The following is a 71,138-nucleotide window of genomic DNA, read 5'->3' as shown; positions in this document are numbered from 1 at the left end:
CATTTTTTTCACATCCCACTTGTAGGTTGCTATTTTCCATTAAAACATAAGAAAAGCCCTGCTGGAGCAGTTCAAAAGCCCTTCTAGTCCAGCCTTCTGTTCCCCACGGTGGCCAACCAGCTACCTCTGAGAAGTCCCACAAGCAGGAGAGATATTTCTCTCTTGCCATTGCTCCCTTGCAACTGGAATTCAGAAGCATACTGCCTCTAGGTCTGAAGATAGCACATTGCCATAATGATTATCAGCTATTGAAAGACCTGTCTTCCATGAACTTGTCTATTTCCTCTTTAAAGACATGCAGTTATCACCACATCTTGTGGCAACGAATTCCACAAACTAGTTATGCGCTGTGTGCAATTCCTCTGTTTGTTGGTCCTAAAGCTCCCACCAATCATTTCAATGAACAACCCCTGGTTCTTATATTGAGGTGGGAGGAAGCTTCCATCTACCTGCTCTCTCTACATCATGCATAATTGTATAAGTCTCAGTCATGTCCCCAAGCTAAAAAGTCCCAAATGCTGTAGCCTTGCCTTATAAGGAAAGTATTCCAGTTCTCTGATCATTTTGGTTGCCCCCTTTTGCACTCTTTCTAACTCTGCAATATCCTTCTATAGGTGTGAAAACCAGAACAGTATTCCAATTGTGGCTGCAGCATACATTTATATAGGGGCAATATAATATCAGTTTTATTCTTGATCCTGTTCCTAACAACTGCTAGCTGGAATTTGCTTTCTTCACTGCTGCTGCATGCTTGGTCAACATTTTCACTGAGATATCCACCATGACCCCAAGATCTTTTTCTTGGTTTGTCACTGACAGCTCAGATCTCCATCAGTATTCTGAGAAGTTGGGATTTTTTTGCCTGAGTGTGCATCACGTTACACTTATAAGTGCATAAAAACCAAACTTCTGAGACTGCTAATTTTATGCAAAATCCTCCCAAGCAGTAGCTGACCTGATTTAAAAAAAAAATCCCCAAATATCCCAACCCTGCAATCCTATCCACACTTACCTGGGAGTAAGCCTCATTGACTATCATTGTTAAAGCATATGCATAGTAGCCTGTTAAAATTATAGCACTGTAACATCTCCCAGATGGAGTCACATAACATGGTAGCATCAAGTCTAATACATTAAAAATAAAATGCATATTGAAATGAATGAGGCCTCATCCACAGTTTGAGGAACACTGCAGTACTGTTGGCATCCTTCAGTCTCGGAAGACCACGGTATCGCGCTCTGAATGATGGTTCTGGAACAGAGTGTCCTCTCCAGTGCGTGAAGCCTGGGTAATGTAGATATGGAGGATAGACTGTTACCCATGCAGCAAATCCTCCCTCTCCACGTTGCTGAAATGGTCCAATGGAAAGGCAGAAGCCAATACGGTTGGTTCCAGCGGCGTCGCAGGAGTTGCCAGAGCGTGACTATATACAGCCGTGAACTGCCTTAGGGACTCCGGCTCCGGATTTTGCCTCGAGGTTGTCTCCTGAAGCCTTTTCCATAACTGGATATAGCCACAAGGCAGTGGAGGTTTGGGATCAGAGTTTTCCTTCTCTCAGATGAGCTGCCTTCCCAGGCTAATGAGTCCCATCTACCCGGTGGCTGTTTAGTCGCCTCTTACAACAAGTACAGCCAAACTGAGGGCCTATTCTTGTCCCCAGCCCCCAGGGGAATACTGCAGTATTCTGCAGTATTTGTATTGGCAACCTTCAGTCTCGAAAGACTATGGTATCGCGCTCTGAAAGGTGGTTCTGGCACAGCGTCTAGTGTGGCTGAAAAGGCCAATCCGGGAGTGACAATCCCTTCCACACCGGGAGCAAGTGCAGTCTGTCCCTGGTCTGTCTCCCTGGCTATGGGCCTTCCTTCTTTGCCTCTTAGCCTCAGACTGTTGGCAAAGTGTCTCTTCAAACTGGGAAAGGCCATGCTGCACAGCCTGCCTCCAAGCAGGCCGCTCAGAGGCCAGGGTTTCCCACTTGTTGAGGTCCATCCCTAAGGCCTTCAGATCCCTCTTGCAGATGTCCTTGTATCGCAGCTGTGGTCTACCTGTAGGGCGCTTTCCTTGCACGAGTTCTCCATAGAGGAGATCCTTTGGGATCCGGCCATCATCCATTCTCACGACATGACCAAGCCAACGCAGGCGTCTCTGTTTCAGCAGTGAATACATGCTAGGGATTCCAGCACGTTCCAGGACTGTGTTGTTTGGAACTTTGTCCTGCCAGGTGATGCCGAGGATGCGTCGGAGGCAGCACATGTGGAAAGCGCTCAGTTTCCTCTCCTGTTGTGGGCGAAGAGTCCATGACTCGCTGCAGTACAGAAGTGTACTCAGGACGCAAGCTCTGTAGACCTGGATCTTGGTATGTTCCGTCAGCTTCTTGTTGGACCAGACTCTCTTTGTGAGTCTGGAAAACGTGGTAGCTGCTTTACCGATGCGCCTGTTTAGCTCGGCATCGAGAGAATGAGTGTCGGAGATCGTTGAGCCAAGGTACACAAAGTCATGGACAACCTCCAGTTCATGCTCAGAGATTGTAATGCAGGGAGGTGAGTCCACATCCTGAACCATGACCTGTGTTTTCTTCAGGCTGATTGTCAGTCCAAAATCTTGGCAGGCCTTGCTAAAACGATCCATGAGCTGCTGGAGATCTTTGGCAGAGTGGGTAGTGACAGCTGCATCGTCGGCAAAGAGGAAGTCACGCAGACATTTCAGCTGGACTTTGGACCTTGCTCTCAGTCTGGAGAGGTTGAAGAGCTTTCCGTCTGATCTGGTCCGGAGATAGATGCCTTCTGTTGCAGTTCCAAAGGCCTGCTTCAGCAGGACAGCGAAGAAAATCCCAAACAAGGTTGGTGCAAGAACACAGCCCTGCTTCACTCCGCTTCGGATGTCAAAAGGGTCTGCAGTACATAATGCAGTACAGTATGTAGCAAAAGTTAACAGATGTTGATGCTAGAGATAACATATGTGAGATATGCATTATGTGTGCTTGGTGGGAACTGATTCATGGTTAAAAACTAGGGCAGACAAGTCTTCCAGATTGTTAGGACCTTTTTAAGTCCTGCTTGCTCCAGGCAGTTCATTTCCTAGAACTAGTCAGTTGGTTCATAAGAAGCACTTGCAAATCAAGTTCAGCTGAGACAACACAAAAGTTACTTTCTCTTCATACCTGTTCTCTTCTCTTTCTACCTGTTTCTTTTCCAAACAAGTCTCTATCTTTCTTTTTGTGGAACTCAGATCTTGTTTTAGCCATGATGGAGCCCAGGGTGACTTATGTGGCTTGCTTTTCTAGATCGCACACACAATCAAAAAAGTGCACTGTTGCAGCAGACCATGGGCCCACCTAGCCAACACTTCTGTTTCTGGCAGTGGCTAACCAGATACTTCTAGTGTTGCAAGGTTGATAGAGCAACCCAAGAACAACTGGGTATGCAGGAGTGAAGGTTCACAAGCTTTTATTTGAATTGCATGCAGTTGGTCCACGGGACTCATGGGGATTCACCTTAACACTTAGCCAAAATGACACAATTCCCAAAAGTTTTCAAAAACCAGCAGGGTACGCTATATTACCATTTACTCAGTTTTGAACCTTATTCACATCCATCATTTCAATTAAGAGTATTTTGACATGTCCTCTTACTAATCTCATTAAAAGAGGGTACAAAAATACTTAGAGGTGTGAAGACCTCATCTTTGGCAGAACTTCAGACCTGTTTCTTGGCATGCCCATCTCGTTAGTGCACCCTGATAGTCCTCTTATCTTTTACACCTGTTGCTTAACATAACACAGCAAAGTAGCTTTTGGTTCCTTTTATTAAAAGGGGTTTTCAAAAGCTTTACTAAAACTTCTATAATTCTATATAACTATTGTGACCAGTTACCTTGAGTATATTGGTATTAAGGGATCACTTGGTTTCCATATGTCTTTTGCCCTAAAAGCATGAAAGTATAGTTACAGAGTTTTTCTGGGGACACAGGTATGTTTAACTTCTGCCAAGCCTTACATCTCCAGCCATTGCCTGATACTGTTATCTAAGCTAAATTCCAAAATGTATAACACAGCCTTTGAGGCCCCAAAATCAGTCAGACTAACCTTATTGCTTCTAAAATCAAGCAGCCCTTTATCAGTGTATGTATGCTACTGTATGCTATAGTATTACTGGGCTATCCAGTGGCTCTAGGGTCAAAGGTCACCTTGCCTCACTAGGAAGTCCATAAATGGGACATGTGGGCAAACAGTCCTCTCCCAGGGTTACTTCCCAGTAAGTGGTATTCACAGGCACCAGAAGAAATGTAGCAGAGATAATATCAGGAGATGCAGCACATCATGCAAGGGTGAAAAACTGCATCTACTGCATTTCCCTCCTCTGTACATCTGCTACTAGTACAAGAGCTGCATCTTCCTTTGTATGTGGCCATCAGCTGCTAACTGTGGCTTTCACAGGATGATTGAGAAATTTATCAACATGTTCAGGGTGGGAACTTGCCCTGAAGTTTTAAAGTACCTGAGACAGAAAAGCATATAGGACTCTGAAAGTGTACACTTAGTTCCTGCAGCAAATGTATATTCCTTGTTCATAATGAAACAGTTCACTGTGTTCCCTAGAGTCTAATGAGTGGGCATGAAAGCTACCTTCTAATATGGTAGTCAAATGAATTATAAGGACTTTCCTGCAGGGCACTTCTCTCAGGTTTGGATGTGCTTGTACAGCATACTGATCCCTACAGTCTATGTTGCCACTAGTCTGTGGCATCCTACATTTCTGGGTGCAGAGAAGGAGAAAACAGCAAAAACAGCAGCCTTCATGCAAAGGCAGGCAACAAAATGATCAGTTCTGGGCAGCACTGGGTCAGGATCTCTTGCAGTGTTACAGAGAACTGCACACCCAACTTCCTCGATACATTGCAAAAGATCCTGGAGTGCACTTACCAGCAGTAAAAGGTTGGCCATGTTGGCCACTGGCTGAGGGTGCACACTCATCAGGAGGACTGCCTGGCTAGGCCTGTACCCTGGCCTGAACCCTCAGTATTGGTGGCAGCTATAGTACTCAATGCAGCATGGTGGGCAGGCAGGGGGCACCATGGGGGCATGCCAGTGCAAGGCTCAGGGCCCATAGGAACCTGGCACAAGCACAGCTGATCTGATTTGGCATGAATGTCAGTTGAAGCAGTATAATGCTCATCCACACGTCTAGCAACTTGGCTCTTAATTCATGCTGTTGCAATCTGCCTTGCATTTGGGCCTACGATAGAACATCTCTCAAAATTTATAGACTGACCTCTTTGACAGCTTTGGTAGAAGATCTTTACTGCCACTGCAGCACTCAGTTAACTTATACTCAATCGATTTAAAGAATCTTTGTTCTTAAGCACCAGCCCCTTCCATTCTTTTGGTTTCAGTTTCCACATCCAGCTGACTTCAAAACAGTGTTGCTCAGCTATATCAGTTCAGTACAGGAGTGCTCATGTAGTGTTAAAATGTCCCTCTTCTACATATTAAAGTCTGATGAACCCTGTCTTCATTTGCACATGGTCATCCTTGTACTGTGTTACATTCTGTATTTCTCTTTCCTTCTAACCAGGTGGTCAGGACATCTTCAATAATGGTACAAGGTAGTCAGGCTGCACCTGCTTAAACCACCACCTCTACACAACCATTATGGACACAAGAGCCCTGCTGTCCTCTGGTAGGAATCTAGGACTTCCATCTGTTATTTTTACCTAGCCTTGCTCCTACACTTGCAAATTCTGATGAAGTTATTCCTAGAGATTCATGACGTAATGTTGGAAATTCCTGGAGACCCAACTAAAATTTATGCCTGGCATATTTAGCTGGTGAAGCATTTCTCATCATTTCAACTCTGTTTTAGGAAAATTTTAATCTGCTAATGAAGGCACTGATCTTCAGGTAGGCACTATCTTCAGGTAGGGCTGGTAAAAGAATCCTGCCTGAAACCTTGGAGAGCTGAGCTAGATGGATCAAGGAGGATCTGACTCAGTAGTCAGTCTTCATCTAGGTTAAGCCTCTTGGGTTTCAACCCACATCAAGGTGAAGTAGTGAGGAGCCTGATGCAGGCCCCTTGTTTTGGTACTTAAGACCAGAGAATTCCGATTTTCTTTCTGGCCAGATTACCAGTGTTATTAGGGCTTAGTTATTAAAGAATCAGTAGCAGCCAGATTGGGGGTGAGTGTGTGGGTAACATAATCCTGATCTGGAGGGTCTGTAACATGGCTGTTATTTACTCCAGGAAAAGAGGTTTCATGAACTAAACACTAAATAAAAACTAGCCCTGTCAGGACTAATGGCACTTTAAACCTGGGATTAGGCCTCTTTGTCTTTCTAGAAGGACAAACCGATAACCCAGACATAACCTGGGAGAGCTATAATGAGAAACTTCCATGTTGTTGCTGTTTTAAAGAAAAAGTATCCATAGGAGTCCCTAGATCAGGTCAGAGCTGCATAACTCTGTATGTGCTTGTGTAAAAGAAAATATTTCTTTTTCCAGCGTAATTAATCTGTTGGACTCATTGCCACAGATGTGGTGGTGGGGTCTGGCCTAGATGCCTTTAAAAAGGGATAAGATAGATTTATGGAGGAAAAGTCCGTTACAGCTACAAGCCATGATGGGTATATGCAACCTCCTAGTTCTAGATGTAGGCTACCTCAGAATGCAGATGCAAGGGAGTGGCAACAGGATACAAGGATAATGATCTTGTGTGCTCCCTGAGACATCTGGTGGGCCACTCTGAGATAAAGGAAGCTGGCCTAGATGGGCCTGTGGCCTAATCCAGCAGGGCTCTTCTTATGTCCTTATGTAACCCTTTCCCCCTTTTCCATTTCTTCAACTGAAACTGCCCCCCAACTGCTATTTGCCCTTGGGGAAAAATATGCCAGTGCCCATAGAAAGGGTGGAGGACTTAGGCAGAAGGGTTAAACTCCTCTCCTAGTACTGTGACCCTGATATAAAGTACAGCTGCTTTTAACTTGAAGGGGGAAAAAAACTACACCACAGACAATCAGTGATCCTGTGTCTCCTCCTTTGTCACAAAGACTATTAAATATAGAGAACCTGATGAGGACAAAACCTGAACTGAAGTGCCTGCCAGCATAGCTATTTGCAGTAAATAAGAAGCACTTTCATCTTAATTCCATCTTTGAAGAACACCTTTAACTAAAACATTTAGTTTTGCTCTGAGATTCTTGTGAGCAAAGTACTCCACAGAGCACGACAAGCTGCAAAATGATTGGAAACACACACCCTCATCTCTTTTACTACAAGCTTGCCAACTTTTGCAAGGGCCCCTCTAAAAAACTTCACCTGCTGAGCCCTGCATATCAGACTTCAGTTAAAGATGTTGGGCTGTTTTATTTTCTTCTGGTTAGCAGACAACCCTGCCTGCTACTCATATAAGAGAGGCACTTTCTGTGTGAATTAATTTGAAGGAGCTGATCTGAGACAGGTGTGCTGCTGTTTCAGGATATGCTCCTGGGACAGTCAGTACTCAGTAGTAACACCAGTTTCCAAACCTGTAATACAACATGCAACCCAAGTGCCTGGAAAGCCAAGAAAAGCAAGGAAGAAGAGACGTCAGCAGGGAACTTACCTCCTTGGAGCCACTGAATAAAAAATACTAGTAGGTCAGAGGTAGAACTAATACCTTGTTGCTTTCTAGAACTGAGAAAAGAACCCAGTCTGAGGCTTTTTGCAAAAAGTGGTCTTTTCTCCTTGGAGCTTATCAAGAAATCTGATTTAGTTTGTCATAAATACGGGTTTCTTTTACGTTTGTATTGTTTGCTGTTGTATTTCTGTTTGAGGTTGGATGCTACTTGATATAAATCATGTAGAATATGAGCACTATCTGCCTTTATTCTGCATGACCAAGGTCAATGTCTATTTATCACAGCAATTCAATTAGATTTGTTCCCAGGTAATATTTACAGGAGGCTTACAACCACTGAATGCTCATTTTGAATGTGAATTCCTTCTCATTGTAGTGGCTTAAAAAAAAAAGTTTTCTTCTCTGAATAAGCAGCCCACTGGTGATATCTTGCTGCTGTTCTCTACAAAAAATGGTTGGTTTACCCTTTGTAGGACAAGGGAACAGCTGCTATGCTCTTCCCACAGTGGAAACATGCACAATATATGTTGGTCTCCCTTATCCAGAATGCGCAAGGTTTTCTACAGCATTTTGTATCCTGAGGAAGGACAGAACTTAAGCATACATAGAGAAGCTGCCCCAAAGCCTTATAAGAGTTGATTATGAGGTCAGAGTTGATTATGGCTAAATAAATACCTGGACTAATTAAGATCCTATGCCTGTAGAATGACCTGAAAGATCAGGCTCCTTTACCTTTTGTTAATTGAGGAAATTTTGGTAGGTGTTGTTTTTCTAACCCCTGCACATCAGATTGCTCCCACCACAAATCCACTCTTCTCACAGTTGTTAAAGGTATAAGAGTTCAGTCTGTCCCTTGCAGCTAGTATCCCAGTCTGTATACCTCACTAGTTCACACGATCCCCCAAGGCATCCTATGTGTGCTTCCTTAGAAGTACATTCCATGGGAAAAGGCATTTCCAAATACTGTAAGCATTTGTCTACTGTAAGGTAGACTGCAGTCTACCTTGGAAGAAAATTCCTCTGATTTCACTGGCCCTCACTATGAAGTTAGTGTACAATGGTTGTGATTTTGTGTGTGCTTACTTGGGAACAAATGTGATTTAATTCAGTGCGACTGAGTTTGATAAATATACAGTGACCTGCGCTGCACAGTTGTATCCTTGGTCTATAAATCTCAAGCAAGGTATGGGGTACAGTGCAAAAGCCTGGTTAATCAAAAATACAATAGGAGGAGAATAGCAATGCCAGTTCTGGGATGGGGCCTATTTCACTTTTACTTTAGGGTGTGCTAATATCCTAAGGAAGGACAGAACTTACGCATACATAGAGATGCACACATACATAGAGAACTTGTGCATACATTAGATGCACAGCACAGCCAATCTGTGCACTACACACAGACAGGATGCTTCTTCACCTGCTGGTCTCCTGCCAGTTTATCTGGTTGCACAGTCTGTATAGCTGGCTTTCCATCCAAAATGCAGGCGTATCCCAGAGAAAGAGGCATAAATGGCTCTTCTGGAGATACTGTTTGCATGTCTGTGCAACAGGGTTTGGTATCCAGCTGAGATTGTGGGAGACCAATAAACAGGTGTTCCTTAAAGCTGGCAGAGCCCTCCAGTTATCTGTATGTTGGTTCAGTGTATATTCAGAAGATTTAGGCATTGAGCTTGGGGAGATCTGGGGAGCACCTGAGATCTGACTGGCCAAATAATGCTTGTTGAGTTGTTGGTGAGCTCCTTCTACATTGTCTCTCTGTGAAGGGGAAAGATTTTTTTAGATAATGAGTAAAGATTGCTCCATAGTGGACAGAGCTAGATAATAACAAAACAGAGAAGGGCAACAGATCACCCCCCCCCATTTGAGCCTCTTTCACTACTGCACCTTTAACTGCTATCTGTAAGCTGGTAACAATTCAGCCGGTAACACTTTTGCTATCTTTCACCACCCCTTCATTCCTGGGTTAGGAAAGGCTTGACCTGTTGATTTGATTTTTGCTGCTGTTTAAAGGCATGGGTGGCACTGTTAATTTGGCCTTGCAGTGCAGTCAGAGTGACCAGATGCAATGGAAGACAGAGTGCGTAGAAGAGGGGATTTTTGGCAGGTGCTGTTCAACATGAAAGGGTTTAACCTGTCAAAATTCCCCTCTTCTATGTAATGGTCAAGGGTGTAGACACTCTGTCCTCCATTGCATCTGGTCACCCTGAGTGCAGCCCACTCCCCCTGCACATGTTGCTACAGCTGGGAAGAGAAGGGATCCATTGTATCACCAAAATGTGTAGCTGATCCCAGATTTCTCTTGGAGTTTAACTCATGAATGTTGAGCTGGCCCATCCATGAGGCCAATTGCAGCAGTTGATGGGTCAGGTGCCTATCCCTGTCCACCTACTTGCCTCCACTGCTCCTCCTTCCACTCCCTGGATTGGAAAAAGAGGGGGAAAAAGAGGAAGAAGAAATGTGGAGGGGGAGAGTGCTGAGCTAGAACATTGGGGAGTGGAACAGAAGCTGATACATCATTGGGTAGTGGGGGACAGTGTTTGGCATGCTGCCTAAGGCAACAGGAAGTCTTGAGCCAGCCCTACACAAATGTTATTAACTGCTCAGCTGATGGTCTGCTGGAGTTACATGAGCTGGGCTGTGATTATTGACTACTTTGGAAGAAGAATCATTCTAGTATATGGCATAGTTGAAAGTTAACAGTGCAGCAAAGAATATGACTAATGCACAAACCCATCTGGCAGGCTATGTGGTGCTGTTTTTTTCTCCATTGCTGTTGCATCCAGAAAGTGCAGTCTGACTGAGCAGTTTCAGGTAGTGACGTATCGTCTTATATATTTTGGATATTCCCTCCTACAGTGGTGACCCATTGTAGTCCATTGTGACATGTTGGTTAACCATTTTGCGAACAAAGCTACTCATGTTATTCTGACTTGTATACTATAGCCCAGCCCCAAACTGAAGGGTCATTAGCTGTAGTTTGTCACTTTGGTGTGGATGAATTCCAGTCTGCTTTTCCAATGTTGCTGACAGAATGCTTGCAGAGAAGTATGAGAGACTGTACATCCTCAACCAATGTCCACCTTTGGTCAAGGCAAGTTGGGAGAGGTTGGTCCTGTTCTGAAGGGTTCTGAAGGGTTCATCAGTACTACACTGTGGGAGGGCACGAGCCTTACCTCTGTCATTCTAAGGTGCATCATGCATCTTAAGGACAACAATTGTTGTACTGTACATGGATGGCTTCTCTAACATTAACTAGTCTTCTAGCTTTTGTCTGCAGAAGCTGACTGAACAGCTGCTCATTGAACAGCTTCAGGTGTTCTTGATGAAAAACCTTCCTTTGATCTGTTTCAATCTGGCTTTAAGCCAAAGTTTGAAGCGGAGGTTGCTGTGCAGTCTGATCTTATGCATACTTGTGCCTAAGACCAGGGGTGTCAAACATTTTGGCAGGAGGGCCACATCATCAATCTGACACTGTGTCAGGATTAAAAAAAATTAATTTACATGTGAAATTTGAATAAATTTATATAAATTTACATAAATGAATATATTAGAGATGGAATGAATGAATGAAGGTCTCACAATAGCTCAAGGCCTTGCGCAAAGCAAGGTTGGCTTCACTGCCGCTTCACAGATGTGAAACAGCAAGAAGGGAACCCTTGGCCCACAGCTCATGCAAGAGGTCGAACATTTGCCCTCATGCTGAGAACAATCGAATTGGGCCAGTGCAGGCTCCAGCAAGTCTCCAGAGGGCGAGAGGCTCATTGGAGACTGGGGGCTCACTGCGCACCGGATTGGGAGTCCCCAAGGGCTGCAAATGGCCCCCGGGCAGGGGTTTAGGCACCCCTGCCTAAGACCATAGAAATAGAATAACCTCAAACCTTATTTTAAAAACCATAAAACCGTATTTTAAAAACCATAGGCCATAGGCCATAATAAGGTAGGAGACTCAACAATACTGATCTTAGGTCAACTTCAGATGTCAACACAGGACTACTGAGTCAGACCATTGGTCCATCTAGCTCAGAACTGTCGACAATGACAGCAAGTCTTCAGGGTTTTAAGCAGGAGTCTTTATCTGTTCTCCTGGAGATGCCAGAGATTGAACAAGTCCTTTTGTGTGCAAGGCACATGTGCTAATGCTGAGTGACAGCCCCTCCCTGCCCTGAAAGGCTAGTTATCAACAACAGTGTGGCCACACAATATAGAATTTTAGATCTTCATAGCAATAGAATGTATTCAACTTCACAATATTATCTCTAGTTTTTCCAGTTGCTACTGCAATGGTAGGCAATTTATATATAACTGCTGCACTCATAATGCAGCCAGGTGAATGGGTGTAACTTCTGTGAAAGCAGCTACTGTACTAATGATGGACTTGGGCAGCAATTCCCAAACTTATCACAGTCATGGAGCCCTGTTGTGGCAGCCCCATCACCCAGCTGTCCCGGGCATTGGCATCTTGAGCTGCATGATTCAAGATGGTGACGCCAGGGAGAGCTGGTAGGAAGCAGCCACCAGGGATGTCCCACAGCATCCTGTGAGTTCGCTGTGGTGCACAATTTGGAAACCACTGGACTAGGGTAACAACCATAAACATCCTTGTTCTTAGCCTGAAAGAATCTAGGGTTGCTGATGCAATGGATCCATCTGATTGGATGGTGTACAACCACCTGGGCATTTCTTCCTGTCCTCTTATCTGGTCATGTGGCCTTGGATTCCCTATCAGCTGTTGCATGCCAATTCCAGTGGATCTGGCTAGGAGATCTATAGTTTTCATCACACAGGTGCACTGCACATGGGCCACTGATCTAGTATGCTGGGTGCTGCTAGCCACTCAACAGATAAGCACCTGCCTGGTGCTTGAAGTAACAGCACTGGGGCTTCTGCTCTGTCTCTCACCACCCAGTCTTGGATCCCCATCCCAGTGGCCAGTGATGTTGCAAGCTGGCATTCTGTCAAGCGAACTGTTGCCTGAGCTGCTGCTAACTGCATGGTCTTGGATGCTCAATGCAAATTGTATTCTGTCTATGCCATCCTGAACTCCTGTCCAAGCTAGCAGTTCAGTTATTTGGGTTGGGGGAAATAGGTTAATTCTTCTACTACTTATATGCCCCTAAAGCAGTTTCTATACTGTATTCTCTTCAAGGCCCATACTAGGCAGGGTTTGGAATCCAAGTGCAGTAAACTTTATATAATATTTCCATGTCATGAGTCAAGCTGGAAGAAAAAAAAATGCAGGCAAAGGGAACCGTACCCATGTAACTGCCATATCCTGTTGCCCAACCACATGTTCAGTTATAATTTTAATTAGTGGTTCAACTATTTGAAGACTGAGTAAACCTGAAAATAACTGAGAGAATCCCATTCCTCCAGTATTTTCAAACATTCCACTATGGGCTTGGGACCATGTTATTTAAAAGATTGTCTTCTTTAGTATGATCCTGCCAGTTCTTTTAAATAATCTTTGGAGGCCCTACTCCCCACCACTGTTGGAGTTACAATTGATAGGCTCCATCCTACATTCCTTTCTGGTTTAAGTACTGTAAATTATATCCTGCCTTTCCCTCTGAATAATGTACAATCAGTGGTGTGCAATCGGTTGTGACACCCAAAAATGTGACACTCGATTCCTGCTCATTTTGCACCCTTTTTGGTGTGTTTGTGCCTGCTATACCTACTTTACTTTGCTTCCTAATAGGTTCGAATGACACCTTTCCTGTACTAATTTCTACTGCAGTCTGTTGTTGTTTTTTAAAATTAATTTGATGCTGTATTGTATTTGATTGATTTGTTTTTGTTTCTTTTAACCTTAATTTTTAACCATTCTGGGATCTCATCTAGGTCTAAGAGGCAGGATATAAATACAAATTATTATTATTAAGAATATTTATATACCACTTTTCAACAAGAGTAGTTGAAAAAAGCAGATTATGTAGTAAAATAAATCAATAAATGGTTCCCAAAGGGCTCAAAGTTAAAAAAAAATACAGAAGAGACTCCAGCAACAGCCACTGGAGAAGATGCCACACTGCGGTTAAGGACAGTTGCTCTCCCCCTCCTAACTATAAGAGAAAACCACTTTTAAAAGTGCTTCTTTGCTCAGCTAGCAAGTATTTAGAGTGCAAGTTTTTTTAAAAGGAAGGTCTCAACTGTTCTTATGAAGTACTGTATTTTTTTTAATCCTAGAGGCATTTGTTCCCCACAATTTCAGGCAATAATTAATAGCTGCATGGATTCTGGCCAGAAGTGGTTTTGGGTCAGCCAAGTCAGTCACTAGTCAAGGGTCTACCAGGCTGGGCTTCTCTCTGAACTCTCACTGCTATTAGTAGTGATAATACCCAACATCCCTTCTGTAGGCAAGGGTCCCTTTGGGGCCCAATGCAAGACTTTGCTCAAGCAAACTGGTGCTGGCCCTGATTCCAGCAGTAATAGGATTGACTCCTCCTATCCTCAACAGAGATACTAGAGTGCTAGGAGAAAGGACCAAAGGGCTTGTAAAACAAACTTGCTTTGTATATGGTAATTTCCATTTAGCTCAAGTTACCATGACCCCAGGTTTAAGGCCCTATAAACCATGTGTGAGATATCTTCTATCTCAAATGTTTGTATGGCCACATTAGCCGCATTAGTCCAGTTGTTCCATGAGTCTTTCTTCTAACTTTGTTTGCAGCATGTAAAACAACAGAGAATGGATATTGAGCTGCTGGGAATTCAATGACACCTAACTCTGTTTTTCATTATTTTGCTGATCTAGAAATAGCAGTGTCAGTACCTGGGGCAGATTAATTGGATGAGACAGAACAGGTTAAGTACAGGTGGGCAGGTTAAATACAGCTGGGCAAGTGTTCTAGGACATGTGGGGAGGCTGTCATGGTCACTTTCAGAGCTTTAGTGTTGGATGCAGATTTTAATCATTAAATAGAATTGTGGTGGTGGCAGCAGCAATAACATTGCTCCATAGAATCCTGACAGACCAGATCAGCAGCCTCAGGGTGCTGCTGGATCCAGCCCTATTCCTGCAATTCCTGATAATGTCTTCAGTCACAAGTGTGCTTTATCAGTTGCATCAGATACACAGGGTGTACCTCGTTTGAAAAAAACAGGGATATGTCTGCCATTATTCATGTGCTTGTTACTCCAGGGGTTGACTACTGCAATATGAGATTCAGAAGGTTATCCCTCAAGAGTGTTCAGAGGCTTCAATTGGTACACAGTATCATGGTCAGCCTCATTTTGGGAGCAGGTAGATATGACCACATATATCTGGGTAGATGTTGCCACATTCATATACAGCTGATACTGCAGCAATAGCACAGGCTGCTTGTAAGCTTCCAGGCATAATTCAAGATGTTCTTCTTACTATCTTGAATATAAGACTCTCATAGGTTGTATTGTCTAGAACTTTAAAATACTCAAGACCCTCACATGTTCTATATCTCAAGAATGCAACTCTATGTGCATGCATTTGGGTTCAAGCCCTTTGAATGTAGTGGGGTAGGGCTGTTAGAAAGACCCTCTCCCCAGGCATCCAGAAACCCACTTGCCAGTTCATTACTGTTGAGTCCTTTCAGTCCTCTGGTGAGAAGGGCACCTTGGGCCACAGAACTCCTCCTTGAAGGTAACTTCCACTCCTATTTTTAAAATAAACAGTAAGTTCTGAGTGAATAGCAGGAGTAGCTGTTTATTACCTGTCTTCATAGTCCAGTGGATAGGGAAGACCCCACCCCTCTCCATATGGCAGAGGATGTGGAGGTGTATGACTGGCTAGTAAACAAAGCCACAGGTTGTGGACCCCTGTCTTTCCCCATTTGGAGCTGCTCCCTCTTAGATCTTCTGGAGAAGATTTGGAGAATGTCTTGAAGACAGAATGTCTTGAAGGTCTTTCCTCTCCTCTAAGACCTTACCATTACCCTGGGGGCTGGGGGATAAGAATGGGCCCTCAGTTTGGCTATACCTGTCATAAAAGGCGACTAAACAGCCACTGGGTAGATGGGACTCATTAGCCTGGGAAGGCAGCTCATCTGAGAGAAGGAAAACTCTGATCCCAAACCTCCACTGCTTTTTGGCTATGTACATCCAGTTATGGAAAAGGCTTCAGGAGTCAACCTCAAGGCAAAATCCGGAGCCGCAGTCCCTGAGGCAGTTCATGGCTGAACACAGTCACATTCTGGCAACTCTGCGACGCCGCTGGAACCAACCGTATTGGCTTCTGCCTTTCCATTGGACCATTTCAGCGACATGGAGAGGGGGGATTTGCTGCATGGGTAACAGTCTATCCTCCATATCTACTTTACCCAAGCTTCACGCACTGGAGAGGACACTCTGTTCCAGAACCACTATTCAGAGTACAATACCATAGTCTTCAGAGACTGAAGGATGCCAATGATATGGTCTGCTGCTGCCTACTAATAAACCACCACAGCCCAAGTGTGTAGGTTTGGGGAAAGTCGTGTAGAACAGGGGTGTCAAACTTGTTTCATACAGTGGGCTGAATAGCATCCATGGTACCTGCTGAGGGCTGGAAGTGACAACATTAAGCAAGAAGTGATGTTATTAAGCAGATGATAGCCAGAAATAAGCACTTTGTTCTTATGTAAGAATTCATCAGCTGCAAATGACAGAAAATTTTGATCATATTTTCAAGATATGGGAGAGCCCAGTTATCATGTGGGCCTCCCTTTTGGCAGTGTTGCTTCTACCAGGAGGTCTAGTCTAGAGGGTAGAGCCTAGACTAGAAGCTTGAAGATAACATCTGAAGGTTGCCAGTTCGAGGCCACCAGCAGCTCTGTGAATCGCAAGACCTTTAAGCAGCTGACAAGCTGAGCTGAGTTATTCCACCTGCTCTTTGGTGTGAGTGAAGAAGGTCTTGGCTGTCCTTCAAGTGAGAGATGAAGGAGCTGCTTGTAGCCAGCATGGGAGGTAACTGGGGGCCAGAAGTGGTACCAGACCATGAAAGATCCATCTGAAATGTTGTGTGGTTCTTGAAAGATAGAACCTTTCTGTTATTGTAAAAATCCCCTTGGGGGTTTAGAGAGAGCCTGCCTATGTGAACTGCCTTGAATAAAGTCAGAGGAGTAATCTGATGACCAAAAAGGCAGTATATAAATACCAGTGTTATTGTTATTGTTATTGTTATTATTACCAAGGCATCACTCTGCAGCTCAGCAGCTGAAAGGTGCTCTGTGAAGAATTGGTGCTTGGCAGAATTGGTGCTACTAAAAGGGCAGTCTGAGTGATAATTAGGCTTTCCCAGTGCCTCATCAGTGTCCCCTTCACCCATCTCTCTTGATCTGCCTTTTCCCCTGCATTCTGGGGCCTCCTACCTCTCTCCCTCCCAGATCCTCACCATAAGTGGTGAGAGCCCAATTGGGAGAGCCCAATTATCTTATGGGCTGGATAAAGAGCTTCCGCAAGCTGTATCTCACCTGTAGGCCTTATGTTTGACACTAGAACATTCTTTTTGAGAAGGTTTTACAAGAGATTCTGTTGACAATGAATTCTAACAGGGACCATATTTTAATATAGAGGAAGGATGGCATATTGGTTCCACTTGCTAACATACAGCCCAATCCTGAGCTGCCTGGAGCATGGGGCTGCCATGGGGGCAAAAATGGCTGCTGTGGCATACAACATGCCCCAGGTGGCCACCTCCATCACATCAGGAGAAGGGGACATTAGTCCCCGTCCCCTGAGTAAAGCAAGTAGCCCTGCAATAGGGCTACTCAATTCTAAGGTAGCTCTGCTGCTGCTGCAGAATTGGAGAGCTCTGTGTCGGGCCACAGGGCCCAATATGGAACTAAGGATCTGGTAGAGCTGAGCTCCACTGGTCCTGCCCTCCTCCTACTCTGCTCCCTCCCCCAGTACACCTCTTTCCCACCTCCTGCTTTCCCTCACACCCCCACCTACCTCTCTGCTGCCTGGTGGTTTGGGCTACCAGCAAGTGGCAGAGCACCGGCTTTCCACTGGTACTAGCCCAGAGCCAGGTGGCAATGGGCCGGTGCTGAGGGTTTGCAAATGTGCTTTATGGCATATTTGTGACAGTGTGCACCGGTGGTGAGCAAGTGCACACTGTTTCAGATTGGGCTGTGACTCCTGTGTGAGACACAACCACAGGCAATGGGCTTCCTGATCCTTCCCTCTATCCATCATATGATCAACAAGAGAGGCTTTGGCAGAGCCCTCCCCCCTTATTATACATCAACTCCTTGGCTGCATGACTAAACTGAGATATAGGCAAATAGTTATGTGTAGCTAAGCTCCCTTTGTGCCTGTTGCCTATGTCTATTCACATTGCATATGGGCCACTAAAGTGGCAAAACAGTAGATGCACTGAGAATTTGCATAGCACATCAAACACAATGATTCTCAGTGGAGTCGGTTTCTTCATTCATGTGCCATTCACCAAGTAGACTGGCACCTAAATAAGGGGTTAAAGAATCCTTTACCTGGCTACTGGCTCCTGAGGGAAAAGATCTGCTGAGCTGCATTATAAGACAGAAGCAGAGAGCTTTAGGATCATAGATTACGTTAGAAGGGAAACTCTTGGAGGCTACTTTGGGCTCTTGGTATGCAACATATAAACTTCTGTATGCAACATATAAACTTCTTATATTCAATGAAATATAGTTGAGCTGTCTGTTTCTACTTCTGCAAACATTGCTCATACCAAGAAAACAATGTCTTACTGCAGTGAGGCCTTTGCCTTTCAGATAATAACTTTTGTTAGTGTTGAAGCCTATATCATTTCTGGAAATTATTCCTGGCCACCATCTTTCAGTCCAGGTTGTTAGTATATTTTGTGCTAAAGCTACTGTGAGTAACTACTCTTCACTTTCAGTAATAGTTATTCCTAGATATAGCAGCCAGCTCTCTCTCTCTCTCTTTTTTTTTTTTTGCACAAGTAAGCATGAGTTAACTGTGGAAAGTGGGACTAAAACCAGGAAAGCATGAAAAAACACAGATCGAAAGTCTCCAAGTCAGAACCTGTGAAGGAACACAGCCTGCCTTTGGGCAGGTACAAAGTGACTGCAAAGGTATTGTGTTAAGAGGAGCCTATGTTACAAACTTCCCCTGGGGGCTGGGGATAAGAATAGGCCCTCAGTTTGCCTGTACTTGTCGTAAGAGGCGACTAAACAGCCACTGGGTAGATGGGACTCGTCATCCTGGGAAGGCAGCTCATCTGAGAGAAAGAAAACTCTGATCCCGAACCTCCACTGCCTTGTGGCTACATCCAGTTGTGGAAAAGGCTTTCAGGAGTCAACCTCGAGGCAAAATCCGGAGTCGGAGTCCCTGAGGCAGTTCATGGCTGAACACAGTCACATTCTGGCAACTCCTGCGACGCCGCTGGAACCAACCATATTGGCCTCTGCCTTTCCATTGGACCATTTCAACGACGTGGAGAGGGGGGATTTGCTGCATGGGTAACAGCCTATCCTCCATACCTGTTTTACCCAGGCTTCACGCACTGGAGAGGACACTCTGTTCCAGAACCACCATTCAGAGCTTGGCACCTGAATGAGACCGAAGGATGCCAACAAGATGTTACAAACCAATATGAGTTTTATACTGATTTACCTATCTTAGTGTCATCAAAGAATGCATGGAACTGTAGGAGGGTGTATTCAGAATTTTAAAAAAAATTCTAATCACCTCTCCACTCAAAATTACAGTTCCCATGGTTCTGGGGATGGAATGAAGAAAATATATTAAATCTTCTGGCTACTAGTATCTTCAAAATAAGTCTTTATGCAGTTTCCTTCATGACTCTTCTGCCAGCCTGTAACGTGGCACTTCTGCCTATACTTATGCCCTCCTGGGACAAGAGAAGTTTCAGGATCTAATTGGTCTCCTCCTCTGCTTATTCATTTTTATCATGGTTTAATTATTGTAAAGCTTGGACATCAGCAAAGTGCTTTACAACCCAATCCTATCATTTCCCCACCGTAGCATGCAGCTGCATCATTTTGCCAGATGCAGGGGAGGGCACCAGGACAGAGGTTGTGCCTGTCTTATGTGCTCCCTGGGGCATTTGGTAGGCTACTGTGAGATACAGGAAGCTGGACTAGATGGGCCTTTGGCCTGTTCAAGCGTGGCTCTTTTGTCCTTTTCAAAAGAGACTGTGCTGCATGCTATGGTGGTTGTGAAGACTGGGAGATGGGGGGGGGGGAGGAAAACATTTTTCCCTTTACCCCTTGGTAAATCCTTCACTCACCAGTGGGTCCCCTCTCCAAGAAAACAAAGAGAGCATATTGGCTGGCTCCAGAGGGATAGCATCTGAAGCAATTAGCTTATGATGTGTGCCACCCCCTCCTGTCTCTGACATGCCCCTGGCCTCCTCCCATCTACTTTAATCCTCCCCCCCACCCCATTCCTCCTACCCTGCTAATTTACTAGCATCAGAAGTGCTCCTCTCTGCTACTGCCATGCATAAGGTCCCCCTTGCTGGCTACTGTGGTGGCCCAGAAGTGCAGGGCTCTGTGGGTTTCCAGAGCAACTTTCACAACATTGTAAAGGTAGGGCCAGATAGGATTGGGCTGTTAGTCTTTATCTTGCTCACCTTTGCAATACTCTTGCAAGAAAGACAGCTCTGATTTCTATATGTTGGCTGGAGAGCAGAGGTGAGAGAGGGAAGAGATGAACATATGTAATACATAATTCTGCATTAAAAGAATTTATTTTGGCTCCAAATCATGACTCCGCAATACTAGCAGATAATAAAAGCAGAGGGTTTAGTAAGGCTTTCTTCATTTGGGGGGGGCAGGTCTCCTGTGCCTTTAATAGCTGCAGAAATGAGATGGTTTTCAATGAGTAATGCTGAGACAGAGAGGCTTAATCTGCCAAATTTCTACCTGTCAGTCACACTTGCATTTACTAAAATTTCTGATTTGACATTTTTACTATTCTATTATTGCGCTTATAATAGCGTGGAGATATATATATATATATGATAACACAAGCAAAAAAGATCAAAGAGAGGGAAGGAGAGATAAGGGCCATAAAGGAGGAATGTCACAAACTCTCCAGGCCAATCAGGGATTAGTATCAAGAAGGAAGCAGATGACTCCTGAAAATCCTGGTCATTTTAACAGGGCTTCCTGGAATAGGAGATTCCAATGTTGCTTCATATGGGGACGGACGACGACGGGACTCTTCAGGAATAGCTTGAATTAGGAAACCTAGACCCAAACCACTAAGGTGTAGTAATGGATTCACTCTAGGGTCATTACTGTTTTTTAATTCTCTAGCTTGGTTCAGGTTCAGGGTACCCAGACATCCTCTATTTCCAGGATATGTGTCCTGGAACTTAAATGTCCTCCTTTTCCCTGTGAGTGGGCCCCTGCAGGCAGTGCTGAGCCTTTTTGTAATTAATAAATTATATGGAATATAGTTTTAAATTTAATAACAAGTAATATAGTGTTCAACCACATATGTGTGTTTTTAGCATTTATTTATTTATCACATTTTTATACTGCCCTTCCTCCAAAGAGCAGGGCAGTATACATGGCTGCTCCCCTCCTTTTTTCTTCACAACAACCCTGTGAGGTAGGTGAGGCTGAGAGAAAGTGACCGGCCCAAATTCTCCCAGGAAACTTCATGGCTGAGGAGGGATTTGAACCTGGGTCTTCCAGGTCTGAGTCCACCTCCCAAACCACTACACCACCCTGACTCTTCATCCTACAGTTTACATCCTACATGTTTCTTGGATGTCAGGTATAGGGCACAATCCTAACCAGGTCTACTCAGAAGTAAGTCTTATTGTGTTCAATGGGACTTTCTCCCAGGAGAGTGAGGTTAGGATTGCAGCCATCATTCATCATTGGCATCCTTCAGTCTCGGGAGACTATGGTATTGCACTCTGAAAAGTGGTTCTGGAACAGCGTCTAGTGTGGCTGAAGAGGACTATTTGGGAGTGACAGTCCCTTCCACACTGGGAGCAAATGTAGTCTGTCCCTGGTGTGTCTCCCTGGCTGTGGGCCTTCCTTCTTTGCCTCAGTCTGTTGGGCCACTCTTCAAACTGGGAGAGGCCATGCTGCACAGCCTGGCTCCAAGCGGGATGCTCAGAGGCCAAGGTTTCCTATCTGTCGAGGTCCATTCCTAAGGCCTTCAGATCCCTCCTGCAGATGTCCTTGTATCGCAGCTGTGGTCTTAACTGTAGGGCGCTTTCCCTGCATGAGTTCTCCATAGAAGAGAGCCTTTGGGATCCGGCCATCGCCCATTCTCACGACATGACCAAGGCAATGCAGGCGTCTCTGTTTCAGAGATTCCAGCTCGTTCCAGGACTGTGTTGTTTGGAACTTTGTCCTGCCAGGTGAGCACCCGAACCCCCCTAAGTTTACGACACCCTCCTCTATGCAGAAAACCCTATAAAAACTGCATAATTGTAGCCCATTCTTGGTCCATCATGCCTGTGTGATGGACCTGTTTTACAAAACATAGTAAAAGCTTTTTCCGAATTCTCCTGTTTGCCTCTCCGCCATCCAACGAATACTGCGCCCATTTGGGAACAAATGCATTTGTTTAGCTCAGTATCGAGAGAAAGAGTGTCAGAGATTGTTGAGCCAAGGTACACAAAGTCATGGACAGCCTCCAGTTCATGCACAGAGATTGTAATGCAGGGAGGTGAGTACACATCCTGAACCTGTGTCATGGATTACAGCCATAGCAGCCTACATTTTGGGGTGCCTGGCCCTCTTTTTGCCATCTGGTCACCCCGTTCAGGGTCAGGCGTTTTTAGGAGCATGGTGACCAATTTGCCAGCTTTGAACTGATTCTTCCCTGCCTGCTCAAATACATTTTTATATTGATTTTTCAGTGCCTGCCACCTCCAGTTCCAAATCGTCTCCGGATTAGCCCAAGACCACTCTGGGAGGAGGCCTTGGGAAAGCCACCACCACCACTAGGAGCAGGTAACGCTGGGGTGATGGATGCCAGTAGTGTGGCCTTGTATGAGGCAGCTCAATGCTTCCATAAGTTCTTCCTAAGGGCAGGGGTGGTGGCTCAGAGTCGGAGTTTGTCGTTTGTGTGCGGAAGGACCACTTTTGTGCTTCAGCATCTGGATAAAAAGGGTCTTGGGTAGCAGGGATGGGAGAGGCTACCTGGCTGGTGGCCTAACTTGGAGGGTACCTTGGTGGCTGGGCTGGAGGCCTACCTTGGAGGGGTGGCGCTGGGCTGAATGGCCAAATGATCTGATAGTCTGTCTGCCTGGCTTGCACTGTGGGAGGGGAGCCTCCTGTTGCAGGGGGTTGTTGTCCCCTAAATTCCTATGCACAGTCTTTTTTGCCCCCCCAGGACTTGAAATGTGGCCCCCCCCCTGTAATGCAAAGGATTCTGCCTGGGCAACTCTTGGATTGACTGGTTGTGGGAACAGGGAGGGGTGACAAAGCTGCCTTGAGCTGGCCCTTTAAAGCCAGCTGGGGTCACGTGGCCCTGTGCAGACAGCAACGATGACGCATCCACGGCGGAGGGAGGGGGCGTCTCCCCCGAACGCGTGGTCGTGTCTGATTGGTCGATCCCGGCAGCCAATGGGAAGCGGCCATCTGGGACGCCAACGTTCGGGGGCGCTGCCCTCCCCACCGTGCAGCCGGCGAGCCAATGGCAGCGCCCGTTCGAGCCCGAGTGAGCAATCAGAAGGCGGCGAGGGCAGGCCTGCTATCGAGCCCCCTATAAAAGGCCCGCGAACGCGCCTCACCGGCTGCAGTTGTTCGGTTGCCGCTGTCAAGGGAGGAAGGCAAGGTCGGAGTGCCTTAAAGGGCCAGAAGCCTCCTGCCACTGGAAGAAGATGGGTCCCTTGCTAGCCTTCTGCGCCCTGCTGGCCGTGGTGGCGGCCGGGCCCACCCAACTCTTCAGGGAGGAGTTCGGGGACGGGGGTGAGTGAGTGGGGCGCTGTGGGGTGGCGGGGAGGGAGGGGCTCCTGGGGCCTTGAAAGGCCTTTCTCTCACTTAGAAAGGGGGAGATGCTCAGCGGGTTGCGGGGGGCATTTGGGTCTATGTCCTGGTCCCACTGGCTGCAGTCTGGGGGATGGGTTATTTTTGCAGCGTCTACCTAAAACCGGGGCTGTTCTTAAAACATTTCTATAATATATACATACGTATAGAGAGAGAGAGACAGACAGACACACACACATACAGCCTTATGTCATGTCTGGATTCATGGTAGGAGCAGAAGGCTGGAAGTTCCCAGGGAGGTGGGGTGGGCTTTGGGATTGCGAAAGTGGGGGTGGGGGGGTGGAGACGATTAACCACGACCCAGGCATGCAGCTGAGTATGAAGGTTTTGTCTTGCATTTCTTCTTCACTTCAAATCGCTGTCTGTGTACACACACACACACACACTGTAACCTTTCTAGAGGCTATGTGTGTGTGTTCTCGAGTGTATACATAATGTACATAATATAGTACACGTATACCTGTACAGTGTGGGCGTTATGTGTGTGTAGATATAATGCACATAATATAGTACATGTATACCTGTACATATATAGTGTGTGTGTGTTATGTGTGTGTATATATACACACATCCGTCCACACACGTATATATAAGGCACTGCTTCATGTGCCCTATTGAAAGCACTAAACAAATTCTAATTATTATGCCATTACCACCACGCCCCAATATCTCTCAAGAAGGTGTTGAAGAGCCCCTCCCCCCACATATATATATATGTGTATATATATTGTAAGGCTCTAGAAAGGTTGTAGCTCTTCAACACCTTGATATTGGGGTGTGGTGGTAATGGCGCAATAATTAGAATTTGCTTAGTACTTTCAACAGGGCATGTGAAGCACTGTGTTCAGTGTCCAGAGTATTTAATATAGCAACCTGAGAGATCGGTCAGGGTGGTTTCTATATTGCAGGTGGTGGTGGTGGGTAAAGCTCTGAGAGAGCAGCTAGTTTGTAGCCATCTACATAGGTTATGGCGGAGACAAGAAGTGAACTTGACTATGCTACACCAGTGCATTTCTGCAATCTATCAATAATTTCTACCCCCACCCTTATCCTCTAGCTGTATTCCTTCCCAAGGAGGGAGGGGAGAGGGCTGTGGCACCAATGTCAAAAGTTGAAGAGACAGGTAGGGTTCTGGTGTTTTGTGTGTTTGGAAACGTGAGTATCTGCCTGACATCTCCAGAAATAGCTGCATAGTAAGTTTAAAATTAAGGGGAAAGATGAAAGGGCTACTAATGAGTACTGTATTTTGATAGAATATCTTTCTAAGAAGGGTTGTGCCTTGAAGATGGAACCCTGTGGAAGAGTATAGGGCAGTGATCCTGCTGTGCCCTTCTTAGATTTCTTGTTTAAAGCCGTGGTCCAATTTTAATTTTAGCTTATTGAGTGGTGGTATTTAAAAGCTTTCTTTTACAGTTAATTGTGATGAAAGTTTAAAAAAAAAATACATTGGGGAGGACAAGTTAGCTAGCATCATGCATGACAGGAGACTGTGACGAGACACAACAGGAACAACCAATTGGGAGTTGATAATTAAGCCTTAATCAGCAGGGGCCATGGGGACATAGAATGTGAACTAAATAGGTCACTCTGGGATTCTCCAGAACACACAGACCGCCCATTGCTGGGGTATGAAAAGTGTCAAGTGTAGGTACCACATGAATAACTAAAGAGCAACTAACTTAAGTCTTTGCCCAGTATTTTTTTCTTAAAATCTACACATGTATTTTGATTTGTGTGTTAGTATATGGTATCTTCTATAATGATCTGTACTCTATTAATGCCTAACAGTTGATATGAAATGAGCTGGGAAGGAAGATAGCTGTATAGTTTCTTTGGCAGCTGTTAGATTTGTCTGGTGGAGTGTCTCTGCAAGGATCCGTAACATCAGATCTGAAAACAAAGCTACTGTGGGAACCTGTCTTCCCAAAGTACAGATCTCTTACTTCTGTATGTAGAGAATGTCAGTTTGCTTATTTTTTTAATTTTTTTTTCTTGCAAAGTGAGCATATGAATATAGATGTTTGGTTAGCTGTTAAAAGCAGGTTGGGCATAAATGTTAGCATTACATAAGAATAAGTCCAGGAGATTTTGTAACAGGAATATGCTTTTATCTTTTGTATCTCTAAAATGGAAAACTTCAGTTGACTAGACAGAACCAATTACTCAATTCATCCTTCCACCCAGTCTATCCGGCAGTACTAAGATCAATGCATAGAAGGTAGTCTGCCATTAAGAACAACCAAAATTGAACCCGGGTCACACCAGTTCAATCCATTGCACCATATTGACTTGTAGTTTGCTTCAAGGTGTTCTCAGTTAATGTTTATTAAAAATGAAAGTTTCATTTGTTTAAAGTGATTCTTTGAGAGAGACACTACTTTTCCATAATTATACATTCCCACAGTATGTATATAGAATGTTACAATTGTATGTATACAATTATTTTACAGAAATAATTGTAATCTTGTCTTCTCTCCTAGGTTCTTGCAAAATTGTTGCAAAACTATTATTTTGTAACTGAAGGGCTCAAGAATGGCTGAGTGGCATGCTGCAGTAGGGAGATATTTGTTCTGTAGTTACTTTTTGATAGAAAAGTGTAGAGTTTTTACTACCTAGTGTTGATTAAATAAGTGAATTGTTACAACACTTTGTGTTTTAACTGTTTTGTTTTGTCCCCTTAGATGCCTGGGCTAAACGTTGGGTAGAATCTAAGCATAAATCAGACTATGGGAAATTCATACTTTCTTCTGGCAAATTTTATGGAGACGCAGAGAAGGATAAAGGTATGATGTAGTAGAGGACTGTTTTCTCATAACCCAGTTGCAAGTGGAATCCGAAGGTGAAGGTATTAATTGCAAACCTGTATACCAGCTATGTATTATGTACGGCATTGATTTTCAAACTTTTTCATCTCATGGCACACTGACAAGGCACTAAAATGGTGGAGGCACACCACCAGGTTTTTGACAATTGACAAGGCACACCATGCTGCCGTTGGGGGGTTACATCTATTGGCCCTATTAATAAATGACCAAAATTCCTGTGGCACACGTGAACCACTCGTGGCATACTAGTGTGCCTCAGCACAGTGGTTGAAAATGGCTGTTCTGCACAGATGATAGTTGAATCGATTTAAGCTGTCTCTGTGCAGTGGCTGTTGGACTGTTTATATTGGATATATGTTGGTGGCTTTTAGACAGCCTAGTGTGTACAGGATTGGAGATATGCTGTCTTGCTTTTTAATAACTGGCCTTTTGTGGCAGGATGGGAGCTGTAATCAAGGCTGCCTCTTTGAATGATGAATTGTGTAGGTAATCCCTTGACCAAATAATCTAGAATGGATTTTAGTTTCCAACATGGGAGCTTGCTGAAGCTTTGGAATCCATGAAACATGAACTGTCACTTGTATTCCCCTTCAGTTTTGTAGATAGATGTTGAACCTTACTTTCTTTTTGCCTGTTCTGTAGATCTATGGAGAAAGCTTGCAGAGACTGGTATAGTCAGATTTGAATGCTAAATATATGCTGATCTCTTGGTTTAGATCAGGGGTGCCCAAACCCTGACCCAAGGGCCACTTACAGCCCTCAGGGACTCACAATCTGACCTGCGGGGAGCCCCCAGTCTCCAGTGAGCATCTGGCCCTCCGGAGACTTGCTGGAGCCCATGCTGGCCCAACGCAACTGCTCTCAGCGTGAAGATGACTGTTTGATCTCTCGCATGAGCTGTGGGACAAGGGTTGCCTCCGCTGCTTGCTGTTTCACATCTGTGATGCAGCAGTGGCAGTGAAGGAAAGGCCAGCCTTGCTTTGTGCAAGGACTTTTATAGGTCTTGAGCTATTGCAAGACCTTCATTCATTCATACAAGTTCCATCTCTAATATATTCATTTATGTCAATTTACTCAAATTTGAAATGTAAATTAATTTGGCCCCCGACACTGTCAGAGAGATGATGTGGCCCTTCTGTCAAAAAGTTTTGGCACCCCTGGTTTAGATGAAGGCAATTGTATCCCTACCTGTACTGTAGACTTGACAGTATGTTGCGTTTTCTCAGGACTTCAGACGAGCCAGGATGCCCATTTCTATGCTATTTCTACCAGTTTTGAATCCTTCAGCAACAAGGACAAGACACTGGTGGTGCAGTTTACAGTGAAACATGAGCAAAACATTGACTGTGGAGGTGGTTATGTGAAGCTCTTCCCTTCAACTCTGAACCAAGAAGACATGCATGGGGACTCTGAATACAACATCATGTTTGGTGAGTGCTTAATTTGAGGAGAAACTTGTCTCAACATTTGATACTAATCTATAGAACAGCAATTTTCTATCTTTTTCATCTGATGGTACATTGATAAATTGTCAAGGCACACTATTGGTGTTTTTTTTTACAGTTGACCAGGCAAACTGCACTGCCAGCTAGGGGCTCGCATCTCCCAATGGCCCTACTAATATGATTCTCCTCCAAACTCACATGGCACACTTGTGAACCATTTGTGGGCAGCACACTGGTTGAAAATTGCTGGTATAGAATGTAGGGTGCCTATGAAGCAATGATCAAAGAGCTTCCCTTGTAGCATGTTGCTGCAAAAAGATTGCCACTTTTTCTGAGCCCCATTGTAGGTTAGCAGGTGGGCGTGAAACTGTATAATTTTTACATCAGTTAAATCCAGTTTTAAAATGGCGCCCTAGTTTTAGGAATGCTGTCATTCTCCCTAATAACAGTTACACGATAGTAAGCCTTCTAACCATTTTTTGCATGCATCACACAGAGCATCTTAGTAGCAGTAGTCAGCCTGAGGCTTAATGCATGCTTCTGCCCTCCTTGTTGATCTTTTGGGGATAGGTGGGGTGGGACTTTGTCCCTTAAAGTAATGGAGAAATATTTTAAAGAGATTCCTCCTAGCATAAACCTGATTCGTTTGGACATTCCTCAAATGTTTTGTTTCCAATGCAGGTCCGGATATCTGTGGTCCAGGTACTAAGAAAGTACATGTGATCTTCAACTACAAAGGCAAAAATGTTCTGATTAATAAGGATATTCGTTGTAAGGTGAGTATCTGGAGGCAGGGGTAACTGCTTTCAATAATGGTACTTGAACTTTCTGTGTCCTTGGATGGGCTAAGTCCTTCTAGAAAGGAAGCAGGGCTACTGCTAAGCCTTGCTTGGCAGGAGTAATGGGAATCTGTAGTCCTCCAATTTAAGCTGTGTTTGTTTTTGACAGGATGATGAATTGAGTCATCTGTACACTCTCATTGTTCGACCTGATAATACTTATGAGGTAAAGATAGACAACAACAAAGTTGAGTCTGGCAACTTGGAGGATGACTGGGATTTTCTACCTCCCAAGAAAATTAAGGATCCAGAGGCCAAAAAACCAGATGACTGGGATGAACGAGCCAAGATAGATGATCCAGAAGACACAAAACCAGAGGTAAGTGTGTGGGGGTGGGATTATGTAGCTACTATTGCCACTGGGTATACACAGCACTTTAAAGCAGTGAAGCAGAAACCTGTCTTTTTGCTCAGAAACTTATAGCTGGAATTTTGATACTGAGGAAAAAGTAGTGGTGACCCAGGAGGGAGAAGATGGTAGCATTTTGCATCTGCTGCAGATTGCTCTGACTAGTAGAGAGCAATAGCATGTCCACTTAATGTTCCTAGATTTTACTCAATTTGTTTTTTACAGGACTGGGATAAACCTGAGCATATTCCTGATCCTGATGCCAAGAAACCTGAGGACTGGGATGAAGAGATGGATGGGGAGTGGGAACCACCAGTAATACAGAATCCAGAATACAAAGTAAATACAGAAATGGTTTAGGATTGTTGCTTTTTAGTTGATTTTTGAAACCCTTACTTTCACTGGGTAGTAGACTCTCTTTTTAAAAACTTTTAGAATAAACATAATGTGTGGCTGGCAGCATATTGGATATGCTTCTTCCCTTCTTCCTCCCCACATGAAAATGCTTCTGAGATGGAGCTCTCTTGTGCAGCATGTATCCTCTAAACTTTGCACACTAGCTTAAACTTTGCACACTGGTATTAACTTATAAATTGCCTTAATTGGGTGAGTCTTTATATTGGTTACTGAAATGTTTCTGATTGAAAGAGGGCCTCTTGTTTGTACACCTACAACTATAATTCTGGAACTAGTAAGCTTTTAATCTGTCACTCTGCAGTTGGGTTTCCTGCTCTTAGTGCAGAATGACCTAGCTTGCCATTGCTGAAGTAGAAGATGTTGACATTTTGTTTCTGATTGGATCGTCTTCTGCTAAAAACAGGAAATTTCTTGTGAATATCAGTAACCTCCTTTTAGCTGTTTGTATGCCAAGGACAAGACTCAAACTGCTTTTAAGCTGTGTTGGACAAGAGGTATATGGAAGTATTCATGTCCTTATGACCTTAGTAGTAGTCTTTGTGCATGTGACATGCTGTGTCCAGGGTTGATCACTTTTATATTAATTTCAAGCTAGAACTGAATGCCTCACAGGTATCATGAAATCGCCGGGTGCCCTGTAAAGAGATTATAAAAAAAAAAACCAGTGCGGCACTGTTTTCCTCTAGCATTTCTGTTAATAAATAAATAACAGATCAGAAAGGTTGTACTCCTATCCCCTTTGACATGAGAGATTATCTTTATTCATTTGTTCCCTTCCCCTCACCTGACTTTCTAAACTCCATTGGCAAACTTGTGTTTGTTGGAAACTAATTTTACAGTTCACAAAGCTGCTGCAGTCCTCACCAGAACAGTGTGAACACTAGGATCAGCTGTTCAGGTTTTATTTCCTGTATGCTTGAAGTTATCAAGAGTGCTAGCAAGTACTAGAGATGGGCAACCTCTGTCTTTATAGGTATGTTCTCATAGCATCTAGTTTTCTTGTCGTCTAACAAATTTCTGCTTTTTAGGGAGAGTGGAAACCTCGTCAGATTGACAACCCCAACTATAAAGGGAAATGGATTCACCCTGAGATAGATAATCCTGAATATATACCAGATGCCAACCTATATTCCTATGATAATTTTGGTTCTCTTGGTTTGGAATTGTGGCAGGTGAGTTTTCTTCCCATTTCAGAATTTTCTGTTCTGGGTTGAGTGGCATTCAAAGACCTTCAGTGTATGCTTGATCCTGAGGTTTATACCTGAATGGTTAGATAGTTTTTCATGACAATAAGGTGTTTAGGGCAGAGAATATAACTTACACTATTACAAAATAGTTTTCCCTATTGGTCATACTCTCAGAAAGGAATATAATTTTCTTATGATGCTTTGTGTTCAAACCAAGACTCCTGCTTAGCATATTGGGAAAACTAATTTTAGTGTTTGCATAGAATGGGGCAGCTTAGTTCTTATTTGGAATCCATTATTATACATACACAATGCTAATCTTAACTCTTTATTGGTTGCTGGCTTGTGTGTCGGTCTTTTCTCAAGAATGGAATGTCCTAGGTCCAGGGCACCTTGGGGGAATCCATCTCAAGAAGTGCTTAGTCAAGTGCTTCGGTTTGTGTCTGGAATCCATCAGACATGTATTCTTTGCGGGTGGTACCTGTGCACTGTAGTTACTTACTAGGAGATCTGACAGTCCTGCTGTGTGTCGTTTTAATGGTTACTGCTGGAGAGTGCTGCTAGTGGCAGCTGTAACTTCTTTAATCCAAGTAGAGTTTAAAAAAATACACTTTGGTTTTTTTTGCTGTAAACTGCATTTGAGGGCCTTGTGGCAGAGAAATGGTTCTAAATTTAATTTTGTTAACCTGGACTCCTGCTGATCGTGATGAAAGAATTACTCACCGGTAGTATGGTTAGGAATAATGTTCTTTACTCTCCTTGCTTAAGTAGGTGTCAGCTTAGATTTCCCTGTTCTGTTGCTTCAGGTCAAGTCTGGCACAATTTTTGACAACTTTCTGATAACTGATGATGAAAAGTTTGCTGAAGAAGTTGGCAATGAAACCTGGGGTGCCACTAAGGTGAGACATTTTTCTTGTCCTTTATGGAGACTGTATGGAGAAGGTTCTGTGTTGCTTCGTCTGTGATGTTTTGTAAATGAATAACTTCTATTCTGGCCTTAGATGAATTGGTAATACTGCACATCTTGAATTGAACCACAGGAGGCCAAGTTGGAAGGTTATATGGGTTACTTTGGTTAGAATTTCATTTTGTCTATGAAAACGTGTATACAAGAGACTGACATTTGATGTTGAGTCCAGCCTAGAATGTTCCTATTTTGCCAAACCAGTTTAAGCAAAAGCATTGCTGTCCCCTTTCCCCTCCAAACCCATGTAATTGGTAGTGAATTCCTTAAGTTATGTGACATTTGAGGAAGCTGGATGTCATGCTGTTGCAAGTCTTAAACTGTTTCTGTACTGGTTTAAATGACTCTGCGTAGTTCTGTTTTTAGTCCCTATTGTGATTTCTTCTTTCTTTTAATCTATCATTAGGATGCCGAGAAGAAAATGAAGGAACAGCAGGATGATGAGCAGCGAAAGAAGCAGGAAGAGGAAGACCAGAAGAAAGGGGAAGAAGGAGATGATGAACCAGAGGGTGAAGATAATGAAGAGGATGAAGATGAAGAAGATGAGGAAGAAGAAAAGGATGAGGAGGAAGAAACAGAGGGCCCATTGAAGGATGAGCTGTGATTGGGTTGTTGGGTGTGCTTGTTGGCTGAGCCTCACCCTGGGCCTGTACCATGCGGTTTGCTTGGTTGAACCCAACTAAGGAGAGGGAATAACAGTAATGTCTCTATGAGACACAAGAACTTTCTTTTTTTATTGGTGTGTGTGTTTTGTCTTAACCTTCGTCCCAAATGCCATCAACTTATTCATGTGCGTAGAAGGAAACTAGAACCTACATCCTAAGAAGGTTAATTGTAAGAACATAACCCTTTGAAATTGGGACTGTACAATTTGACCCTGCATTTTTTAAAGGGCCAACCTTTGGCTGAAAGTTGCTGCCTCTAGTAGCCCTCCAGAAACAGATGTGCAAAAAATCCTGAAACTTTGACCATCCTACCCTTTTCTGCTAATCTTTTTTTAAAATGTCCTTTGTGAGTGGTGGGTTTCTTACCTACAAATGAGGCTCGGGATAGGGACTAGGCAGTTCTCTCCATGCATCAAAGAAGACATTGAGACAACAGTATTGTACCATGTGTAAAGCCAATAGGGTGGAGATCTTCCTTGTTCTAGGAAGAATGCAGGCTGTAGTAACTGTCCCTTGTGCTCCTGTGCCAGTTATACAAACCATTTGTTTATTAGAAGCACTAAGAACTCTTCTATTTCAGTGGTCTCTAGTCTCTAGACATATGTTATGTCATATGACAACTTGTTTTCTTATGCTGTGTAGATCACTGAAGAGCTGCAACTGGAGGAGCAATGCTGGTGCATTTTTTTTTGCTTTGTGTGTTTAAAAGATACTTGCAGGGAGCTAGGAATTGAGGAAAGTGCTTCTGGAGGCAAAGGCTAACACCAGAGGGGGTCATCTCATTTGTTCACACTTGAATGTATGAAAGACCGAAGAAAATTTCTATTAAATTAAACTTCATGTCTGGCCCAAGTGCTGATTTCATTGTGATTTATTTCATTTGGATGAGAAGTGCAATGTGAGCTGTTATGAACTCAAGCTTATGTTTTGCTTTGCTTACAATTTGGGCAAGACTGGTTAGCAGTGTTTCCCAAACTGGGTCAGGACCCACTAGTGGCTTGCCTGCAACCTGATGGTTGGTGGGTCATGAAACTGACAAGTTGATAGCTGGCAAGAAATAGAGCCCTATGGAAAGAGCACCAGCATGGTGTGTTTACTCAAGAGTAGACAAATGTGCCTTGGCTTCTAGTAAAGGCCAGATGAAAAGGAACACAAAGCCACCAGAATGGTCCCAACTGATGAATGTAGAGCTCAACAAATGCTCCAGAAGGTGCCCCCTACTGTAGTAGAGGATAATGGGCTTGAGCAGCTGGCAAGGTGAAATGTTTTTAAAGTCATTTTAAAAAGTAGTTGCTTGTGCTAAAAGGTTAAGGAAGCACTTCTGTTAATACCTAACTTTAAAATGGGGAAGTGTCGCAAACTTAGGGGGGTTGGGGTGCTCAGAGTTCTTGGTTTTTGAACCCTAAAGCCCTCAAGGCTCCCCGGTTCAGTAGTACTGCCACCACCCTGTATGAGCCAGTGCCTCAGTCCAGGGACACTCAGACCTTCTAGGCTTAATTCTAGCCCTTGCAGGCACTGAGTGCTTTCTCCAATTAAAGCTTCAGTCCTCAAGTTAACTAGATCTCAATGAGCACTTGGTAGCTTGCTGAGCAGCTAGGCAGGATTCTGAACCTTTGTCCCCAACAGACAATGAAACAACTTACTAAAATAGATTTTAGTTTATTAAGTACATCAAGTTACATAAGGCAGCAAATGCTAGAGGCATAAACATCTAGGACAGGGGTGCTCAAACCCCGGCCTGGGGGCCACTTGGAGCCCTCGGAGGCTCCCAATCAGGCCCTTGGGGAGCCCCCAGTCTTCAATGAGCCTCTGGAGACTTGCTGGAGCCCACGCTGGCCCAATGCAACTGCTCTCAGCATGAGGACGTCTCATCTGAGCTGTGGAGAGGGTTCCCTCCACTACTTGCTGTTTCATGTCTGATGCAGCAGTGGTAGTGAAGGAAAGGCTGGCCTTGCTTTGTGCAAGGCCTTTTATAAGCCTTGAGCTATTCCAAGAGCGTCATTCATTTGTATAAGTTCCCTTGCTAATATATTCATTTATGTAAATTTATTCAAATTTTAAATTGTAAATTCTTTCCCAGCCCCTGACACAGTGTCAGAGGGATGATGTGGCCCTCCTGCCAAAATGTTTGGACACCCCTAATCTAGGAAACATATTAGCAATGAAATAATTAAAGATAGCTGGCTTATCTCTATTAATCTCACCTGGGTCAGTTACTCTTGTAGATCTCTTAGCTCCAGTCTACCTGTGAGGCCAGATGCCCATGGTGGACAATGGAGCTCACAAGCATGCAGGATGTTGCACCCAAAAACTCTGCTCAAGAAGAACCACATACACCCCTTGCGGCACTCATTATACTTCTTATGCTAATAGTACTGAGGTAACTTCATACTTAGACTGTCCAGTCAGAAACTTTTGAGGACAGAACCTTCTCGAAGTGGGCCTGGCTGCTAGCCCTCTTAGTTCTTACCCTTCCCAACTGGAGATCCACAGATGGAGATCCATCAGCTTGATAAGGTGCTGTTCAGTCTACAAAGGTGCTACATTCCAATGGGTTGTAATTCTTGTCGTCTGTCCTTTCTGGCCAGCAAAGGAGAGACAACAATCTGTTTGTTTACTCACATTCTTGCAGCTAGGAACTGCTAGCCACTTCTCCATTACTTGACTTAGTTTGGTTCAGGCTTCACATGCTAACCTAGGCCTAAACTACATATTCATGACAGGAGGATAGTAGGAAAACCTGCAGAGGTAAAGTAGTGAATTATTTACAGCAGTTGTATTAGGGCTTTCTTTCATCCCCTTTGATCTGTATCTTCTTGCTGTGTTGGCAGAGTGGGGGGAGGTGTCCCAGCACCATCTTCCTGTGTGATGTGGTAAGGTGGTCACTGATGATGTGAAGGCAGCTGTATTCTGTCTTGCTTGGGAAGAGCCCCTCAGTATCTGGGGCCAGATCTGCCTTGGGCAAGTTCTCTTGATAAAGCTGGTAGGAGGATATAGAGAACAAGAGTCATAGCATTAGAAATAGGTGGGTCTGCTTATGCCAGGATAACCTGGCATGAGCTTTTTCTCCTACTCCTTGGACAGAAGTGAAAAGTGGACAAAGGGGCCATCCCACTGGAGGTGGTGGGAGAAGTGCCCAGCTTCTGCAGCCATTTCACTCCATCAAGCTGCTATTGGGTGAGGCGGGCACCCTCTTCTGTGGCCTAAAGTGTGTGAAGGGGAACAGAAAAGAGCATGGCTCCTTGACTTCCCTGGCAGGGTCTTGCTATCTCGTCAGGGGCCCAGATCCCCGTGTAAGGCCATAGCCTGGCATTGTGGAGGGAGGACTCCATGCTGCTAAGAAGAGAGGTTCTCCAGTGTCTGGGCTTTCTAGACCTAACCAATCCTGCTGTTGCTGCTCTGTCCTCAATTATGAACTCCCCTCCTTGACTGCTGGGAGCTTGTAGCATATCTGCTGCTATTTTGCGGGGTTGGACTGAAGAGAGTGGCTTGCCCTACCCCTGCAAGGTAGTCCCCCTGTTAGTACTACAGCTGGGTGATGGACCCAAGGATGAGAGTAGTTCAAGCCAACCTTGCAGTGCAGCACAGAGTGAATGAGGGCCCAGTCCTATCCAATGTTCCAGTGCTGGTGCAGTTGTGCCAGTGGGGTGTGTGCTGCATTCTGTGGTGGAGGGGCAGTCACTGGGGTCTCCTTAAGATCTGGGAATATGTTCCCTTACCACAGCTGCACTGTGTGCTTGTGGTAAGCACTGCACTGGAGCTGGAAAGTTGGATAGGATTGGGCTGCAATCCTGTCCACACGTTCCTGGGAGTAAGCTCCATTGACTCTAATGAGACTTACTTCTGAGTAGACACGCATAGGAGTGGGTTCTGAGGCTGCCACCCCACCCACACTTACCTGGGAGTAAGCCCCATAGACTGTAATGGGCCTTACTTCTGAGTAGACATGCCTAGGAGTGGGCTCTCAGGAGGCAGTCCTCTCCACAATTTCCTGGGAGGAAGCCCCATTGACTCTAATGGGACTTACTTCTGAGTAGACACTCCAAGGCTTGGGCTCTTAGAGCATCTGATCCACAGGAGCCACCTGCCTTCCCAGCACCCCTCTACCCCAGCTGCTAGTGGCTCCAGCCAGAGCTCCCCTGGACACGCGCCGCCTGTGCCCTCTGCCCTCCCGCAGCACCACTGAGCAACCCCCCCCCCCCAAGAGGTGGAAGGCAGGCGGTGTATGTACGCGCGTGCAGCTCTAGCCCTTCCGCCTCTATGGTTGGAGAAACGTCCGCTCTATGCCCTGCGTCACCTGCGAGTCGCCTGCCTGGGACCGGAAGTGGCGCAAAGGGGCGAGTAAAATGGCGGCGGCGTGAAGTTGCATGTTGTTGTGGGGGCCCCCCCGCTGAGTCCGTTAGGAGGAACCGCCAGTCGCCGCCCGCTATGGCGGTGACCGTCACCCTGAAGACCCTGCAGCAGCAGACCTTCAAGATCCGCATGGAGCCTGAGGAGACGGTGAGGGCTGCGGGTCCTGCCCGCTTCTCCTCCTCCTCCCCCCCGCCTTGCTCCCGAGCGACGCCTGTGACTCCTCCTCGCCCAGCCCAGCCCGGCTCTGTCACCATAGAAACGAGCCGGGCTGGGCTGGGCGAGGAGGAGTCGCTGACGTCATACAGAGGGTGTGGCCGCCACATTCCCCTCCCCCACTCTTCCCCCTGCGGCGGGGAGCGTCCGCCAGCCCGCCCCCTGCGCCCCAGTTCCCTCCTTTCTCTTCCAGGTCTGAGATCCTCTCCAGCTCACAGCGTGGGACCCACTTGCAGAGTACTTTGGAGCCTCTCTCAGGAGACCTGCTGCAGGTGGGGGTGGGAATGCAGGGGGACTCTTGTCCCTGCGGGCAGTTGGCTGTGAGGTGAGAAGCTGCACCTGCTGACACTCCCTCTTCTGCACCAGGGGTGGGCAGACTCTTACCTTTAGGGATCCTGGACCTTTAACCATTGTGTGGGAAAGAGAATTTCAGCAGCTGCATCTTCTCATCCATGAGATCACAAGCTTCCCTCACTGAAATTCACTCTTCTCTACAATTGCTAAAGGTCCAGGATTCCTAAAGTTGAAACTTTGCTTCTCCTTTACTATAGGAGAAGGAATTTCAGCAGGTAAGAACATAAGAAGAGCCCCGCTGGATCAGGCCAAAGGCCCATCTAGTCCAGCTTCCTGTATCTCACAGTGACCCACCAAATGCCCCAGGGAGCACACAAGACAACAGGCACAACCTGCATCCCGGTGCCCTCCCCTGCATCTGGCAGCCTGCCTCTAAAACCAAGACCTTGCATATACCCACCATGACTTGTAACCTGTAATGAACTTCTCCTCCAGAAATCTGTCCAATCCTCTCTTAAAGGCATCCAGGCAAGATGCCTTCACTACTTCTTGTGGCAAACAGTTCCACAAACTAATTACACACTGGATGAGAAGCTCTCATGGATGACATTCTGCATCTGCTGAAATTCTCTCTCCCATGCAATGGTTAAAGCAGCCACACTGGTGTGCCGCGAGTGGTCCACAGGTGTGCCACAGGAATTTGGGGGAAGGTCATTTATTAATAGGGCCAATGGGAGATGTGAGTCCCCACTGGCAGCATGGTGTGCCTTGTCAATTGTCAAAAACCTTGTGGTGTGCCTTGACCAGTTTAATGCCTTGTCAGTGTGCCATGAGATGGAAAAGGTTGAAAATCACTGGGTTAAAGGTCCAGGATCCCTAAAGTTAAAAGTTTACCCACCCCGATGTAGAGAAGAAAACTTGGGAGGTGCAATCTTTCTATAAGCTGCATCTGCAAAAGCTTCTATTTTACATAGCTATTATACGTGGAAAAAGAAACCCTGCCTTTTTCCCCTTTGCAACTCTTGCCACTCTTTAAAAAAACAAAACTGCTTCTTAAGCCATTTCTGCTCCATGTTGAATATACTCAACAGGAATCTAATGTGTACACATGTGTGCTGGACATAAATGAGTTAAGAGAGAAGAGTGAGAAGGATGATTTCCACATGCAGGTGTTCTCTGTATTATTCCCCCTCCCATCCCGCTTCTTGTTCCTCTTTGGTTTGAATATACTGCTTGCACACATTTGTAGTCTAGCAAGTTAAACTATTTCTGACCAATGTTGCATATTCAGCACAGGGATCCAGTGTGTACACCTGTGGGCTGGAAAGAAATGGGTTGAGAAAGATGATGTCAGCATGCAGGTGTTCTCTGTTTTATACCCACCCCATCTCATCCCACTTCTTGTTCCTCTGGTTTGAATATACTGCTTGCACATATTCCTAGTTAATAAGTTAAACCATTTCTGCCCTATGTTGCATATATGAAACAGGGATCAAATGCATACACCTGTGAGCTGAGCAGAAATGGGTTAATCTGCATGCTAGTGTTTTTTCATGTTTTCCAAGGGTCATGTTATCAGGTTGTTGCACTGATTTATGTAATTGGACTGTTCTTCTCCAACACTTTCCACCCAACTTTTGAAGGTGAACTGAACAAATTATACATGACTTCAGTATCTTAATGTTGCATTACCAACATTGTTCTCTGATTTAGCTGTCCTCAGATGGTTTCCTATCTTGTGTAACCCTGGAATTATATCATAAAACAGCCTCAGTTTGTAAGTGTCCATGTGACTCTTTCTCTCCAGCCTCCCCCCCCCAAAAAAAATATCCAGAATTACTTTTATGACCCACATTGTGCATAAGGAAACCTTAGCCCCTGTTATAGCTTACCTTTTCTGCTACAGTTTGCACTAGTTTGCTAGTGTTTTGATCTACTGAAATAACGATGAAGGAAAACATATTAACTTTTTATTAGAAAATGTTTCAGTTTCATGAACAGAAAAACAACTGGATAGCAAATATAAGATTCCAGAACACGGTTACATACAGTGAGAGAGTATTGTCAGTCACAAACACAGAGCATTCAAGTCTGGAATGTAGGTCCGTTCCAGGGGGTTACATGGGGTGAGTTGGAAGTCCATAAGTCACTATATTCAAGGCTAGAGCAAGATACGCTCACTCCCGCCTTGCACATGGCCAGCAGTGCCAGGCCAGGCTTCTTCCGCCGAGGGTAGCTTCCGGTCGCGGGTCCTAGTTGTAGTTGACTCTCATTATCATGTGGTTGTAATTGAACCACTCTCTTAAAGAGTTGTGTTTTTTTTGGAATTCAGAGCTGATGAAATGGTGTGGTTAAGATGATGGGCTTTGGGGAAAGAGTTTTGATTAGGGTTATAGTAATTTTTTTCTTCCTTCCCTCTCTAGTGCAGTCAGAGGCACATATATGAGAAGTGGGGCAGCTGGTAACCGTGCAATCCTTTACTCAAGTGATACCAGCATCCCTGCTACATTGGCATGAAGTCTGGGTAACATTTGCCAAATCCTAAGCCAATTCAGCACAAGGGGGGAGGGTAAAACTAGAACCTGAATAACTCCACAGAGGCAAAACCCTGCCAGTCACACCCCCACTGTCCATGGGAACATCAGCAGCCTCTGCAAACCATATGCAGTTAGGCTTGTGGAGAGTCCTGTCTTTTCTACCCCTCTGGGTAAGCTGTCTTTGGAGAGCATAATGGGAATAGCAAGAAATACACAAGCAGCAATACATGGCCTTTAAATGTATGCTCAGAGTGAGAGCAGTATCTCCTGGTGTGTGTACTGTAGTGTACTCCTGGTGTGTGTACTGTTGAGGGAGAAAGTACAGTAGCTGGGGCATTATGTTATGGGAAGTTGTAGTGGAACTTTGTGGTTAATGGTGGTTCTGTTTCATGTGGTCAGGCTGCACTGCTAATAAACACAAGGGCTCATAATGGGTGTTGGGCTGTCAGTAGCAATGGTTGGAGTACTTGGCATTCCCAAAGAGAGAGCATATGCTTGCTATTATTAGCTGTTGTGGGAGAAAGGGAGGTTAAGCCAACACATTTTTATAGCAAAGAGACATTTGATGATACCTAAAATGGGGGGGGGGGGTTTAGAAACATGAGATATATTTACAGCACTCATTTGTTTCGACTTACTTTTGTGGGGTGCATTGCCCTTTCAGTCTCTGTTGGGGTGGAAGATTCCATGTTGTGTGTGAAGTCATCCAGGGAAATAATATTTGTAAGTCAGAATTCCATGGAGATGTGGGTAAAGTACTCTGAAAGAAGCTGGCTGTTTGTGCAAAGTGCCCTTTTTTCCATAGCTTTCATCACCAAAGCCTGCTTGTTGCTTGGAAAGGCGTTAGGAGCTGATGAACACCATATCCTCCCTGTTTCTCCTACATCTCTGTCCTGTTTGGGTGCTTATACTGTTTGGAGTTACCTGTTGGTGGTGGCAGTATCTTGTTTGGGTTCGGGCCTAGTGCAGTCAGAACAACATTCTGCTCAGTACTGAGTGTTTGTGCTACTCAAGATGACTAACAGAAAAAAAATTACCAATATAGGAATGTACTGTAGGAGGTTGCCTTATGCTAAGTCAGATCATTGGTCTTGTCAACAAATGACAAACTCCAAGGTTTTAGACAGGGATCTTTCTCTGTCCTGTATGGAGATGCCAGGGATTGCACCTAGAACTTTCTGCATGCAAAGCAGATGCTCTTCCTCTGATCTGTGATCCTTGGTTCTTTTTATTGAGGCATGTTATTGAGGCATGTTATGTTTTATTGAGGATTTGAGGCATGTTATCTTGGGCAGTTTTGACATTTCACAACTGGCACAATACTTTCTCATATGATGCTTGTATTGGTGGGCAACCTTTGGTTTAAGAAGATTTCTAACCTATCTTCACTGTTCTACCATACTCAAAGTTCTTTCTTACATCATTGAGATTATTCTTGTAAATGCTTAAAAATATCCACTATTGTTACATTTCCGGCAAGATTAAGAATGAAATGTAAAAAGCCTAAGTGACTCCCACTCTACAAAAGTTTCTGTATCAAGGACTTTGGGCTTTTGTAGGAACATGTACACATGATCACATCAGTTTGCAATATTGTGTGAACATTTAGTCAACCATTTCAAAGCAGCAGGCACTAGTAATCACCTGCACTGTCACTACCACGCCATGTGTAAATAGGGATGTGCGTGTATGCGTGCTCAAGGACACATTGGATGTGAAAGTGAATAGCCAGCACAGGGGTATCAAACCTGTTTCATACCAAGGGCTGAACAGCGTTCATGATGCCTGCTGAGGGCTGGAAGTGATGTCATTAAAAAGATCATAACCAAAAATAAGCACTTTTTCTCACTTAGGAACTCATTAGCTGCAAATGACAGAAGAGAAAATACACAAGTCTTGATCATATTTCAAGATATGGGAGAGCCGAATTTTCATGTGGGCTGCCCTTACAAGTGGTAACACCTCAGTAACACCAGTAACACCTTAGCAGTGCTCAGCAGCTGAGAGCCTGAGGGCTGGATAAAAAGCTTCTGTAGGCCCCATCTGGCCCCCGAGCCTTATGTTTGACACCCCTGGGCTAGCAGATCCATATATTCTGGTGATACACATCCAGTTACAGTGCTATTAATATAGAGTGTCAACTTACTACATAAATGATCTGCGCTGTGAGTGATCTGGATTACTCAACTGGATTAAAGCCTACTTACCGTGTATTCCGCGTACTGACCGTGTATTCCCTGACTAATGCTGCTGGTCTACCTTGAATGATCAGGTGTCAGTTCTGCTCACACTCACTTACCAGATAAGGTTGTGGTATGCGACACCTCAGTATGTCCATTGGAGTTACCTAGCTGCTAGTTGCCAGAAAAAGAAGTAAAACCTTGAAAAAGAAGAGGTTACATATTTTGTTATTCATTATCACTATTTTGGGGGGCCCTAGTTTCCTGTAGTTGGTAGATGTAAAAGTAATGGCAATAGTACTGGGTGTGTATCTACCCTTGACTTTGGTATGAGTGGCAGTGGATAGGGCAGTAAAGGTTCCCAGAGGTCAAAGCTATTTTGAAGCCATCTCCCATCAGTGGTAATGGACACAGAATGAACTCTAAAGAGCAATTTGTTTAAAAGTAAGTGGCCTCATTACTGAAGGGCTATGCCTGGTAGGGACTTTTCAAAGACTTGTTGTTCTGACTGTTGATTTGGGGAGGAAGAGTTGCCTTTTGTGCATTCACTACAAGTTGGATGGTGGAGCTAGCTTGGTTTTGACCTGCAGGTCCGAGTTCTTAAGGAGAAGATTGAGGCTGAAAAAGGCAAGGAGGCTTTCCCAGTGTCGGGCCAGAAGCTAATCTATGCTGGCAAGATCCTGAGTGATGATGTCCCCATCAAGGAGTACAAGATTGATGAGAAGAACTTTGTGGTGGTGATGGTCACCAAGGTATGACTGGGTGCCTCTTTTGCTTCATAGTAATACTTCTCTTGGGCCAGAGGAGGGACTGGGCCTCAGCAGTCTTCTCTTGCAGTGGCTGTAAAAGATAGTGTGCTGGAGAAAGAGGGTTTAGTAGGAGTGTTTGATCATGCAGGTAGGAGAAAGGAGTTTGAGGGTTGGGGGTGGGGAGCATGAGAACTAGATTACCGGGCATTGAAAACATCGTAGTATCTTGATATTAAGAAAGGTGTCCTCTTTCTTGCTTACAAGTAACTTGAACATCAGTCCCAATTGCTTTCTCTGCAAGTTGCTGAGTGTTCTCTGTCAGGTAGAAATGTCTCCTTGTCATACCTGAGGCTTTTTTTGGTTTTCTGTTCAGAACAAAGCAGGCTCAGGGGCTCCTGTTCCCTCACCCAGTGATGCAGTGCCCGCTTCAGAGTCCACACCGTCCTCTGGGCAAACGCCGCCTGCGGCAGCAGCTACTGTTGCACCCGCACCAACAACTCCGTCAAGGGAAGAAAAACCTTCTGAAGAGTCGGTGACAGCTTCCCCTCTGGAATCCACATTTGGGTAGGTTTGACTTGTCCCATCATTCTCAGCAGCGCTCAGTTGTTGTAGGTTGCGTTGTTTGTATTGCTAGTGCAAGCAGCTTACTTCTTAATGCTAGAACAGATGATAGTGGGAAGATTATCCTGTTTTCTATCACTGCTAGTTAGCAGTGGTCTATGTGTGCTTTTGTCTGTTAACATGGAGCAAAATCTTTCTCTGCATTTGGGACCCTTAAAATAGAAACTAGGTCCTTATATATGGAGGGAAGAATGGGTTTGATAGCAGGGCTGCAACATACAGAGACAAGGAGCCAGTCTAGAAGTGACTCATGCCCCAGAGAGAGGCTCAGTTCTCTAACCTCTGTTAGGCTTCCAGAGTATAGGAGTACAGTAATGTTTGGTAACTGGGTTTGTTAGATAGCTGTGAAGAGGGTGCACAAAGGAGTAATGACAAGGTCCATAAAAAGCAAATGGAGGGCAGACTTTTTTTCATGGCCTTACAGCGTAGTTGGAGTTCATCCATTTCACTCCTTCTCTATCCAGAGAAGACTCCTGAACTAAGATTAAAGTGGAAACACTCCAGACATTGCTGCTGAAGTCTAGCGGGAGCCATCAGACACAGCAGTTGTCCATGAAGCAGCTTGCTTATTGTCCACTGTGGGAGTAAGAGAGAAGGGGGAAATTAGCTGTTCCTTTAGTTAGGTGGTCTTTGGCTCTTGCAGTTTTCTTGTCCAGTTATCTGGAAGGACCCAGCTACTATTTCTCTCTCTTAAATTTGCAGCTCTGTTCCCTCTTCAGGTAGCATGGGACGTGAAGATGATGCAGCCTCCACCTTAGGTAGGTGAGCATTTTTTCTTGCTGGTCACAGTGCAGAGCTCTCAGTTGCTTAGCTACAATTTTATCTTTATGGTTGGGACCGTCATACCCCTTTCCCTCTATTTTGACTGGTATATACCTGGTGTCCAAGCCAGATCCTGCCAGTTTCTCCAAAGCAGCGATGGATAGCTTAGGAGATGCTGCCCTCAAGTGGCTAATGGTTGTTAAAACAAGTTGTCTTCAGTTGCTGTTTCACAGAGAATGGAGACATGGCATAAATAGGACATTGGTCTTCAGCTGGTGTTTTCAGATCCATAAATGGGTTGCATCCCAGAATTGCCACCACCACTATATTTTGTTTATAGAATTTTTAAGAGGGGAGAAAGATAGTGCAGGGAGAGGGAAACAGAGGGAGGGAGTTAGAGAAAAAGAAAGATATGCATAGTAAAGCGTTAAAAATGGGTTCCATGTTACAGGTTGGGATTAAAAGATTTGTCAGGTCAGCAGGGGAGGATAGCCCTTGCTTTCCCAATAGCAGAGTGGCACGGGAGCGTAGGGAGATAGTACAAGAAGCTGGCAATCCCAAACAGAGCCAAAGAAGCAGACACAGGCTTGTTGTAGAAGCATGTACTGGTAAAAGGAGCAGGCAGAAGAGTAGTCAGTCATATGATCTGGAAGTCATGATACAGCAGGTCACAGTCACAATAAGTCAGGACACAAACCAGCAGCACAACATGCAGAAACTCCACCACAACAACCCACATTTGGTGTCTGTTCTTGCCCCCATATATACTGGGGCCAGCCAATCAGAGTAGGGTGACCTGATTGGTCACAAGACAGTGCAGTTGATTGCATCAGCTGTGCTGCTTTGCAGATTGTTTCACACCAGGCCCAGATATCAGGGCCTCCTGCCACATCCTGGCTAATAACAATCTCAAACCTGGGATGCCAAAAACCTGACAAGATTGGTTTCAGATCTGGAAAGGTTGATGATGCCTATTGTAGATAAAGCTTTTGTTGGACAGTGTGACTCATTGATTGAAGCAGTTCAGTGGATCTCATCACAGCCTCCAACATCTCTGTTGACCACTTTTATTTTGGAAGTTAGAGTCCTTAGAACAAGACCATGATGCTGAGGGAGCATGAACTAGCACTGAAACTATGGCTTTGAGATGCAGGAGTTCTCATTGGTCTTCATTTTTGGAGGGGAATGAGATTTAGCAGCTGAATTCCAACTCCTTTGCACCTGATGGTTTTCTGGGGGCTTGAGGGAGTAACATCTTTTTAGGCCTTTGTGTGATGAGAACTAGATTACTGTCTTGCCCTCAGAGGAAACCTTTGAATCTGGTCTTGGGCACTTGGAAAGTGAAATTGGATTTGAGGTTTTGGGGACCAGATACTAATGTGCAAGTATCAGGTGCAAAGGAGTAGATCCAGGGCAAGCCTTCCTAGTTTTGCAGCAACTGGTGGGCAGAGGTTTGTGCTGCTTTTAGCAAAGATGCTGTAAATGGCAAAGCGGCTCATTGCTTTTGGTCCACCTGCCTTTCTGGATCCCCTTCTGATATGCAAGGCTTGGTTAAAACCAGTAACAGCAGCTCATTCCCTAACACTAAGCTGTCTTCCAATTCTATCTTCAGTTACTGGTTCAGAGTATGAGACGATGCTGACAGAAATCATGTCAATGGGATATGAGCGAGAGCGGGTGGTAGCAGCACTCCGAGCCAGCTACAACAATCCTCACCGAGCTGTGGAGTACCTACTAACGGTGAGAACAATGGGGCTTATTCTGACTGCTGGAATATTTTGGCCTTCCTTCCAGTTCTACCAGGGGGATTTGGTGTTGTGGGTCAAGAAGCCCTTTCTTTTATCTTCCATTCGGCTCCTTCCACTGACTTGCTGTAACCTTTTGCAGAGAAATCTCTTCTCCCAGATTTCTTTTGGTAGCTTGAAGTAGGCACTGTGTCAAGCTTTCTGAGTCATGTTGAAGGGTGACTATGTAACGAGTTTTCATTTGAGTGCATGACATTTGCTCTTTTATCCTCCTTGCTGGCATTACACTGTGGAAACCCACAGGGGTAACCACAGTGTTTCTCAGCATAAACACAGGTGAGGTTTTTAGAGCAGCTTGCAAAGGGTAACTTGCATGAGAAATATTGTGCCAGTTGGGGGGAGTGGGAGGAGTTATGCATTGTGTGTATGCATAGTGCCACTGCAATCCTTGAAGCTTGAGATAAATTAATGTTGCATAATATCACCTGCACAGAGTAAAGAAAATCAGTTCAGTGGGCCCTCCTTATCTTCAGGCTTGGATTTCACCAACCATGGATCTGCCCACCAGCAGAGGGGATGGCAAGGGAGTGGCAGCACTGCCTCTCTTGCTGCAGCCTTTTCCCTCTGCAGGAGCAGAGCCACTGCAAAGAGCAGCCAGCTTGCCACTCTTTGTTTTCTCTTTATGGAGGGGAATGACTGCAGGGGTGGAGGCCGTGCTGCCACCCCCTTGCCACCCTTCTTCAAGATGGTGGTGGCTGCTCTGACCCATCTGGAAGCTGGTGAATCTTGTTAGAGCGCCACCAAAGATGGAGTTGAGGCAGCAAGACTTTGGCGTTCCTGGATTTTGGTATCCGTGGGGAGTCCCAGAACCAAGCACCTGCAGATATAGAGGGCCCATTGTATCATGTTTTATGAATACATCTTGCCCTCAGCACACCTCTGCTGAATAGTCATTGCAACAGGCAGCAAAAGTTTTCCTTTCCCTTGGCAAGCCCCTTACAGGCCACATCTCAGCAAATTTTAGTGGTGTGTTAGCTGTTAAGGCAACTAGTCCCAAAATGGAACTCTGGAAGGCATTGGTAATGTCTTCTGTACAACAGGATGTCAGTTTTGATCAGAAGTAGCAAACAGTATTGTGAAGTGTGCAATAAAGGTGAGGTGTGCAATAAACTGAGGTGTGCAATAAAGCTTGTGCAATAAAATAACACTGCATTGCTGGGTGTTAGTTTCTCCTTGTATTGAGTTTAGTGGGGGTCACCATGCTGCAAATGGTAACTGAATTCATCCAGAGACAGGGGTGGCTTCAGAGCTGGGGCACATTCTGGAGCCCCCAGAAGATCCCTGCCAATCCATCCTGGCCCATCATTTGGCTGCTTTTGCAAGACTCGCAGCTGCTTAGAAGTTGTATTAGAAAAATCTAGAGTTGTGTGGAGATACTAGATGTTGGGGCCCCTCCCAGATGCCCCGACCTCCGACTTACCCTGGAGCAGGCACCCCATGCCCAGGGTAGGGAGGCTTCCCTGCCCTTGAAGGGGGCAAAGCAGGTTGGCTCACCCCAACCAGCCAGAGGGGGCTGGCAGGGCAAACAAGGAACACTACAGGAAACAAGCCAGGAACAGGAAAGGCCTTTTCTGCCCCACCTGGAGGAAGGGGAGGGGCCAAAGGGGTGGACTTGCTCCATAAAACAGGGAGGCCAGGGATGAGAGGGAGTCAGAGTGAAGCAGGGAGCTGTGAGGTGAACAGCTCCTGCTCCTAGGCCAGGTTTGTTGACTCTGCTAGGGAGGAGGACAAGGGTGCTGGAACCCCCTCCCCTTTCAGCCAATCTGAGGCCTCCCTGGGGATGGAACAAGCCTGCTCCAGGCCCCTCTAGGGGTAGACCCCTACACTAGATTTATCTCAAGCGACTTCCAGACTGCTTTGAGTCTTGCAACAGCCTGTGGGATTGTCTCTGGATATACCTAGGACCCCAGGGTAAATGCTACTATGCTCTGAGGAGGGAGGATGTGCCTGTGTACACTTCTTCCTGCCATTCCCAAATACAAATAGCTCCTGCAGATTAGGAGCAAGCTAGGGTGGAAGGAGGAAACTCCAGTCAGCTCCAGCTAAGCAATGGGAACAGGAGGAGCCGTGGGACAAACCAGCTAAGGTGGATGTGCCAGGGCGATGTGAGCACTGCTTAGTGGCACCCAGGGCACAAAAATTTTTCACACCTCCCCATACAGCAAAATCTGGAAGTAATTGCAGATTTTGTCACCGCCAATTACTTCTGGGTTACAGTCTGCTTAGAAAGGTTGTGCACCCCTCTGAGTGGCTAATGACTTTTTTTCTCCAAAAACGGGGGGGGGGGGGGAGAGTGAAAAAAGCATAAATCACCCAACAAATCAGTAATCAACAAAAAAACCAGTGGCCAACTTTATGTCCTTTATACAACTGAATAGGAGTTCTGGTGTTAGTGCTGGTTATTATTAAGAATTCAACAAAAAAGTTCACAGTGATACACAGACTAAATCAATCAAAATCAAATAATTAAGTGACTCCCTCCCTCCCAAAAGGGCTCATAATCTAAAAAGATGCAGAAGAACACCAGCAAACAGCCACTAGAAAAATGCACTGTGCTGGGCTGAAGATGGACAGTTACTTCCTCCCTTACTAAATATGAGCACCACTTGGGAAAAGTGTCTCTTTGCCCAGTTAGCAGGGGTAACTGTATTATGATACGTGGAGATGAGAGCTGATTCATCCTAACATCTTATTGGTTCCATTTTGTATCATAACACCTCATTGGCTCTCTGAACAATCAGTCTCATTTGGCAGTTTTGATTTAAGAAAATACACTTCTTGTTATACAAGGCATTTGTGTTTTCCTTTTCTGGTTTTTTAGCTATATCTTTTTATAGAATACAGATAATTCAGTGCAATCTGTTTCATTGCATTCTGCATTAAATTACCTATTTATTGATATATATGATCGTATTATTAATAATTATCAGTTTCCACAATTTTGGTCACTAGTGTCAAGTTTTCAAAGCCTGGTACCTGGGGCAATGTGCCCCCTGCCTTCTTTAGCTATGCCACTTGCATCACCCATTGGCATATCCCACCCGTGCAGCTTCTTCCATTCCCCACAACTGACCCATGACCCAAATACTGCTCAGAAGGGAAAGGAATAGCAGATAATATGTGAAAAGCTTTTGCTATGCGGAAGGGTTTGGGACTCAGGCCCTTTTCTTCTACCTCTGTTGTTCTGTGTTCAGAATTCTTTTCCTGATTGATGAAACTTTGTATAGACTATTGGGAACCTCACAAAAACAAGGAAAAATTAACATTAAAATAAAGAATTTAGTAAATGTAAACATACCCTCTTTCTTGCATAACATTTTTCAGTGCCAGGATATATGATTTCTTCTATGAACCAGAATTCTTGGCTCCTTGCATATCTGTGCCTCTGGGAACACAAGGACCTGCCTTCCTGGAAAGCAAGTGCTTGCCTATAGGAGAGATGATGGGGAGATGATGGGATGATGGACATCTGCGGAGTGAAATTGTTCCACCTCTTGTCAGTGGAAGTTTTCAGCCAATAGCAGCAACTGTTCTTTATTTTGTTTCAGTCTTGATTTTTGTTGAATTCCACAATTCTATCCCAGATTTGGCTGTAAGGAACCAATGCTGTTGTCCAAATGCTCTGGGCCTGATAATGAGCTCATGCATATTTCCAGTCTCTCAGACCCCTTACCAATCAATGTGTGTGGTATCTTGAAAAGCACACAAGTCTCTGAAATTGTTCCTTTTAACTTTTCTTTCCTTAATTTTGCAGGGCATCCCAGGTAGCCCAGAACCAGAGCAAGCCCCTATACAGGAGAGCCAGCCCCAGGAGCAGTCGGCCCCAGAAGGTGAGTTGCTCTCCCCCCATTTCTATGCAGATAGTTTCCTGGATGTATGGATTGGGGGAAGTAATAGTTGTAGGTAACTGAGCCTTACCCTATTGCTGGCTAGCTTGGTGGGAGAGCATAACCTCTTGCTGAGCACTTGATGCTTCATCCCTTTGTATATTCTTTGCTCCCCCTTTCATTTGGTGCCATTTGTAGGGCTTTAATGCCATCTCTTTCTTCAGGAGATAATCCTCTAGAATTTCTGCGAGATCAGCCACAATTCCAGAATATGCGGCAAGTGATCCAGCAGAACCCAGCCCTGCTCCCAGCTCTGCTTCAGCAGTTAGGCCAAGAGAATCCTCAACTGCTGCAGGTAACCAGTGGTGGGGTACAAGTTCTGAAAACCATCTGGGGACTCTATTGCAGGCACCATAATGATTCAAATTATACTGGTCTGGGAGAGATGTAGTTACAGAGGAAGAAGTTCTGAACTGTCCTCCTTGCTTTGGGAAGGGAGCCCACACATAGCAGCTTCTCCCTGACTTCTTGAAATTTAAATCTTGTCTGAGCCAGGAGGCAAAAAACCAACGCATGTGCCTGTTCTGCTTCTCTTATACATTGTTGTGTGGGCAGTTGAATGCCTCTGTTGTGGTGGCTTTGATCAGTAGAGCCACACGTTTTTCAGGTGCTTATGTTTTAGTTGAAGGATCCTGCCAACCTTTGTGGCTCCCTGTTCTGCTGATTTGTCCTGTCTGGGCCTTAGGATGTTCACTCCTGATTGAACTCTACCTTTTGTTTTATTTTTATTGTATAAAGTGGATGTGGTACCTGCATTGGGACTAGGGAGGAGAATTATGAGTACATGAGAATCCAGTGAGCTAAGAGCAAGAATTTGAATGCAGAAAAAGAGGGAGATGGGATGTTTCCTGAGTTTTTTTTTTAATCATTCCTATCTGATCAAAGGTTGTCAAAGACCCTTCTGGTTGTCAAAGACCCTTTTGGGGTAATAGGACTGTGGAGTTTGAGCCAGGGCCCTGAAATAACCAAGGATATGGGATATGGGAGAGTGAGAGAGTACATCCTTGATAATACTGACTGTTTTTTTCTTCCTCCTCCAGCAAATCAGCCAGCACCAGGAACAGTTCATCCAGATGCTCAATGAACCCCTAGGTGAAATGGCTGACATTGCAGACATTGAAGGGGAGATGGGTGCCATTGGGGAAGAAACCCCTCAGATGAATTACATCCAAGTCACGCCTCAGGAAAAAGAAGCCATAGAGAGGGTAATAATACTAGGATGGGGGTGGAAGAAGGGGAACACAATTGTTTCTTGCTCCCTTATCTAGTGCTATTCTGTTCTTTATTCAGAATATATATAGCACTTTTCAACCACAAAGTTCTCAAAGTGACTTGTGTAAATAAATGGTTCCCTACCCCCAGTGGGTTCATAACCTAAAACAATGCAGAAAAGATACCAGTGGCCACTAGGAAAGATGCTGGGCTGGTGTGAATAGGGACCATTCCCCCTCCTAAACAGAAGATCGCCACCACATTAAACAGTTCCTCTTTACCCAGTTAGGAGTATAAAGGGAGGGACATGGTGTAGTGGCTCTGTGAAATTGTGTCACATTAAGAGTGGAGGAGATGGGACTTGCAGTTTAACCACTGGTTATAGTCTGGAGTGACAGTTCTTTATGGCAGGAAGTGCCAGCTGTTTTGGAATGTATGCAGACTGGAACTTGTGGTCTGAAGGTGTAGTTTTGCTTAAGTTTTTGTCCCCAAGTCAAGTTTGTCATAAATTAGATTTGCGGCTATGGCTTCTAGATTTCAGGGTCTCTAGATATTCTGTTACAATTGGCTCTAAATGGCATAGGCACTGGCTACAACCACCTAGTGATTCTAGGGTCCAGGCTGTTTATAATCTGTGCCCATCAGACCTGGATTCTGTATTGAGGAAACTAGATATGATACTTAAATCAATATAATTATGCAGATATACCCATTTTCTTAGATGTGCTTAATTGCACATTGTTGTTTGAATACACTGTTAGGCTCTTGTAGAATTTAATGAGTTTTTGGAAATGAGTTTTGTGTTAGCAAGAGAAGAATTCGGGCAATAGGGCTAAACCAATGGGCTAGGTTGACATGACAGAAGACTAGGAGAGGAAGATAGGTAGCCTGGGAGAATCTTTGCCCTTGATCACTTGCATATTTTCAGACATGGTAGAAAATTTTCTTTTAAAAAACAAACTAGAAAAAGGAACAGCAGTGTGCTTTTTCAGGAACCCAATGCCAAGCCAAATATCATGGGGTTTATAAGCCATTGTGGGAAAACCTGTGCATAGTCTTTTGATAATGGCATCCTATCCTATCCCTTCTGATGAAGAATACTGCAGATTGCTGTGATCCTTGTTTTGATATTCCTGCCCCTGACCTGAGCCACAGAGGAGAGGAATGGGGAGGCAGTAAAGAGGAGGTTGGAGTAAAACTATTTATTATATGTTGTTGCCCCAGCTGTTCTTTGGCCAAATGCTTATCATATGAGCCCCTACAGTGAACCTAGGAAGATTCTGTCTATTAAGTTAGTCCATTGGTTCATCAGAATCAAGAGAGCCTGGCTGTGGCTGATCAGGGCTTTGGGCAGGGGTCTTTTCCTAACCTGACCTGGGGATGCTAGGAATTAAACCTGAAACCTTCAGCATGCAAAGCAAGTGCTCTACCACTGAGCTACAGTTGAGATTGTACAATACACTAGATGAACTGTTATCAGTCAGAACACTTTTGAAACTTATTTTCTTTCTTTCTCTGCTCTTTCCTTCCCTCCCCCTCCAGTTAAAGGCCCTGGGCTTCCCCGAGAGCCTGGTGATCCAGGCATATTTTGCCTGTGAGAAGAATGAAAATCTGGCGGCCAACTTCCTGCTGAGTCAGAACTTTGATGACGAGTGATAAAAGAAAAAGAGTTTTATATAAAATTCTCTATATAAATATTTGTTTATTTAAAGGGGCACGTACTGGGGTGGGGTGGGGATGGTATGATTTTAGACTGTCCCTGGCAGAATTGCTGGCTGGAGGGAAATACTCTACCTTGGAAACTGGGCAGTTGGGGCAAAAAGCCGAACAAACGGACCTTTTCCTCCTATTCCCAAAACAACAGCCACATTAGAGCCCAGCTGCATCCCACAACATTTCTTGGACTGGCAAGCAGGATGTTCAGGGAAAGGTTGACACAGCAGATGGGTTCTGTTGGACCTTCTCCCATCTCGGCTGACTGTGTGTGTGCAAACAGATTGCTCTTTTGTTTGCCTATTCCCTTCCCCCTGCCAATGCACAGTGCTACAATGCATAAATAAGTCTGGGCCTGTCGTTAATTCTGCCAGCAGTTTTATCCCCTTTGGTTTCCACCGCTGGCCTTAGCTCAAGTTGTTCATCCCTGTTCCAAAGGGCTGCTTGTGTCTAGGTGGGTGACCTAACTTGTGATGATCTTGTTAATAGACTGAGCCTATGTGGAAGAATATCTCGATATGTTTCACACAACCACAGCACATTTTCCTATCCTGGTTCAATTTTCTGTCCTTTTGTTAAGCAACCTGCCTTGTACTTGCAACCCTCCTGACACTGCTTTAAAGTTCATTATTGTAAGAGCTGGAGTGAATGAAAATCTGGAATCGGGGCTGGGGAACCGTTGCTTTTAGGCTCAGCCACTCACAAATATCAGGATCTTTTGCTGTTCAATTTCTTTCTCTTTCCGTGGCATCTTGGATTTCTGATCAGCTGTTCTGTAGAACCAATGGTGTGGCTGAACTGCCTATGAAATCTGGCTCCCAGGGGTTGCCTGAGCAGGATCGAAGCCCATGTAACCCATTGGTCAGTACATTCTGTCACATCAAATAGTAACACTAAGAGCTCAGAACTTGCAAACTTGATACAGTAACACAAGAAATAAAATTTCCAAAACTCCTTAGTCAGTGAGTCTTCTAAAGTGGCAATCTTAGAGCAAATGTACACTGAATGAACCCTGCTTCTAAAATTTCCTGTGTTGTGGCAGTTTTAAAGAACTAATATTTTCTAGTATTAACCTGATTTTACTTGTTGTTCGAAAGATTCTTGTATTTTAAGGACTTTTTTTCTTAAAGAAAACCCAGTAGTGTTTGGGAATACAACATCTGTATTAGACACTTGAGGGTTAGGGTTTTACTTTTCAATTTTGGGAAAAAGTTGAAATTATTTTCACAAAAAAAATTCTTTATAGGAAAATGTGTGTAAAGAAAAATCCTGTTTTGATGTACTTTTTGAAACTTTATTTTGGGCTTGACTAGACATGAACATATCCTGATTGATCTTATAAAGGCGTTGATCTAATCCTTGGCCTCGTCAGTCCCTGATATCCAGTGGAATGGATTTTAACTGTAGATGGGCAAGTACAAAGCTGCCAGTCTCTCTCCTGGTTTAGATCATCCTCCACCTTTATGTGGGGATGTTGGTCAAAGTTGTTTCTGGTTTGAACATCAATAAAACTCAGTTATCACCTGTTAAACCCCAGTTTCCTTTGATAAACCAAGAAAATTGGCTTACCTCTCCTCTTCCTCCCCCTCCCCTCCCCTCCCCTCCCCTCCATACTGTCTGGGAGTCCCACTCTTTCATCAGCACATGCCCACTGCAAAGTGATCCAGAGTATTGCTTCTATGCCTCTAAAATAAATTCTGAAGCCATAAGTTACTGCTAAGTTGTGTGATATTGTTGTGTGGCTATGATTGACAGTATGCAGTGTGTTATGAATAAACTAATTTGATTTCAATCTTGAAATAAAGTCCCATGGTTAGAGGATGAACTGAGGGCAAGGCCCATAAGGCATTAGATCACTTGGTTTGATAAGCTGAGCTGCTTTTTCTTGACTGATCTGGAATAAACTCAGATATGAAGTGCTATTGGCTGCAGGAGCCTTTTCTGAACAGCTCTGTAGTGGCCAACAAGTTAAGCTTGTGGTTGGCTTCATGGAGCTGTTTGAAATCTTGTTTCACTTGACCTTGTGACTTCGCATAGATGGTTGAGAAGACATAATGAGATCTCAGATACATAAAGACTTGAGAAGCTGCAGATGTGGTGGCACTGAAATGTGGAAAGTTGTGGGGTTTTTTTGTTTTCTTTAAGTGGCAGTGAAGGTGCGTGCATGCATTCTAGCTTGTTTTGACTTGATTCATGGTCCGTTACTTCTCCGTTTCTCCTCCAACTGGGGAAAAAATATGCTGCTGCTTATTGACTTTCCTTACAGCAGTGGTAGTTGGGTATTGAGATACTGAGCATGTTACCTAAGTGTGAAATTTAGGTGCTGAATTATTTGCCTGAGAATCTTGACTTTCTTTAAATAAAACAAGGAATACAGATTTTAGGTCTTCTGGTTGCAAAGAATGGGCTTGAAATTACTGGTGAATTACTGGTTCAATTACTGGTGAAATTCCAGCAGCCTGGGAGGGCAAGTGGGCTGATTAGGATTTCCAGAGAGAGGGCTTTGATGTCCTGTATAGCCAGTCCTTGTTCCTTACCATACTACCAAAAAGTGAATAAATTATGCTAAATTAAGTAAATAAAGAGAAGCTTGCTTAATTGTCAAAATGTACATAACACAGAATTCAACTTCTTGGTAGAGAATATTGACTTTAAAACAAAATACAATCTTCTGGATGCTGAAGTCTCTGTAAGAGAAATGCGCATGTGTGTTCTATGACATTTAAGTGAGAGGGAGCAATTCATTCAGTGGTCCCTCTTGCAAAGAAAGGTTGAACCACCTCCATGTGCTAGGCCTGAAATGAGCAAAAGGCTGCTAAAACCTGGCAAAAAGCCTCCTCTTCAATCAGTTTCTCCTTCAGGAAATGGGGTAATGGGATGTTAAGGTACATAAGAACAGCCCCACTGGATCAGGCCATAGGCCCATCTAGTCCAGCTTCCTGTATCTCACAGTGGCCCACCAAATGCCCCAGGGAGCACACAAAACAACAAGAGACCTGCATCCTGGTGCCCTCCCTTGCATCTGGCATTCTGATATAGCCCATTTCTAAAATCAGGAGGTTGCACATACACATCATGGCTTGTAACCCGTAATGGATTTTTCCTCCAGAAACTTGTCCAATCTCCTTTTAAAGGCGCCCAGGCCAGATGTCATCACCACATCCTGCGGCAAGGAGTTCCACAGACCAACCACTCGCTGAGTAAAAAAATATTTTCTTTTGTCTGTCCTAACACTCAATTTTAGCGGATGTCCCCTGGTTCTGGTGTTATGTGAGAGTGTAAAGAGCATCTCTCTATCCACTTTATCCTTCCCATGCATAATTTTGTATGTCTCAATCATGTCCCCCCTCAGGCGTCTCTTTTCTAGGCTGAAGAGGCCCAAATGCCATAGCCTTTCCTCATAAGGAAGGTGCCCCAGCCCCGTAATCATCTTAGTCGCTCTCTTTTGCACCCTTTCCATTTCCACTATATCCTTTTTGAGATGTGGCGACCAGAACTGGACACAATACTCCAGCTGTGGCCTTACCATCGATTTGTACAATGGCATTACAATATTAGCTGTTTTGTTCTCAATACCTTTTCTAATGATCCTAAGCATAGAATTGGCCTTCTTCGCTACTGCTGCACATTGGGTTGACGCTTTCATCGACCATCACCACCCAAGATCTCTCTCCTGATCTGTCACAAATAGCTTACAACCCATCAGCCTATATGTGAAGTATTGATTTTTTGCCCCAATGTGCATGACTTTACACTTACATTGAAACGCATCTACCATTTTGCTGCCCATTCTGCCAGTTTGGAGAGATCCTTCTGGAGCTTCTCACAATCACTTCTGGTCTTCACCACTCGGAAAAGTTTGATGTCGTCTGCAAACTTAGCCACCTCACTACTCACCCCTGTCTCCAGGTCATTTATGAAGAGGTTGAAGAAAACTGGTTCCAGGACAGATCCTTGGGGCACATCGCTTTTCACCTCTCTCCATTGTGAAAATTGCCCATTGACACCCACTCCCTGTTTTCTGGTCTTCAACCAGTTCTCAATCCATGAGAGGACCTGCCCTCTAATTCCCTGACTGTGGAGTTTTTTCAGTAGCCTTTGGTGAGTGACCGTGTCAAACGCCTTCTGAATGTCCAGATATATAATGTCCACGGGTTCTCCTGTATCCACATGCCTGTTGACCGTTTCAAAGAATTCTAAAAGGTTTGTGAGGCAAGACTTACCCTTTCAGAAGCCATGCTGATTCTCCCTCAGCAAGGCTCGTTCGTCTATGTCAGGGGTGTCCAAACTTTTTGGCAGGAGGGCCACATCATCTTTCTGACACTGTTGGGGCGGGGAAAAAATTTCAAATTTGAATAAATTTTCATAAATGAATATATTAGAGATGGAACTTATATGAATGAATGAAGACCTTGCAATAGCTCAAGGCCTATAAAAGGCCTTGCACAAAGCAAGGCTGGCCTTTCCTTTGCTGCCGCTACTGCATCACAAACATGAAACAGCAGGCAATGGAGAGAGCCCTCGTCCCACAGCTCATGCAAGAGGTCGAACAGTCGCCCTCATGCTGATAGCAGTTGTGTTGGGCCAGCACAGGCTCCAGTAAATCTCAAGAGGGCCAGAGGCTCATTGGAGACTGGGGGCTCTCTGCGGGCCGGATTGGGAGTCCTCGAGGGCCACAAGTGGCCCCCGGGCCAGGGTTTGAGCACCCCTGGTCTATGTGTTTTGAGATTCTATGAGGCATTCCACCATTTGAGATGAGGCATTCCACCATCTTACCCAGTATAGCTGTTAGGCTGACTGGCCTATAGTTTCCCGGGTCCCCCCTCTTTCCCTTTTTAAAGATCGGTGTGACATTTGCTATCCTCCAATCCTCTGACACTGTGGCCGTTTTGAAGGACAAGTTGCATATTTTAGTCAAGAGATCAGCAACTTCATTCTTCAATTCCTTACTCTTGGGTGGATTGTCATATACTTGTTGTACACTCCCAGGGTTTTGGGTGCTCAGAGTTCTTCGTTCTTGAACCCTAGAGCCTCAAGGACCCCTGTTCAGTAGAACTGCCACCCCCCTGTATGTGCCAGTGTCTCAGTCCAGGGACACTGAGACCCTCTAGGCTTAATTCTGTCCCTTGTAGGCACTGAGCACTCTTTTTAACTTAAAGCCTCAGTCCTCAAGTCACTAGTCCTCAATGAGGATTTGGTAGCTTGCTGAACCTGCAGGATTCTGAACCTTTGTTCCCAACAGACAATGAAACCACATGGTAAAAGGATTTTTACTTTATTAAGTACATAGGGTTACAAAAGGCAGCAAATACTAGAGGCATGAAACTTCTAGGAAATATCTCAGCATTAAAATAATAAATCTATCTCTATTATTCCCTAACTCTCACCTGGGTCAGCTTCTGTTGTAGATCTTCAGCCCCAGTTACCTATGAAGCCACATGGTCCTGGCAGGGCAGGATGTGCACCCACCACCTTTTCCACCTAGAGACAAAACCCAAAGACAAAGAGCCAAGACACCCCTTTGGGCTTTGTTCTTATACTTCTCATGCTACAGGATGAAGTGACTCTGTACTTATTTGAACTGACCAATCAGAACTCTTGGGGACAGAATCTTCTTGAAGTGGGGCTGGATGCTAGCCCTCTTAGTTCTCCCCCTCCCCACTGGGGATTCATGGCGCCTCTCTGTCCGCTGAGGTGCTACATTATCGCCTTCCATTGAGTTGTAAATTCCTTGCAGCTAGGATGCAAGCCACTTCTATGTTACTGGGTTACTTTGGTTCAGGCTTTGCAATGCTACTAGGCCTAAACTGCACATATTCATGACATGGATGCCATCAGGGTCTGGTGACTTATTGATCTTTAACTTATCAGTGAGGTCTGAAACATCTCTTTTAACTGCTATCTGACTTAATTCCTTGGTCAGGAGGGGCCATTTGGGCAGCAGTATCTGCCTGAGGTTTTCTGCCGTGAAGACAGATGCAAAGAACTCATTTAATTTCTCTGCTATCTCCCTTTATTTCCCCTTTCCCTTCCTCACCATCCAGAGGGCCAACCACTTCTCTTGCGGGTTTCCTGCTTCTAATATATTTGAAGAAGCTTTTATTATTCCCCTTAATGCTGCTGGCCATAGTCTCTCTACCTCTCTAAGGTACTGTTTGGAAACTGTTGTAAGCACTGACATTTCATCTTACAACTTTCCCTTTAGTCTGTTCATTCTTTCTCTCTCTGGTTGAAATTCTGGGCACTATGAATGAATTATGAAATAAACCCTTGGACCTAATAAGAGACAGGAATGGGTGTGAATCTTCAGTACCTGTGTCTGGCTCTTTGTTTTCCAAAGGGAAGGGAGGGCTTGGTGGAAAATGCTCTGAAAAGGAATCTAAAAACAGCTCTTTGAAATCGGGATTTCTGATGTATTTGAAAACAGAAGGATACTGGCTAGTTCGGCTGGAAAGTAATGTATGTACTTTCTAGTTCTGAAGTTTATTGTTTTAGGTTACACACCACTGTTTGCACTACACAAGGGAAACTGAAGTTGAAAGGCAATGGCTTGCCTCAAGCTATGCAGCAACTCAAGTGCTGTGTTGAAGTGGGCTTGAAGTCAATGTTCACACTAGCAATTCTGGTGCTTTTGTATCTATTTAGAGGTGTCTATTTGCCTGTGGAACAGGCAAAGCCTCGCTTACCCCACTGTGTTGTGGTCTGCCTCCCTATGCCATTTGGAGACAGTTTGCTGGGCACTTTGGTGGGAATCTTATCACTCTGTGGCCCCGCTGACCAAAGGCAGAGACTGCTCCTTTGAGGGTGAATCCAGCTCTGCCCTGTTCCACCTTTTGTGTGCATCATGTGCAAGCCTGGCTCTTTGAAAAGGGCTCCCTCATTGTCCAGAGAAACTTGGCTTGCAAGCTGGATTCTCAACCTGGGGGAGGCTGTGACCCCTCCCAGCAAGATGGTGGGTGTCCTCTGAGTAGCAATTCTGATCCAACTTGCCCATGTCTGCTCAGTGCTTGATGATTGTGGGAGGGAGGGTGTGCACATACACACATCAGCTGCCTTTTGGCTGCCTCTTCTCAAATTGGCTAATTACTTGAGATTAATGCTTAGAAGTAGCAGCTTCCTCTCCGTTTCTGCCATCTGCTGTCTTCTGTACCAGGCACATTATTATTTGCAGTGCCTGGATTTAGTTTTCAAAGTTGACCTCAGCTTGGTAGCTTTAATGTATGGGGGACTGCAGCACCATCCAAATATGGGGGAAGACCTTACAGATTTGCCAAAAGAAAGAAGATGCCATGCAAGCAATTGTGTATGGGGGAAAGGGTGTTTACCTTGTAATCTGAAAATTCTAGGTTTTTTTAAAAATTGCATTTCCTATTCTCAAGATCATTGAAATCGGTGTGTAGGTAACTTTCACTGCTTTGCTCTTAGGACAGTTGGAATTCTGTAAAAATTCAGGAAGTTAGGGTTGGCAAAGTGTTAGAAGTAAATGTATCTAAAATTAGTACATTTGCATATGTCTTACTGCATAGTTTTGAGCACACAAGTTTGTGCCACCCATGTGGAGGATGAACAGGTATGGGCTGTAGGTATTAATATACTGCTGTTAGTCAAACCATGGGGGTTATGCAGAAACTTGTAATGTATATGCGATCTAGCACTGGAACAGTTTGCCTCCTGCAGCTGTGGACTCTCCTTTATTGGAGATTTTCAAAGCAGAGGCTAGCTGGCTACCTCTTAGGGATGCTATAGCAGTTGCCTGCAATGGTCAAAGGGTTGGACTAGATGACCTTTATGGTCATTCCATCTCTAATGTTCTGTTATTCACCTAGGCAAGGATCCTTAGAGCCAGATGCGGTGAGGAGGAAAGAATATGCAAATGTCTTTAGTGTTGCTTTTGCTTCTTTCAGACCAGGAGTGTCAAACAGAAGCCCTGTGGGCCTGGAAGCTCTTTATCCAGCCCTTGTGATAATTGGCCTCTCCTGGCACTGCCCTTTCAGCAGCACCATTTCTGCCAAGGCTCTGGGAGAGAGACAGAAGGAGGCCTCAGAAGACAAACGCTATGGGGAAGGCACAAACCAAGAGGGTTAGAGCTGGAGATACTGCTGAGGTACTGGGAGAGCCCAATTGCCACATGGGGGCACCCTTTCAACAGCATTGCTTCTACCAAGCCATCACTTTGTGCTTTGAAAGTGTGGCCCACTGATGTGGGCTCTCTCATATCTTGAATACATGATCAAGATTTGCAGATATTCTTCTGCAATTTGGAGCTAATGAGTTCCTCCATGAGCATAAAGTACTTATTTCTGGCTGCCATCTGCTTATTGACATCACTTCCTGCTTAATGCTATCACTTCTGTCCCCCAGCAGGGAACATTAATGGTATTCAGCCCACTGTATAAAATGAGTTTGATACTCCTGTTTTAGGCTATGGAAGACTTTCTAGTGATTGACTGGAGAGTTCTTATGTCTTATTTAAACTTCTCAGTCAGTCTCCCCTTAAGAGTCAGTTGCTGAGGAAATTACTGACAAATGATGCCCTGTACTGCCTAGGTAACCAAGGAGAAGCTGTTCCTGCTGAGAACAAGTCATTGCTGGCATATGCTATGCTCCAGTCTCCTCAGAGGTCATAATTACACCCACGTGACCTGCCTATCCCTCTAGTGGATTGCACTTCCCCTTTTATTTAACTTGACATAAAAGTCAAGAAACTGGTGGCCTAACAAATGAAGCTGCAGCTTAACTGGGTGATTGTGTGCAGGTTGGACAAGTTTTCAAAAGGGTCAGTGGAAGCCTGGAGGCATATGGCCACAAAGCAAGATGAGTAACTGGGGAAGGCAATGTAGCTGCTCAGGGCTAGGATTTTGCTCAGAGCTTTTGAATACCCAAACTGCTGGGCTGCACATGGCAAGTAAAAGGTACTCTCTTAAAATGGCAGCAACATGATGCCCTGTGTCATCTCCTATCTGAAACCTGTAGAGAAGGCAAGATCAGAAATACCCCCAGTGAAGTCAGCTTGCAGTAAAACAGACTTGAGCATAGACGCTCCTTGTCAGGTCTGACTGGATGTTGCAATGCCTTCTTTCTGGCCTTGAGGTTCTTCTGTGCCTCAGTGTTGGGCAACAGCCATTCATCTTCTTTTGTACTAAAGGATTCTGCTTTCCTGAATGAATCTCCCTAAGGGGCAGGCTTTGCCAAGGCTCCTCCTCAAATGTCTTGAGAGCATTTGCTGGCAAGCCTAGTGTACAAGTGACAAAAGAGATGCTCTTCCCCTCCCAGCCCCCTTAGGGATGGGTGGCAGAAGCCACACTCCTGGTACACTATCACATGGGCTTGCTTTGTTGGTTGCTAAGAAACCATGGTGGTTTAAGGCACAGCTGGTGTTGGTGTATAGGCCAGGCTGTTGCTGTAAAGATAAAACAACTGGGGCCTTGGCCAGGACAGGAACCTGGAAGCTGTGTACTCACCATCCCTTAAGGTAACACTGCTTAATTTCTCAGTTAAATTCTAATGTTGGGTTTTAGTGGAAGTGTCCTGTATAATGCAGAAAGTAAGACTGCTACTGAGATAGGAAATTTCTGTGTTGCACTATATGAGACTAACTTTGTTTCTAGGCAAAGATCTGCCTGTTTGCTTCCTCTTTTGAAAAAAACTCTCTGGTAGTTCACTAAGTATTGGAAATTAATGAGACTTCATTGCTGATGGGAGAAAGTTTTAGATATGAACTGAAAGGAAGCAGAGACCCAACTGCTTGAAATGTATTCTAGAGTTTGGTGCAATATGGCCTGGCAACATCTATGTCATAAAACTCTATAACGGCCTACCTAGTTACTTGATGAAGGTTGTAGGATCTGTTCACATCAGGGTCTTTCATGTAGGGTGAAGCTGCAACAGATTCTGGGTTGGAAGCACAGAAGTTGTTTATGGTAAGTACATAAGGAAAATGGAACTGAAATGAATATTTGTAAATATCCAAGATCTCTTTAAAAATTATCTATTTCACCAGTGTTTAAGACATTCTGAAACTTTATCAAACTTTGCATTAAATTTGTTGGCATGCCCTGACTGTTTTGATTTTGGCATGCTTCAAATAATTGAAATCTTGTTAGCTGTCAAATACTACCTACCATTACATTTTATCAAATGCTACAATAAAATAAACTGCCTGTTAATTACTATTGCATGCCAACAATCAAATATACTATAGTGGTAGCTTTCAGACTATTTTCTGGAGAATCTTAAGTCCTTTCCAGATTTATTCCTCAGTGAGAACACCAATTAAAGACAGCTTGGTCATACTACCTATCTTCCTCTGCAATATACAACAGTGGGATTGTTGGATGTATTCTAGTGTCCACACCGGCCTATATGAACACATTCTGAAGATTCAGTATGCCCCAGAAACCTTGCAGCGCACAGAGGTTCCTTGGCAGATACAGATGAAGAAAGTTTTCTGCAAAGACTGAAAATTACTGTGCCTATGCTGTTGGATATTGGCTACCAAAATAAACTCAGATTTAAAATTTTAAAATTGGATGTTACTGAGTGGCAAATACAGGCATAATATATCTAAAGAACAGTTGAAGGATATTTGAGCAGTCAGAGACAACTTAACAGAGAAGCATTTTGAAGAGCAAGTGCTACTATATGAGGCCAATGAAAGATTTTCTGTTTCTTGCTCAATAGTTTCTCTTGTTTAAAACAAAAGCACAAAAGAATGAATATAATCTGCACAGTATCCATAAAGCAATTGATTCTGTCCACTATACCTTTATAGTTAACTGTCCAATCCTATCCTCCTCCGAGTTATAGCATACAGCTGTGCCAAATGGAGGCTGTGCTGCATGCTTTGGTGGGGGGAGGGAATCGAACCACCTGCAGGAGGTAAGTGAAAATGGTTTTGTACCCCCCCCCCCAACCCGTAGGCTGCCCAATTGCCTATATAGCTGGCAGAAGTCTGAGAAAAGCTGGGGGCAGGGTGGGCAGAAAAATGGGGGATAAAATCTGGTGTGAATTACTGCAACTGGATTATTATTATTAACAGTATTTATATACCGCTTTTCAACTAAAAGTTCACAAAGTGGTTTACAGAGAAAAATCAAATAACTAATGGCTATTAGTTCTAATGGATCCACCTATCTCTTTCCTAAGAACATAAGAACAGCCCCGCTGGATCAGGCCATAGGCCCATCTAGACCAGCTTCCTGTATCTCACAGTGGGCCACCAAATGCCCCAGGGAGCACACAAGACAGCAAGAGACCGGCATCCTGGTGCCCTCCCTTGCATCTGGCATTCTGACGTAACCAATTTCTTCTGCTACATCCCCATTTCTTCCCCCAACACATCTCATAACACCTCCCCCACCCCATGCACTCATGTTCCTTCCCTGGTCCCAACTTTACCAGCACCTGCAGAGCCTTTTGGGCTGCTGGCATGTGTGCCATGCCTTGTTTTCAACAGCAGCATGTGACAGTGGCCTGCCTCTCACACAAGGTCTCATAAAGGTCTCACACAAGGTCTCATAAAGGACCTTGAATGCTGGTCTGGAGTCTTAGGTGGCAATGCTAGATACACTTACCTGGGAGTAAGTTCCATTGAACTCAGGCTACCTCTGAGTAGATGTGCAAAGAATTGTGCTGTGTGACAATTACAGCAGTGATCTTAATCCAAAACTGGGAAAAAGTCTGTTGCTCTAATAACTGACTTTGTCTACCATCTTTCGCTCCTAAGTAGTTAAACAATTTTGTAATCCATCTCTCACATTTTATCCTCTCCTTTCTTTTTGAAGTCTTGGCACTGGCAAACCAGTGTTATGGTTTGTGTTATCAGTGTATGTGTTACCAAGAACATCAGAAGTTCTACAATTCCTCAGCTCAATATTTTTACTCAAATCCTATAAGATAGGGAACTTAAATATTCCCTTAAACAAAATTATATTGTATAATGCTCTGATCTCTTTGCAAGATCATCTATTTTATCCTGTAGCCTTGTTGGGTAGATCACTTATTCCAATTTTAGGGCAGGGGGAAGTAGGAAATAAGTGACTTGATCACTCTTGAATTTGAACCCAGGTCTAAGTGCTGTATTGTCTATTAGTGTTTCTCAAACTGTGAGTTGGGACCCAATAGGTGGGTTGCAAGCCAATTTCAGGTGGGTTCCCATTCATTTCAATACTTTATTTTTAATATATTAGACTTGATACTACCATGGTATGTGACTGCATTTTGGGAAATGTTACAGACCTATACTGTTAACAAGCTACTATGTATATTCTTTTAACAATGGTAATAAATGGGACTTTCTCTTGGGTAAGTGTAGGTAGTGTTGCAGCTTAGGATTGTTAAAAAATTTTCTGCTTGAGGATGTCACTTCTGGTCATGACATCACTTCTAGTGGGTCCTCCTGACAGATTCTCTTTCTAAAAAGTGGGTCCTAGTGCTAAATGTGTGAGAACCACTGGTCTATTAGGTTCAATTTATGCTCTTGTGCCACCTACTTAGAAAGTCCAGTAATTGTTTCCCTGCATCACAAAAGTAAGGGCTGTGATTCCTAAACAGTTAACTACTAGTTAAAATAGCAGTTGCCTTGTGGGCTTCTCCATACCACAGGCCACTCTCCAAGGTTATGGGCGTTCCTAGAGAGCAGGTTTGGCCACATTTAGTGCCAAATAGATAAATGAAGTACAATAAAGTCACCCTGTTCTCTGTTGGTAGTGAATGAAGGGCCTCTTTCTGCTCATGAAATCTACCTCAAAGCAGCTCAAGTTCTGATGCTAATTTTTTTTTTCTAGAGGTCAGTCTAGAAGACTTGTTTCACTTATTGGCAGCCCTCCATAAACGACGAGTCCTCGATGTGGGCCCAGGCCTGATCTACTATACGGATATTACTTTTATCTGCTCAGTGATGGCATCAGGTTGCTGGGGTCCTTGGGGCAAAGTCCTGCACTTGGTGCCCAATGGGTCCTCCATCCCACCCACTAAAAGAGCTTTGGGTGCTACTACTGCCACTGGTATTTGACGGTTCAAGAACTGGTCTGCCCTTTAAGGGGTGCTTGGCTGGTACCTGATCTGACCAGTTCCTGACACCACCCCTGCACCTGATCAAGGTCACACAAATCCGGGAGCAAGAGTAACCAAAGGCAGTCCAATGGAAAGCCCCCCCCCCCGAAAACTGTGGTAATGGGGAATGTTGAAATACAGTGATGCCTTGCAAGACTAATGCCTCGCGCAACAAAAAACTCGCAAGACGAAAGTGTTTTGCGATTTTTTGGTGACTCGCAAGACAAATTTTAATGACTGTGCTTCGCAAGATGAATTTTTTTTTTAATGCTTCGTGGCAGTTTATGCTCACATTCACCCTAAGGAAGGGGGGGGTCTTCATGCCAGTTTATGATCACATTCACCCTAAGGAGCGGGGGATCATCATGCCAGTTTATGATCACATTCACCCTAAGGAGCGGGGGATCTTCATGCCAGTTTATGCTCATATTCACTCTAAGGAAGGGGGAGGAAGACAGCGAAGAAAGTGATGTCAGTGATTGTGAGCAAATGAGCTTCATAAATTCTGACTCTAGTGATGACGAGTTCTTGGGGTTTCCAGAAAACTAGAGTACTCAAACCTTTAAGTCTCTCCATTTGTTAATGACAGTGATAATGGTTCTTAATGCCACTGTTGACTGCTGTTCACTTTACATGGAGTGAAAAATATGGTATGCCTTTAAAGAGCACTTAATAAACACTTTGTAAACCAAATTTGACTTTGTTCTGACTTTTTTTGCCCATAGGAACGCATTAATTAAATTTCAATGCATTCCTATGGGAAACCCGCGCTTCGCAAGATGAAATTTTCACAATACAAAACGACTCGCGGAATGAATTAATTTTGCCTTGCGAGGCACCAGTGTAGGTGTAAATAGGCCTTCGTATAGCTAATCTAAATGGCACCTCCCCCCCTTCTTTTTGGAGATGCTTCTTCCTTTAAATTCCCTGGCTGTGCTCAAATTTCAGTAATTTCAAATTTCAACCAATTCTCAATCCATGAGAACATGGAAAACATCCTCTCTTTTAACCTCTATCTGACTTAATTCCTTGGTCAGGAGGGGCCGTTCGGGCAGTGGTGTCTGCCTGAGGTTTTCTGCCGTGAAGACAGATGCAAAGAACTAATTCAATTTCTCTGCTATCTCTAAGTCTCCTTTTTCCCCCCCTTTCCCTCCCTCACCATCCAGAGGACCAACCGTTTCTCTGGCAGGTTTCCTGCTTCTTACATATTTGAAGAAGCTTTTATTATTCCCCTTAATGCTGCTGGTCATGTGTTCCTCATAGTCTCTCTTGGCTATAGTGATAGTGATAGCCACTCTCTTGGCATAGTGATACATAGTCTCTCTGTATCACCTTCTTACATTTCTTTTGCCACAGTTTGTTCCTTTTTATTCTCCTCATTAGGGCAAGATTTCCGTTTACGGAAGGAAGCTTCCTTGCCCTTTACAGCCTCACTAACTTGGTTGGTTAGCCATGTGGGCACCCTCCTGGACTTAGTTGAGCCCTTCTTCCTTTGCGGTAAACACTTCCGCTGGGCCTGATTTGAGCAACCTCCATTCACTCTGTAGTCTTTGCAACCTCCATGCACTCTGAACTCTTTTTACCTTCCCTTTCAACCTCCTTCTAACCAGTCTCCACATTTGAGTGAAGTCCGCTCCTCGGAAGTCAAGGGTTTTTGTGAGAGATTTGCCCGGCGTTCTTCTGCCGACGTGCATGTTGAAACAGATTGCAGCATGATCATTGTTCCCCAATGGTTCCGTAACATTGACATCTCTAACCATTTCCTGAGTACCACACAATATTAAATCCAGAGTCACCTGTCCTCTGGTGGGCTCCATGACTAGCTGCTCTAAGGCACAGTCATTTAACATGTCAAGGAATCCGGTCTCCTTTTCGTGACCAGAACTCAAATTGACCCAGTCAATATGAGGATAAATGAAGTCCCCCATGATTACAACCCTGTCCCTCCTTGTCACCTCCCTGATCTGTTTCCTCATTTCAAGGTCCTATTCTGGTTTCTGGTCTGGAGGACGATAGTACGCCCCCAGTATTACATCACTCCTCAGGCCTGGTAATTTAACCCATCTCTGTTGATTCTATGGAGTCGAACACACCTTCAATCTCTACTTTGCTGGATTCTATCCCTTCCTTGGGGTGGCCAACATAAATGGCCACCCCACCTCCAGCATGCCCCTCCCTGTCCCTCCTGTAGAGTTTATAGCCTGGGATTGTGGTATCCCACTGATTCTCTGCATTCTACCAGGTTTCCCTTATGCCCACTATGTCAATGTTTTCCCTTGTCACCAGACATTCCAGTTCTCCCATCTTTGCTCGGAGACTTCAGGTATTTGCATAAAAGCATTTGTACATGGAATGCCCCAGGATGGGCTGCTTATTCGCTCCTTTGTCCCGCATCCTCTCATTGTGCCAAACCGTCTATCACATCCCATCATGCTACCATTCCCAATTTCTTCTCCTACTCTGTCTTTGCCTTGTTGTTCTCTAACCTCCCCATCCTCGTCCCATAGGGATGAGTCCCCCCGAACCGGATGCCCCTCGGCTCCTGTCAGCCTTCCCCCAGGGATCAGTTTAAAAGCTGCTCTGCCACCTTTTTAATGTTATGCGCCAGCAGTCTGGTTCCATTCTGGTTCAAGTAAAGCCTGTCCCACTTGTACAGGCCCTACTTGTCCCAAAACGTTCCCCAGTGCCTAACGAATCTAAACCCCTCCTCCCTACATCACCGTCTCATCCATGCATTGAGACCCCTGTTCTCCGCCTGCCTTGCTGGCCCTGCACGTGGAACGGGTAGCACTTCAGAGAATGCTACCTTTGAGGTCCTGGCTTTCAGCTTCCTACCTGATAGCCTAAATTTGGCTTCTGGGACCTCCCGGCTACGCTTGCCCACGTTGTTGGTGCTGACATGCACCACAACTGCTACCTCCTCCCCAGCACTATCTACCAGCCTGTCTAGACGAGAAGTGATGTCCGCAACCTTCGCACCAGGCAGGCAAGTTGCCATGCGGTCCTCACATTCATCACAAACCCCCCTCTCTATGTTTCTAATAATCAAATCCCCCACTACAAGAAGCCCCCTCCCCCCTCCCGCCGAGGAGTATCCTGAGTGCGTTCGGATATGGGCCTGTCCCCTGGAGAAGGGGTCCACCCTAGGGGATTGTTTCCCTCCTCTCTAGGATGACGTCCTCCAGCCCTGAGACTTCCCACCCGGGCAGCTGAGGAGCTGCATGCCTGAGGTTGGGACGAAGCCTGATCATCCCTGGAAGTCTCCCCATGGTCCTTCTTTGCCTACCTCTGCTTCTCCAGGTCGGCCACCAAGGCTTCAAGGGAGCGCATGCGTTCCCCGAATCCTTGGAGCTCCTTGCACCGAGGACACACCCATGACTTATGCCCCAGAGGCATATAGTTATATATGTTGCACTCCATGCAAAACACTGGATAGCCCCCACCCTGCTGCTGGCTGTCTGACTGCATACCTTTTTTTAATTTGTTTGTTTTTGTTTAGGGTTACTTAAAAACCCTTCACTGGTTTGCTGCCCTCTTCTCAAGGGAAGAGAAAGAGGGGTATCTGGGGTCCTGGCTTCCTCACCCTGCTGCTGAACAGACGCTAAACTCTTGGTGCCTTACTTGGCACTTTGTTTCTGAGGCACTGGGTTTCCTAGAGGCCATGCTTCTGCAGAGAGACTTCTGCTTCTGCAGAGAGGCTCACGTAGTGGCAGGTACTAGCTTTATACTCCTAGCTAGCTCCTCCTCCCTCCCTCCTTGCTGACTGAAAAGGGGCTGGTCTTCCCAGGTGAGATTTCCCTGAAAGGGGTGCTTAGATTTACCTGATGGGGCTCTTATCAACTCCTAAAGGTCAATTGCTATGAACTAAAGGACAATGACTATGCTAAATTACCCTGGCTGGGTGGGAACTGGCCCTTCCTAGGTTCTTACCCTCCTACTTCAGTTCTCTGAGGCTGGACAGTTTGTTAACCTCCAGCTGGTTTTTTATTTGAGTTTAAACTGCACTGGTTTAAGAGTTTGTGATTGTGGGCTGCTTTTTGTTTTGTGTCCATTTGCTGAGTTTGGTGCATCCTGTGCTCTGAAGAGGAGAAGTTGTATGAAACTCCTCCCAAGAAATGAACAAAGAATCTTGTAACACCTTAAGGATCACTAACCCATTTATTTCAGCATAACCTTGTGCAGCTTACAGGCCACTTCCTCAGGTGCATGAAATGAAATCCTCAACCAGCAGCAGTTCCTTCCCTTAGGGAAGGCTTCCACTATGACCCACCTGATTCCACAGATATTTAGAGGTGCCAGTGAAGACATTGTATGAGTCAGGGTATTTTGTAATGTGGCAGATTCTGGATGCACTGTTGGATCACATGAAGGGAGATGGCAGAATGTTTGGCCCGGAGTAAAAATGGTACTGTTAAGACAAAGTTTCGATTCCATAGGCTGGGTCAAGGGGATTTCTTAAGGTAGGAAGGCTTGAACCTCGATGCTGATGCCACACAACATGGTAGATTTGAAAGGGAGAACTTAAGGATATGTGGAGCTGAGAGTGAGGGATAGCTTTTTCATGCTGCTGGCTAGTTCAGACTGGTGCAACCTGGTAAAGGCACCCCAGAATTATACTGACTACAAGACTGGGCTGTGAAACATGAGGTCCCTTCTTTGAAACTAACTAGGTGAACTTAAGCAAGACACGCTGTCTCAGTCTCCATCTGTAATAGGGGGAGGATAAGAATACTGAGGGCCCAGTCCTTGCCAGTGCCAATGCAGCCATGCCAACAGTGTGCATGTTGCATCCTGTCATAGGAGGACAGTGTCAAAAACCTCCTCAAAGTAAGGGAGCTTTTGTTCCCTTACCTCCAGGCTGCATTGTGACTGCATTGGTGCTGGAAAGTTGGATAGGATTGAGTCCTGACTTACCTTACAGGCTTGTAAGGATAAAAAAAATTCTGATAAGTTTTGAGCATTCTTAAGCTTCTATTCAAAGTGGCGGTGGCAGCAGTGGGTGGACTTCTTCCAAGGGGAATGGAGAATAGATGCACACTTTTCTGCCCCTCCCCATTTCCTACACGTGGCCTCTGGGCTTGGGGGCAGGGCTATGGCTGTGTGCCCCACCCCCAACTATCTCACTAGCAGAAATGGCACCTGCCATTTGGGTGTCATTTGGGATGTGCCAGAATGGGGAGAAGCCCAAACATGATCAGGAGCCCAGGTCTACTTGGCAGGTAGATCTGGGCTCCAAGTCTGGGCAGGAACCCAGGTCTACACACCCAGCAAACCTTGGTCATGGCGGCCAACCAGGAGCCCATATCTACCTGCCTGGTTGAACCGGGCTCTGGAGTTAAGGTAGTGCTCATGCTCCCCTGTAAACACAAGGTAAGGTAGTGCTCATGTTCCCCTATAAACACAAACACTGTATCCGTCCCTGTCTGTGCCTTAAACAGCTGCAGGACACGCAGAGTCTCTAGGTGGGCGCGGCTTGTTCTAGTGCAGCGATTCTCAGCACTCTGCCATGTGAGCC

At 44.8% G+C, this 71,138-nt stretch overlaps 2 protein-coding genes and 1 long non-coding RNA gene across 3 annotated transcripts; 2 read left to right on the top strand and 1 right to left on the bottom strand.

Moving 5' to 3' along the window:
• The first annotated feature begins 23,317 nt into the window (after positions 1–23,317).
• CALR (calreticulin) lies at positions 23,318–33,096 on the top strand. The gene is made up of 9 exons (XM_066614746.1): positions 23,318–23,475; positions 26,235–26,336; positions 27,605–27,808; positions 28,505–28,599; positions 28,772–28,981; positions 29,237–29,350; positions 30,457–30,600; positions 31,422–31,514; positions 31,986–33,096. The coding sequence occupies exons 1-9, from the start codon at positions 23,388–23,390 to the stop codon at positions 32,181–32,183; spliced, it is 1,248 nt and encodes a 415-aa protein (XP_066470843.1). The 5' UTR covers positions 23,318–23,387; the 3' UTR covers positions 32,184–33,096.
• LOC136639991 (uncharacterized) lies at positions 29,946–36,332 on the bottom strand. Its single transcript, XR_010793749.1, has 3 exons — positions 36,143–36,332; positions 34,715–35,224; positions 29,946–30,063 (listed from the first exon to the last, which is right to left on the bottom strand). It is a non-coding gene; the product is annotated as an uncharacterized lncRNA (long non-coding RNA).
• Positions 36,333–36,582: 250 nt separating this feature from the next.
• On the top strand, positions 36,583–54,374 carry RAD23A (RAD23 homolog A, nucleotide excision repair protein). Its single transcript, XM_066617346.1, has 9 exons — positions 36,583–36,744; positions 42,412–42,573; positions 42,944–43,134; positions 43,894–43,949; positions 45,566–45,693; positions 49,513–49,588; positions 49,810–49,940; positions 50,686–50,850; positions 52,400–54,374. The coding sequence occupies exons 1-9, from the start codon at positions 36,673–36,675 to the stop codon at positions 52,511–52,513; spliced, it is 1,095 nt and encodes a 364-aa protein (XP_066473443.1). The 5' UTR covers positions 36,583–36,672; the 3' UTR covers positions 52,514–54,374.
• Positions 54,375–71,138: the final 16,764 nt, after the last annotated feature.

Source organism: Tiliqua scincoides, chromosome 2 (assembly GCF_035046505.1).
Source record: "Tiliqua scincoides isolate rTilSci1 chromosome 2, rTilSci1.hap2, whole genome shotgun sequence".
Taxonomy (NCBI): Eukaryota; Metazoa; Chordata; class Lepidosauria; order Squamata; family Scincidae; genus Tiliqua; species Tiliqua scincoides.
The sequence above is the reverse complement of the archived record's forward strand: the minus strand, read 5'-3'. Positions and strand labels throughout refer to the sequence as shown.

Coding starts and splice junctions, on each gene's coding strand:
- RAD23A (XM_066617346.1), top strand. CDS start 36,673: ATGGCGGTGACCGTCACCCTGAAGACCCTGCAGCAGCAGACCTTCAAG. Junction 36,745..42,411: donor GCATGGAGCCTGAGGAGACG/GTGAGGGCTGCG, acceptor TTTGACCTGCAG/GTCCGAGTTCTTAAGGAGAA. Junction 49,589..49,809: donor GGAGCAGTCGGCCCCAGAAG/GTGAGTTGCTCT, acceptor CTCTTTCTTCAG/GAGATAATCCTCTAGAATTT.
- CALR (XM_066614746.1), top strand. CDS start 23,388: ATGGGTCCCTTGCTAGCCTTCTGCGCCCTGCTGGCCGTGGTGGCGGCC. Junction 28,600..28,771: donor ATAAGGATATTCGTTGTAAG/GTGAGTATCTGG, acceptor TGTTTTTGACAG/GATGATGAATTGAGTCATCT. Junction 30,601..31,421: donor TTGGTTTGGAATTGTGGCAG/GTGAGTTTTCTT, acceptor CTGTTGCTTCAG/GTCAAGTCTGGCACAATTTT.